This window comes from Filicampus tigris, chromosome 4, assembly GCF_054856515.1.
Source record: "Filicampus tigris isolate MCC_2025a chromosome 4, RoL_Ftig_1.0, whole genome shotgun sequence".
NCBI classification, from domain to species: domain Eukaryota; kingdom Metazoa; phylum Chordata; class Actinopteri; order Syngnathiformes; family Syngnathidae; genus Filicampus; species Filicampus tigris.
Window position 1 is genome coordinate 10,529,538 of NC_141220.1, and position 62,286 is coordinate 10,591,823.

Genomic DNA, 62,286 nt, shown 5'->3' on the forward strand with positions numbered 1-62,286 from the left:
CTGTCATAATGACTGCATGTCTTCAATTTCACGAATGGATATCAGTTCTTCATCATACCAGGACATTGGACCATTCTCTGCTTTCTCCGTTGTGGCTAGCAAGTTCAACTAAAGGAATGACTGGATGAGCTTGTTCTAGACCTTGACAGCCCACCAGCCGCATCAAACATTCCTTGGAAGAAATAGAACAAAGATTTATAGCCAGGCTTTCTGTCAGGTCCAACACGAGTGAACTATGACCTCACAAAGGTTCTTCTGGATGAATGGGCAGAAATCTTCACAGACACACTTCAACATCTTGTAAAAACATTCACTACAATGTGGGGAACTAATTATGTTTTACTTTCATGTTCTAATTCATGTTCAAAGCTTTTGTCACTTTGCAGACGCAGCATTCCCATGCCCTTTTATCAGTGGGCACCAAATGTCACCATTAAATAATTTTTCATAATTTAAAGCGGTTTAAAGTGGTCGACTGGTTAGCACGTCCGCCTCACGGTTCAGAGGTCGTGGGTTCGATCCCGGCTCCGGCCTCCCTGTGTGGAGTTTGCATGTTCTACCCGTGCCTGCGTGGGTTTTCTCCGGGTACTCCGGTTTCCTCCCACATTCCAAAAACATGCATGGTAAGTTGATTGGACTCTCTAAATTGCCCCTAGGTGTGATTGTGAGTGCGGATGTTTGTCTTTGTGTGCCCTGCGATTGGCTGGCTACCAATTCAGGGTGTTCCCCGCCTACTGCCCGAAGACAGCTGGGATAGGCTCCAGCACGCCCCGCGACCCTTGTGAGGATAAGCGGTATCGATAGTGGATGGATGGATAATTGAAAGCAGTTCCAAGATGCCTCAATAACATTTCCAGGACATACTTTCATCCAAGTATCCCAAGGATCAATAATTATCGGGCATTTTATACACAGCTTTTCCTCTCTTGCTGAAATCAGGACAGGCCCTTGTCATGCAAATGAGCCAGCTCTCGTCCCATCCCATAAATCAACAGGCCAATGGGGAGTAAGTGCAGCTTTCCTTACAATGACAAGCCAGTAGGCTCAATCTGGCCGGCAGAGTGTGCCCTACCGGCTGAGGTTTGTCTTTCTGGGGTTCCTCATCTCATGGTGGTGAGTGTGCACCGCAGCAGGCTGCTTGCTTCTTGCTGCTTGCAGAAGCAGCCAACGAATGGGAAAAAATGGGAGTGCCCTTTCAGACAATGAGAGCTTTTAATTGCAGGCAGCAGTAGTGTGTGTAGGTGGCACATTGACACTGCAAAACACAACCCCGCACAACAACTGCGTCAACAACCTCACAGAGTGACTGTCGCTGTAAAATAATGCTAATCTGTACATCTAGCAAAAGTCATTGCAGCTCTGCTTACCTTGTGCGGAGCCGTCACCCCGCCTTCTGCCCAAAGACAGCTGGCATAGGCTCCAGCACACCCGTGACCCTCGTGGGCAGTTTGGTTATTGGATGGATGCACTGTTATGGTTCTCACATGTTATTTTCCTGCTTTCTTTTTTCTAGTATGTAAGATCATGATAACAGAAAACAATGACTACACCTAGTCAAACATGATCCCAATTTTCCATGAACAATTCTTAAGCGTTGCCATTACAAAGCTGGTGACTGGTCCTGGGTGTCTTGCACAGTCAGCTGGAAAGGCTCCAGCTCACCCGTGACCCTAATGAGGATAACTGGTTGAGAAAATGGATGGATGTTTTTTAAGCGGAATTTGAATGCAGCAAATCAGTTTTCCTGTAAAGCTGAATGTAATCCAATACAGATTGGTCCAATTCAGATTTAATCAGATTTTGAAACATATTTTCCCACAAAAAATATTATACTGACAATACAATCCGTTCCAGGGTCAAACTGCTGTAATTTGCAAACTGCTGTCTCTCATAAGCAGGCCATTATTTGCTCGGTGCCAGTGCCACTGAAGAAAAAAATGGGAAAAGGCAAACAAAGAAAACGTTTTGTTAATAGCCTGCTGTTGGCTGCAGATTTGCTTCAAGTGGTAATGCCAATTTTTGGGGAACACACACAAACATCATACTGCCACCCATCATTAGCGGGGTTGTGTGAACACAAACACATTCTGTTTGTACACGTTTGTTTTTGTTTAGATCTTAGTGTGTGTGAGTATAATATATGTTGTATATATATTGTTTATGTTTGCCTATGCCTGTTTATTTGTGTTGGTATACATTTATGCCCTGTGAGCACTTTCACAGCCACCCTGCCATTACTTGTGTGTGCCAGAGTGGCGGCACTCCTGTTATATATGAAAGTGCTCACACATTCATGCATTGTCTTTCAATTGAGGTATTTCTGGACCCCTTCCCATCAACCTTACTGAACCATGAGAATGAAATTGACAGTCTTCTGCTAAAAGATGGCACAGCATACATAAACAAGTGTTGCCAGCTTCCATGGCATGTCTCAACAGACAATGGTTTGGAGCAGCCAAATGGCACTGACGCAATGCGATTCTTAAGCAAATATTTTCACTCCTCGGTGGTGTGTTGCCAATGCATGCGTGTGTTCGTGTGTGCATGTGAGTGGTGTATAGGGTGCGAGATCAGCTGATTTTCGACCAATAATATCGTGGCCAAAACTCACAATGAAATGTGTGATTTTAAAAATATTTGTATTCTTTTGAGCAATGATATGATATATGTTTGTCTATAGTACATACCGAAGCCTGCCAAAAAAAGAGAAAAACAAGGGGGAAATGAATCAAAGAGAGGAAAAAGAAAAGCACAGAAGAAGGGAAAGAACTCTATAACCCCAAGGTTCTGGTGGGGGCCAACGAAATGGAGCTTATCTTGTTTATGTGGGGAAGATAACCAGAACGCTCATCTGGCTGCAAAGAGAGGAACCTTCAATGTAGCTGTTGTGCTTAAACTGTTAACCATGTGTGTGTGTGTGCGTGTGCGTGTGCGTATGCGTGTGCGAGAGAGAGAGAGAGAGAGAGAGAGAGAGAGAGAGAGAGAGAGAGAGAGAGCAAGACAGCTGCTTACACACTCTGGCACCCACTCTTGTGTTGCACAAAGGTCCAAGTCAACACTTGTCATTCAAAAGCGCATAATAACATCCACAGGGATCTGGGTATGGCTTATTAAACTGGAAAGATGTGCGGAACAGAGGTTGGCAGTGATTGTTGGTCCCGTGGCAATTTTACTTGTTAAAAAGACAAACACACTCACGGTATATGAGGCAGATAAAATATCCGTATCTTACTTGAGAATGGATAATTGTTTATCTAAACAAAATTAATAATGATAGCCTCTGCAACAATTTATTTTGGAGTGATAGTGATGAGCCTTGTAATTTGGAGAGGTCGCTATTTTCACCTCAGAATGAGCTCTTCTATGCTGATCTGAAATTATATGTTGTTCAAGCACAGTGGGGAGTGTCCTAGGTCATTTTACAGTCTGCTTTATTTTCCCCTTCCAGCACAACACGCGCTAACATTACAAATCCATGTATTATTATTTCAATAGCTGTGTTTTTTTTTAATGAGGCATTGGATGCGGACATCATGAAAGCCACAATTCCCTTGGCCGTCTTGCTTTTGATATCCTGAAATGAGCCTGAGAAAAATGTGTGTGCATGTGCATTGCGCGTGTGTGTGTGTGTGTGGGTGAGCGTGCGTGTGTTTGTGTGTGTGTGTAGTCCAAATAGTACCCTGGTGACCTCCACATTGTGTCACTGACGTGTAACAATGATGAATGCCCTGGGAGAGTGAAGTAAGGACCCACCTGCATAATGTTAATGTTACAAAGTCAGAAACCTTAAACGTTGCAAGATGCTGACCTCCCTGTCTAATTAAGTGCAGCGGTCTGTGTTTGAAAGTGCACCACCGATCAGTTCTCTCTTCCGGTAACACCTTTTATTCAGTTTTTTTTTTTTTTTCTTTTTCTTAATGAAATGACAGATTGCCCGATTGCACATTTTATCCAGTATTGCTAGATACAAAATCTTATTCCTGGGTGGTCAAAAGGGGGTGTTTGACCCGGTAACACAAGTACAGACAGGCTGTACACCACACACAGTGTATATTTCAGTGTTAAGCTGTGACCCCTTGTTTTCCACTGAAAGGATATTATCATGCAGTGACCCATTGACCACACAGAAAACCACATCCTCTAGTGTTGTGATTTTATATGGCTAAACTGCCTCCCTCCACAATACAGCCTAGCTGTACAGCATGTCAAATCCACCAAGGCTCTGACAGTTCAATGGTGGGTTGAAAGAGACACAAGAACCCTCAAAATTGCAATATTTTAAGATGCACCATCCAAAACACTCTATTTTTAGTATGTGAGTGGGTTGCATGTATCCTTGTTGTTTGTTTTTTTGTGGGGGGTTTTAAGCTATCAGGCACAAACTATAAAAAGACAAGCAGTTGTTTTCATAAACGTAACTAATTTGTTTTGGTTATATTTTCAAATCTGGAATATTTTTTCATTGTTTACTATATATGGTGATTTATTTGTTTAGATCAGGGGTGCCTCTCGGATCAGTGGTGTGCCACGCAAAATCAATTTCACAGTTGTTTACATTTTTAACACAATTTCAAGGAAGGAGAAGCATAACACTTTTGGGAAAGTGTGTGACTAAACTACCCAATCTGATAAAGGTTATTTAGCTGACAAAAATGGGAATGGATTGACTCGATAAATCAAACATTGTAACCCAAGTAATTTCTGGGGGGGACTATTTTTGATACAGCAGCACCATAATTAGATTATGCACATTATAGAGTAAACCAGCCCGATAGTAAGCACTGAAAAAATTAAATGCTTTATCAGCATTTTTTTTTAAGGATTGTTATTTTTTTTAATTATTATTATTATTTTTTTTCTACCCCAATTGGGCATCAGTTACATTTGGATTTTCACTATTCTGGCCAGGTCCCTATCCCCCGCGAATACCCCAGGTCTACTTTACTTATACTGCTGTGATCAATGCATGCATGACGTCACTCACTTTTGCTACAAGCTTGAAAATAAACAAGCAACTGTAGCCTTCTACCACTTCAAACACACACGGGTAACACTCATACAAAAAGATTGGTTCACTTCTCCGGTCCCATATAGCCATCACTCTCGCTGCACTTTACTTTTAAGCACATACTCGTACTCCTCTCCACATCACTTCCAGTTTCCACATTGAAGACACTCCTCACGTTGCAGATCCTCTAAACATACATCAGACAGTCCAACAGCACTGACATTTTCCACTCGACAAAAACGGGGCTGTTGGGAAAATTTTGTCCATTACGGCATAAACAACAAGCGCCTATGGCCGTCAGGTGCAGACGGTTGAATAGCGCCGACATTCTCCACAACAAAAACGGTGCTGTTGCAAACATGCTGCCTTAAAGATGTAACAATCAAACACCAATATTGTCCTCCAATGAATGAGTAACATACAGAAATGCTGGAAGCCATCCACAACAGTTCCACTCGACATACAATAAAAATTAAAGGTGGCAAAATACACATTTTTGTTAAACCATTGCAGTGCGCTTGTAGCTGGCTGCCAACTCCTCTTTGAATTCCCCTTATCTGTCTAATGATAATGCTATGCTGGCTTTCGGTCAAAGGCAACAAGAAATGTTCCACATATCCTGGTTTAAGCCAGGTACTTACACCACGACTGTGTATCACTGGAAGGCAGCCTATTGCTCTGTGCCGATAGTGTGCTCAAAGCCCAGTTGGGGCGAGGTGGGAGGCATTAGGTGGAACAAAGCATTTTTGAGGCAGGGGGTGGGGGCGCTGTAGATTTGCTGTTAAAATTTTCATCCAAGCACTGCATGGTTAAGCACCCTTCTGGCTTGTTTGAAAGGACATATAGTAAAATAAATAAATCAATGATCTCTCAAATTTTTGGGGTTCGTAGGTCCAAAATTGGGCTAGAAATACTTATGGTTTACATTAATCAGCGGAAAACTCCAAGAGCCTCCATCACACACATTTCAAAAAACTAAAATGTCGACTTCTTTGCATATATATGAGAACCAACAGTTACATAATTATGGACGCCTCCTCACAGCGACGGGTTGATTAAGAATCAACAATTAGATAGTTTTGTGGGGAGCTGAAGAAACACAATCCCCTCTTTATACTCTGAGCCCATGTGAGGGTTCAGACTGAGTTATATTTTTGATTTGCGGAATATGTGGTTTCTTGAAAATTAGCCAAATCTTTTAGATATCTGTGTAATGAATGAACAGAGAGGTGATTCATGCTCACATTCATGCTCCACCTGATGCAAACTGCACACAGCGACGCGGCCTCTTCCAGGGGCCAGTACAGTTTGTCCTGGCTGCGTCGGGTGTGTGGTATGACCCCCTTTTTCCCTCTCTCCGTCCCTTTCTCTCAATCTCATTTCCCTCTCTCCATCCCTCTTTTCAGCCCACTGCAATTAGAGAGGCAAAGTGGGATAAGAGGAATGTGTTAGCATGCTTTGTGAAGGTTGAGAGAAAGAGAGAGGGAGTATAAGCGAGAGAGAGTGTGATAGATAAAGAGAGGGGGATGATGAGAGAGAGACAGCCGAGGGGAGGAGAAGAAAAGCAAGAAGGCCTGTCTTAATTGGCCTGTGTGGCCACACTGGGCTGCGATGGTCTGGGCTTGACGACCCCTGCGCCTCAATAGTTGGCCCAGCCTTACATGCATCCCGTGCATCCGGCCAACCACAACTAACTCTAGTGTGCTCTTTGGCAGTTTCCAGTGTCAGGCCTGGGAGAGTTGTGCCACCCACATCTACACTCCACTCTGCCATTCAGGAGGCCTCTCTGATGGGATGAATGTGGTCGTTTGAGATTATGGTTTGTATAGCCCCGGCTTTTTGGAATTCTTCATTCATCAAAATTATGCTGTGGTCGTGTTACTGTATGTACTTACAAAGGCCGTTTTAAATGCAGATGTGCTTCCAGGCATTTGTTGAGAATTAACCCAACATAGTGTAGTGTTCATCTTCACAAATTGCATACTCCTGTTTAATTCAGTCATACGTGATTTATCAATATTTTGTACTGCCTTTACCAGAGATGGGCACTTTACCCGCTATTTTCCTATTATACTTTTCCTCCCTCCTCCGTCCGCGATCTGGGCACTCTTCTGTCATCGTCCCTCTCTGTCCTTAGTCATAAAAATAATCGTCCTCCGTCGTCGTCCATTTTAAAGCGTTTCCGTCCTTACATTCCGTCAGGCCGTCAACCCCGCACAAAAAAAAAAGCATCCGTGCATGACTCCGTGGTAGAGGTTTCATAATTCATAAACATTATTTAAAGCTAATTATCTGGCTAATTTCCTATTCACGGACACTTACCGGCTGGGAGTATCATGAGTGGATTGCATTTTTTAAAACCAAGATAGCATTTAGCTGCCAACACCGTCGGTCACCAGACTACGGAGCACCGCTAGGGGACATCAGGAGGATATTTAAGATGGTGTTATAAAGCAATATTATTGCATTTTATTGCAAAGCTTCTGTGTTATAACGCAATAAGTTTTCCGTTTTTATTACGTTATCTCACATTAAAAAATAATTATTGCAAAATAATGCAATGTCTTTTAGGAGGAGAACAAAAGACTTCCACTTCAGGGTCGTAGCGTTAAGTGTACGGTGGCTCTTGCGTGAGCATGAATGACGGCTTGGAGAGATTGTTACGCTCTAGAGATATACTTCACATGCAAAGGAACAAGGTATGTACTAGGGCTGTTCGATTTTGCCTAACAAGAAAATCTCGATTATTTTCTCTCAAACCCGATTTTACTATTACAATTGCGATTTCTTTGTAAAATAAAAAAATAATGTAAAATGAAGTACTTTGAATGTCTTTTATTTAAACTTATTTTTTCTTTATTTGAACTCAAAATGCCAGTTAATTTAACTTAATACACACAGAACAATCCATTGGGATTAACAGCATTTTACTTACACAATAGATTTCAGATCTGTTCTTAATTAAACCAATAATGAAAGAAGAAAGTGAAACGAAATCATCAACATGAGAGAAGGTAGACGGTCAAGTCTGTAAACCAAACAGTCTGTCAGCAAGTCATTTTGCCAACGAGTTAGTGACTAGCCTTTCATCTTTCTCCCTGGTCTTACTTAAACATAAATCAATGATTAGTGCAAAACTGTCACTCAATAATACAATGCACTGTCAAGCTTAAAAGTACGTATGCACCGGCTGGCCAGAGGTCCGCCTTTCAGATGTTGAGTTACTTGCTTGAGGGTTGTATTGTACATGCGGGGCACACACTACACTACAGATCTATATTTGCCCGATTTATTAACTAAACGCTCACTTGTCTGAGCGAATAGCAGAATCGCTGGTAGCCATGGATGGTGTTGTAGTTTTTCCGGTATGCACGCTCGTGGGAGGAAGCGGAAATGCAGAGAAAACCACGGTGGCTTAGATACACCAAAAATAAAAAAATCGAACGTGCCGATTTGAACGTTTTTAACATCGTTTGATCCAGAAAATTTGGTTTCGGTTCGAAATCGCTGAATCAAGCAGCCCTAATATGTACTAAATGTTAACAGTTAACAACAATGCCTGTGAGCAGAGGTGGGTAGTAACGAGTTACATTTACTCCGTTACATTTACTTGAGTAAGTTTTGGGAAATGTTGTACTTCTAGGAGTAGTTTTAAATCACTATACTTTTTACTTTTACTTGAGTAGATTTGTGAAGAAGAAACTTTACTTTTACTCCTCTACATTAGGCTACATTGAACCCGTTAGTTAAATCCCCCCCTGCGTACGCGTCTTTCTTTGTCTCTCTCTCTCTCTGTCTCTCTCTCTCTCTCTCCCTCAGAGAAAGGGCATTTACTTTTTTCAGAGACCTGCGCCAGGCTCTACCATGTGACTGTGTGTCACCAATCAAATGTAGCCGTATGGCCGTATAGCACTGCATTCCCGTCACGTGATCATATTCAACTTAAGCTGCGGGAAAGAGTTGTTTTCGGATGCACCCACGCACACACACACACACGAACCCCCCCCCCCACACACACACCCCACCCCCAATGAGACGTTGCTACAGTTACTCAGTACTCGAGTAGTTTTTTCACCAAGTAATTTTTTACTTTTACTCAAGTAATTATTTGATAATTTGATTTGATAATATGACTATTTTTACTTCTACTTGAGTCATATTATTCTGAAGTAACAGTACTTTTACTTGAGTATAATTTTGGTTACTCTACCCACCTCTGCCTGTGAGTAAAATGTTACTGCAGGGACGCACATGAAAAAGAAAAAAAAGGACTCCAGTGTTGTGCAGGCAGTTCATAAAGGCGGCCCTGTGGTATTGCAGAAGACAACAGTGGTCTTTCTTTTTAAAAGAACCCAACACAACACATCAATCAGTACTTGACCCGGTTAGGGATGATTACAGGGATGAACGAAAACCCACTTTCGTCCTTGCTTGGTCTGCCCTTTTTTAAAACCTTGTCATCCTCCGTCCTCTGTCCAACATCCACAAAATGGGCGTCCATCTGGGACAGATGGACGGACCATTCCGTCCCTGGGACGGAATGCCCATCTCTGGCCTTTACATCAGTTAAGGCCAAGACATTCATACTCGGCCAAATTTACATTGCATGTTTGATAAATTATGTAAATTACTATTATGTATGTTGTGTCATTAGTGTGTCATTAGTGTACTATTGACATTATTGTGTCAATAGTATGTAGTGTACTGATCGTATTGGACAATTTTGAGGGAGCACAATCAAAGATTTAATACATTTTCGAGGATCCTGATAATTATAATCAATTGTAGCTACATGTAGAACATCGCATATGCATGCACAGTATTAGAGAAAGGTATATGAAACTTAGGGGGGGGGGCAATTGACTTTTTGTCAAAATGCCAGCTTAAAGATGTTCATTCATGAATTTGAGTTGTAGTATGAGGAAGAAAGGCCCTTTATTCTACATTAAGATATTTTGCGGCTGCCTAATGATGAAAATAGCCCACAAAATGTTTCTCTTGACAACCAGTAACCGGACAAAAACTGGCACTAAGTTAACAATATTCACCTTCTTTTGATTGCACGAAATATCTAGCACGCTAGGGTTTTAAAGGCTTCCTCAACTTGAACACTGAAGTATAACTTTGGCCTCTTTGGATGCACTTAGGACCCAGACCAACCTGGGCCAGTGTTTAGTATCACACAGACATGAAACAGAACTGTGCAATAAAGAAAGGTAGTCTTTCTCGATTTCAGGATTCAACTCTTTGATGATAAAAATTAAACAGCACTGACAACTCAATGTAAATTCCATGATAAAACATTCCCTCGAAATTGTTCCACTCCGGGATGACATTCAACTGTAAATCTGCCTGGTAACACACAAGCCATGGGTGGAAGGAGGTTGGGGGTGTTATATGCACATGCATGTCTACAAAAACAGGTCATGCCATTTTCCAAATATGCAAGTGATAATTTGAGCCTTGTCGACCTCCAAACATAGCTACAGAATGGATCTTGCTCCATTAGTAATATGCCACTTTGGGATGGAGGTGACAACAGGCCACATTTAGTGTGGTATGCAGGAGAGGAAGTGCACCCAGCCTCTCTGCCTTCTGCTACGTGAGTGGTGATGTGTACATTTTGTCCTATCACCATGCAGAAGACAGAAGGACAGATATGGAGGCAGGCAGAGATAGAGAAAAGGTGGGGAGGGGTAGCAAGAAGAGAGCTGCAGAAAATTATTTGTAAAGCCTCAAGACACAATAAATCATTTACACAGCACAGAACTTTTGACTGCAACAGAGGTCCGAAAAGGCCAAGATGAACACATAACACCAATTTTACCCAAGTGCCCTTAGGTGGGCAATGCAAAGGATACAATAGTAACTATGCTATACGTTGCATGTTTGATAAAATGTTTTTTTTATTGATATTAAAAATCAAAGTACATGAATTGTGCATTTCGGACGTTCTAGCGTGCGGAGGTTAAATCAATAAAATACACACAGGCTGAGTGAGCTTGTGACAAAAAAGAAGTTGCCATTGCTCGGCAGGATATCTCTTCATATTTAGCAAAATAAGTGGTTGTCTTTCAATATAACAACACTAGAGTAGCCTGTTTGAACATTACAAGAGTGAATCAATGCAGTCCCAGCATAATAATAATAATAATAATAATAATAATAATAATAATTACACTGTCTGTCTCTTTGCACAATGGAAATAGAATATAATCAGAGAATGATATGGATATCTGATGAAAACAAATTCACCTCAAAATAGAGAGTATTGATTAGGTCATCATTTGGGTGATGCATAACCCATTTTAAGAGGAAGTGGTAAGGTGTCTGTCATAGGCTACAGTGGTTTGCCTCACGATTATGGAAGGTTCTAAATAACTCCGCATGATTATCTCATACTCAGGAACTATTACGCTCTTCCCTTCCCTTTACCCGAATCGTATGAATGCATTAGCCCTTCGTTAAAACACATAATGCTTGGACGAGTGCCACTGTCAGAAGATGCAGAAGAGCCAGTTGGATAGATAGATAGATAGATAGATAGATAGATAGATAGATAGATAGATAGATAGATAGATAGATAGATAGATAGATAGATAGATAGATAGATAGATAGATAGATAGATAGATGGACTGACGGATCGATGGGTAGATGGATAGAGAGGGAGAGAAAGACAGACAGAGAGTCAATGACCATTGACTTAACCTCCAATGAGGGTAAAGGCGCACCGTGCGAGTTAAGACCCTCTCGTCACATTTGATCCGCTCAACACGCTATTTATGACGACATCTGCAGCACTGGCACACAGACAAGATGCTCATTAGAAGATCGCAGGACACCGTGCACAATTATGAAGAAATTATTTAATTAAGGACTCGACATTCCCCCGCCATCAATACTAAAGTGGCTTCAAAACATAGTGGGTTGAATACAACTGTTGTTGAACAGTTTCAGTTAATAAACTTACTCAATGATACTTTTGTTTCTCTCGTAACCTTGACAGACTTCCGGAGACCCATGCAGATCATTATTATTAAGAGTATGTGAATATTTTTGTGACATAACATGCCTACAAAATTCAGACTACATGATGCTGTTAAAATATTAGTTTAAAGTAACTATGGCAAATAAAAAGGGGGATAAAAGACATTATTTTTGGTACAAAGCATCTAGAAAAAAAGCCTTACAGCTCCAATTGGAAAACAGAGATCATACAAAATAAATCCGTCAGTTGAGCATCAGTGCTGCGCATATTATTTGGACCAATTTTCAAATATATTTTATAACAAAATAAATAATGCCTTTATACAGTGCCCTTAATTGTATTTCAACAAACAAACAAAAAAGCTTGACGGCTCATTACGCAAGATACAGCTCAGACTATAAGAAATAACACAACGTCCCTGGAAACTAATTATATATATCTATATATTTATACACACACACACATATACATATATATATATATATATATATATATATATATATACATATATATATATATATATATATATATACATATATATATATACATATATACATACATATATATATATATATACACATACATATATATATATATATATATATATAGATAGATATATTCAAGTATTTATTTTTCAGGCAAACGCATGTGAATACTACTGATATAAAATAAAAATAAATGTTAGTTGACATTATTGCTGTTTTTTCCCTTTGAATCAAAATGTCTGTGCCTTTTTTTTAGAAGAGTAAAGTAACATCCGAACATAACCATGAAAAATGTTTAACTTGGAAAAACAGGAATGTCATGGTACCAGAAACAGACAGGGGGTTCCTTTTTTTTTTTTCATTGAAATATTGATATGAAAAGAAAACAAGAAACAATAAGATCAAACTAAAATAAAATCATCAATTATCCCACTTGTCCATGCCATGATACTTCCTGCCGAAGCAGTCCGCAAAGCCACGGTAAACAGGAAGTACTGTCCCAGAACTATTGTACTGTCCCAATCCAGGCAGTCCACGGTGTGTCCCATGTTATGTTCCCTGTGTCCATCTGCCTCCGGGGCGGGAGACAGCAGGGACAAGGCCAGGGTCACTTGTCCCCCTTGACGCGAATGCCAGCAAACTTGTGATGAGCAGCCACCAGCACTTCCTTAGAGCCTTGATGCCCTCATTGCCCCCATAGTTTCTCAGTGACACCCCCCCATTGACTTTGCCACTGCCAGGAGCTCCCCCATATCCTTTATCCCTATTTTCTTTTTTTAAAGTCACACTTTCCTTAAAACGGAAAGTTATAATATATTCAAAGAAAAAACAAACGTGCTTTTCCACCTCTTCTTTGAGTCCTTTCCCAAAGCTAGCACCATGGCATTTTTTAAGCTACACGTTCATTGTTCATAAAAAAATAGTGCCATATATTTTTCTTTACTTTGACGTAATCCGTGGCAATGTGCAATTTTGCAGACTCTTTTCTGCTTTTTGTTTGTGATCAAAAGGTGCTGGAACAGGAATCTAATTTTATAAAATAATTCCTTACAGTGTGGAAGTCCCTTTATAGGTAGAGGTGCAAACTAAAAAAAATAAAAAATAAAATAATAATAATAAAAAAAGAAATTAACTAACAGATTTTCTTTTTTTTTTTTTTTTGCCTCAGGAAAAAAAATGTGGAATGGATTCTGTCATGCAAGCTTCTCCTCACTTTGAGGTGTTTTCCACAAGGACAAAAAAACATTCCATTGGGTGTCCTCTTGATACTTGCAAACCACAGAGCTCTTTCATCTTCTTGCTCTCTTCCATTTACTCGTTTGCTTACGGGTCCACCAGAATGGCATTCAGTTGAATTGTTAACTTTTTGTTCATTATGTGTGTTTGTGCCTTTTGTGTCAGCGACTGAAAGAGCTAGCGAAAAAAGTTCAGACAGGAAGAATGTGAAGGCATGTTTGTGTTCCGGAGGATGGCGGTAGGGTTTGAGGGGTAGTCGAAAGGGGGCAGGGGGTCAAGAAGTAGTGGATGAGAATGGGCTGGGGGGATTGGTGGGCTCGAACACGGCAGGGGAGGTCAAAGAGGACTGCCACAGAAATGACGTCAGAGACAAAGCTATAATCCCCTAGGCTTTTTTTGTCCTTCCAAACTCTTTTCTGTGCAAAGGGCTGGCAACGGGCTCATTTGTGGTTGACACAGTTGTTCGTGGTAAGCAAAACGGGCGGTAGTTTGCTGGGCAGGCTGATCAGGGGCCTGTGGAAGCTTGCTTCCTCCTGGGCTTTCATCTTCTCCGCCTGCCTTCGGAACTTTTTGGCTCTCAGGATGGCGGGGACACCCCTCCGAAGCCGCTGGGCCGCCTTCCTCTGCCACTGCTCATATTTGGAATACTTGACAGGCACATGCTGCTTCCTCGGGGCTTCCTTTAGTGGCGCGCCGGCAAAAAAAAAACAGAAGAAAAGGGGAGAAGGTGGAGTGAGTTAATTGCGAGCGATATGCGTACTTCGATGCCAATCAAATGTGATTCTGAAAGCGGCAAGTTATAACAGTCCTGGCTGGCTTCCAAGCACTACGTTTTGGTTTCCTCGACTGAGAGAAGCTGTCAACAAGTGCTTAGTTCGGCCTCTTTAACAAACTGTGAAGTGATGGGTGCTTGTCTCGTATACTACATATGAAGGGCATGCAGATGCTCACCAAACAACCTGCTGAAAGACTAAAGTGCTGCATACCGAATGACAATATAAACATTGCAAATTGAACAATGCTAGGTGTTTTGCTGAGTACCACTGAATGAGAAACAAGTAGGAACGGTAGCAGGGGGGCTGGAATTTATGCGCCAGTAGCCAATGATCCATGTGAATGGCTTGTTTTGGTCCTGCCACTTGAAGAGTGTTTATCCCCCTTCATTCACTTGAGGCTCGCTCAATAGCTTAAGAACAGCTGGCCCTCAGAGCAGGCTGTACCCATCAACTCTCCCTCCCCGGACAAACCAGGGACATGTCCAAACTAATTCCCCATCGGCATGTCCCCCCCCCCCCCTCCCCCAGACTAGACGTCCTGTTACTTTTCTCCTATGGATTTACGATTGCACTGTTCATTCAACTGCTTGTCACTGACATGTGAACATGACCAAGCATAAAGGGATTGCAGGGATTGTAAAAGGTCGGGAACACAGCCATTACTATGTCTTCTTTTGGCCTCTGTGAAACACTGAGACAATTCCCCGCACATGTGAGGGGACTGTAAAGGCTCGGTCAGATCTTTTTCTTTTTTTTTGCTTTTGTTTTTTTCAGAGAACTCACGGTCGCATGATTAATAGTCGAATAATCTTCGACTCAGAACACCGTGTTTTTGTTACGGTCCAGCAGTCAGTGTGTGAGCATGTCCTTTCTTGATCACAATGTGCTGCGACTGTCTGGACGATTTCCACGAAGGTCAGCACTTTGCATGGAACTGCTTATCATTAGACCATCTAACAAGATAGAGCGGTTTGTGCGTACATTTTGGTCTGTACAGCGTGTCAGGGGTATAGGGGTGATGCGGAGGTGAACAGAGGACAACATGATGGGAGGAGTAGGATTTCACTGGTTCCCAGACTGCTGTGTTGTTGTTGCTGTGATGCATACCTGCTTTAATGGAGGCATCACCGGTACGACCTGTAGAGAGGTGGCCGACACGTCTCTTTCTGACTTGGCGGGTTTGGCACAGTACTGCTCCAGAAGGTTGAGGTCACAGCTACGGAAACAACACTCCTCCACTATCCCACGGTTTTGGGTGCGCCTGTTGATCCCCCTGCTGGTGGGCCTACCTGGAGAGAGGCGCAGGGTAGCATGAGGCAAAGAAGGCCTAATACAGGGAACACACACTCTCATCAGAAATGAATCTAGGTTGTTTTTGCAGGATGACAATTATATCGGCGCAAAGAGGATAACAGGAAAGCTATGATCAACTGCAACAAATCTTTTTGTTTGAAGAAGATAATCTGATGACGAGCAAGTGCGCATCCAAACACCATGTAGTGGGCCAAAGGAGCTCATCCCTTAGGTGCGCAAATACTGTATATAAAATGGAAACTCCTCTGCGACCTTGTGCTTTGTCAAGTCAGCAGAGATAACAAGGATGAGGAGGGGCAGAGAGGTAGAGAAAACAGCCCGGGGGAACGGCGCAAGAGTGTGTGAGCCTTGAAACACAGGAGGCGAATGTAAATCAAAAGAGGAACAGAGTTATGACGTGAAAGAAAAACATGAGTGGAGAAGGTGAAAGGGGGTGAGTGTTTGAATGTTCCACAGGGGAACGCCGTCCGCGATCAATAAAGGCCCCGTTTGAAGTCCCTGCGCCCCACGCAATAGTGGAGAAATCTCACGAGACACAAGACGAGATTTGATTGCAGGAAGGGAACGAGACGGGAAAGCATCCAAATTGGATAATGATCTGTGAACATGCCAACGTACAGACATTGCCTGCATGTTAAAAATGAAAATGAATTGTGTGCGTGTTTGTGTGCCTATACAATAGGATGTGTGTCGCAGCAGTTTATCCACTTGGGGTTTAAAAGCCAGCACAATGCAAACACGTAAAGCTTTATATGGTTTGTCATCATGATGCCATATAAGTTAATGATCTGGTATAAATGTTTTTATTATTTTCAATCACCTCCTCAGACCACGGTGGTCTAGTCTGTGAGCACTAGGGTGGTGGTGGTGGTGGTGACTGATATGCCTCTTGGGGTGCTATTACTTTACTGGTAAACAAGCAGCCTATTGTGTTGTATGCGGCTTCACGGCTCGCCGGCCTTTCATATGCAATGAGAGGTACGGTGCGGTGCGCAGGCCTGCGGTGCTCATCGGTGCTAACACTCGAGACACAGCTGTCGTCTTCCCTTCGCTTGTGTGCGTGTGTGTATGTATGTGCGACATCCAGAGCCACAGACGGAGCAAATAGTCTCAGTCAGCTATGCAAACAAATGTGGTGGGGTTTTTTGGGAGGGGGGGAGGGGGTTGTTTTGGTTTTTGCGCACAGGCACGCAAATGATTAAAGGCCACACAATTGCGCAGCGCTGTTACGTGCGCACAAACGTACTGAAATAGAAGCCTCTGTCTTCGCAGACGAACTGCAGCGCGTCCACTAGCTCCCCCCCACACAGAGTCTCCGCCGAGGTCATCTCCACCGCATAGAGGGTGAGCGCCAGTGCAAAGAGCAACGAACGGCTGGTGGAAGACATCTTCTTGACCTGCAACCACATACACATGGAAAAGGTGAACTTGCAGGCAAAGCATTTAATTAATGACGACACAGTAGTTCTGTAGTTTTTATAACATTAAATCGAAAAAAGTCCACTTTCTGCGCGCTTTTAAATCCAGGAGGAGGAAGATTGCAAGACAAGTGCCATTTTGCCTCTTGCACAACGAGCCAGACTTTGCAAGAGCGCCTGTTCGATAGTTAACTATCAGAAAAGCTGGACTCAGCATTTATTTTTACCCTTGCTCACCCTTTATTGAGCAAACTGACCCCCGCCTACCGCCCCCTATCTGCCGGCAAATAAGATCAGCTGTTTGCGCCAAGTCCGGCACTAGCCGGCACACCGAATTACCTCATATATATGTTGTTGTTTTTTTTTTATCAATTTGTTTTTTCTTTTGCATTAAATACCCCTGATGCAAATTAACTCCACATGGCATAAAGGCACAGTTTATATTTTAAATTATTCTCAAGTTGAAATTAATGGGCCACGTGCAAACGATCAGTCAGAAATCGCAGATGTAAAAGTTACTGTTAATTATTGCTAACCTTCCTTCTGCTCTCCTCCGTCGTCCTGCAGGTGTGGCAAAATGAGTTGTGTCCGGGTCTCGATCGCAGGGTCTCCATGACAGTCGGCAGTAGTCACAAAAACACTGAAAGAAAATTAAGGTTGGTTTGATTTGATGGTCTTGTGCTTGCAGGTGAGTTAGTTTCCCCAGTTGGTTAGTTAGATGGTGTGTGAGAGGCTGTCCCAGAGACCGAGGCGACAGACCAAACTTCTGAGGGAGAAGTATTATATACCAAAACACGCCCACTTTACACCCACACTCCACCCCTCGCTCCTCCCCTCCTCCTCACGGCGCTGTTAAAAAACATGTAGATGTCTTACACAAAAGTGCTTTAGAAGAGAAACATGAGGGGGAAAAAGAGAGACCTTGAAGGAACATCCCAACTTAAGATCATGTCCAACAGCGTTTATGCACAGAGGCGAACGATCTCCACGGGACTCCTCGCATCACCCAGTCAATGAAGCGCGTTTCTCCACATCACTGAACTAAGACCATATTAAAACAGTGCGTTTGCTTGATGAGGTCAACTTCTGTTGACTGACCGAGAAGTAAAATGTCTGAGCGGTGATACGCTGCCAGGAGGAGAATGATGCAGCAGTGCCTCTCAGTGACCGATTGATGCACCCAGAAGTCATGAGCGAGCCCGGGAGCATATCATTGAGGGTGCACCCCCCCCCCCCCCCACACACACTCACTCAGGCACTCACATACAACCCCCACACCGCCCTCCTATGAGGAAGGACGGGAGAGGTAAGCAAAACAGAGCATCGAGGATAACACTCAATATGACCTTTGAATTGCGTTTGATCAGATTCACCGGAATGACGTCACTCAAAAAATGTCTAGCACAGCAGGTGAGGATGTAGGCATGATGTCATCCTTACACTGTCTTCTAGCGATTCCCAGATCAAACCCCCCGGTCGAAAGCCCCCTCCCACCCTCTTGTTTGGTTCCCTCTGGAGTTATGCTGCGTATCCCAATTCTGACGTCATGATTTATGATGGACCAACAAGAGCACCTTATATAACACTGGGTACAAACACAAGCTCTTATGGTTATTTAGTGATGCCAATAAATGCTGCCTTCAATGCTTCTGCTTTGTTCATTGAGAACTCATGAATGGCATTCGAATGGTTCAAAAACATGCCGTTATTGTCTTGAAGGTCCATGCACTTAAAATACTGGTTAACAGCAACCTCCTGTGGCAAAATAAAATAATGCAAGTACGTGGCCAAGAAGGTAATATGACCCTTTTACACCACCACAATCGATTTGAAACAAAACAATCAAGATGTAGAGTTTTGGCTTTAAGAGGTTTCACAAAAATATGTAATTTATCAACTATGGATTTTCAGATGGGTAGCTCAGTGTTTAGCAGATCAGGCCTTCCTGTGTGGACTTTGTATGTTGTCCACATGCTTGTATAGGATTTCTTCCATTAAAAACAGGCAAGTTAGGTTAATTGAAGATGCTAATTTGCCCATTTGTGAACCTTTGAGTGCGACTAGTTGTTTGTCTATATTGCCTTGTGATTGGCTGGTAGTCGGTCTAAGGCAGTGTTTCTTAATCTTTATTGAGCCAAGACACTCACAAAACGCCAAAAATGAATGTCACAAAAAAAATGTCACATAAATACTGAAAAAAATGACGATCTCGTCTCAGTTTACTCACAAATTCATTTAGTGTGAAATCCGAGCCTGTTTAATTGAACACACTGCTGATACTTGCCGGAATATATTCCATTCTGTTGTATAAATGGCAACAGGTGGATACACAGATTTACTGCATCTTTTGACTTCTAACAAAAGAGCATTTAATTGTGCGGCCTGTCACCATACATCCCTGACACAAATACAGGAGATAAACAAAAACATTTTTAATCCGAGATGCAAGTAATTTTTCCTAGATTATTTTTTGCGCTGATTCTGAATTTGCACATCAGGTTTCCATAATAATGATAATAATAATAATAATAATAATAATAATAATAATAATAATAGCAATGAATTTAGCAATTGTCATGAATTAATGGTAAGGTTCAGCAAAAGGTGCACATTTTTTCTGAAACGTTATAGCTATAAATTACAATGCATGGTAAAATCCGTACTGCGCAAACTTTTATAGGTGAAGTTAAACACTAAAAATGAAAACATCTCAAAAACCTGATGAAAAAAATAAAGACATTTTTTTTAAATCAGCATAAAAAAAACCTGTTCGTTTAGGGACACATACAGCCATCTCTGATTAAAACGTGCTGTTGACCAGTTTTATTTGTGGTCAAAAAGTTTAAAGCTAGTCACTGACAATGTGGTGCTTTACTCACCTGAGAGTGGGCAGCTTGGCTTCATCGAGTTTAGTGTGAATGCTTGTCGCTGTCCGTACTTTATGGGCACTGACTAGTGGCCAGTCAGGGTCTAGGCTGCCTTTTGAAAGTGATACACATATTTATTACCTTGGTTGTAGCTTCCGATGGCGCACTGCATTTTATTGAGACCGCACACCTTTATATTGGGTCATGCTTACCACCATGCATGCAAACTGTAAGCAAAATAATAAGGACACTGTTGCATTGAAACAGTGTTAATTATGCTTAATTAAAAGGCTTTAAAATTGCACCTGGCATTTTTACCTGAACACCCTAAATAGGTGCACCTAAAGTGAATTTGAATCTGTACTTGAAATATGTCCAAAATATGCGTATCTGATTGGGATATGTAACGATTGCAGCAGCTAATAACATGGTTTTATGGACATAAGGCTTGGTGTGGACTAACTATATTACTGGAATACTTTTACTGGACCCTTGTGGACGTAATGGGATCATTTTTGATGGATTATGACATTGTCTTGTACATTTGTAAAGCTGAAATGGTGAGTTCTGTATTTTTTTTGTGTGTGTGTTAGCGATTGCTCGACTTAAATGCTCACAGAGCCTGCAGATAGGATTGTATCTTATAATGTTTGGTATAATTCGAATCTGCGGAAACTCAATTTTCTAACCATATACAACATGCCCGGGCATGTTTTGAAGTTGTTCTATATATAGGGCATGCTGTATATGGAACGTCCCGCGGCGAGACGTTGGAATCGCAAAGGGTTTTAAACATCACATGCAAAGTAGAGTAATATTATGTTACGTGGAAATAAGATGAATAAAGTAGTTGTTAGCAGGTGTGCCTCACAACCGACAGGTCTCAGGTTCAAATCTCGGCTGAGGGCCACCTGTGTGGAGTTTGCATGTTCGCCCTGTGCTTGCGGGCGCTTTCTTCAGGCACTCTGGCTTCCTTCCACATTCCAAAAACATGCATGTTAGAGTAATAGAATTATTTGTTTAAATAGGTCTTGTGATTGAATGGAGACGAGTCCAGAGTATAGACGCCGTCTTTCACCCAAATTCCGTTGGGATAGGCTGCAGCTTCCTGCGACCCTAATGAGGACAAGTGGTATAGAAAATGAATGGTTTGAATGGTTGGAAATAACAACCACAAACTGTGAATTTAATGTTTCCTAGCAGTTCAGATTTTTAGTGAAGCAAATATCAGCAGCACGTCATATCGTTTTGTATTTGTATTTTCTTAATCATGCATTGACAGTGCAACACATTAATGGAAAAAAATACATTGACAGTTTTGAATAATAATAGCCAAAATACTTAATTCACATACAGCATTTGTAACATAGCAGATACAGGTGATGCAATTAGATTTTCTTTTCGACAGTCTCAACATCTCCTCATAGATACAATATTTATATTTATGTTGCTGATTATAATCAAACCGTACTCTTTTCTTAGACTCACATCTTTGATTTTGGTTTACATTACATTTTATTTTTAACATGACACAATTTCTGTTGCAGACTCTATGGCCATTTTTGCTTTTACACCATGAGAGGCACTGAACCTCTTTGGAAACATCATCTTAAATGTTGACATTGAGGTTGAAATGGTTGCAGTCTTTTTTGGCCAAATACAAGGAGATAACAAGCACCAAACATACAAGCCATGCCACACTTCTGGTGTTGCACTGGACAGCAGAGAGAAGCAATAAACAGCAAGGTGAGGTGGGAGGACTGGAAGTTACAGTAAATGGGGCATTTTCAGGACAAAACGCCGAGGGCGTCCGTCAGCATCTTCAGTTCATCCTTCACTCCTTCCAAGCTTCCTTGGATCTTCAAGGGGTTGTCCAGGACTTCGATGCTGCTGGTATATGGATCAAACTTCACAGAGAAGGGACGGCGGATACCAGCAACAAATGCCCTGGTTTAAGTTTAACATAAAGTCAGCCATGAAAATAAAGGTTAAGTATAGCATTTGAGTTCTGAATGGCACGGTGGAGGGTTCTGGTTTGAACCTTGGCTTTGACTTTTCTTTGTGTGTGCACATTCTACATGTCATGCTTGCAGGTGTTTTTTTTTTTCTTTTTTCCTGTGTACCCTGGTTTCCCACACCCCCAAAACAGGTATGTTATGTTAACTGGGGAGTCTAAATTGGCCACAGGTGTGAATGTGAATGAAGGCTTTCCCAAAGTCAGTTGGTAGAGGCTCAGGATATAGTAAAAAATGGACTGGTGGATGAATGTGCAGCACAAATGTTTCACTTGGCCCTTCAGCACACTATGCATGTGTACAGAAAATGAAATGTGCACATCAGAAATATTCTCCTATGTAATGATATTCATTGTACTTTTGTTCATATCGATTCTATTTTGATAAACATTCCCTTGCTGCTATTTTCATATGGAGTGTGACTAAATACTGTCCAAACATTCACCAAAGCTACTTGTTTTGCACGGCAGCATTTGATGTGTTTGCCAAACAAAACGGCAGTATTTTGCTATGGTAAGAGGGCCTACATTAGTACCAGCTGTCTTCTGGCTAACCGACAAAAGTTTGTGGCCTACGGGGTTGGATGGCTGTTTTCTGACCATGTCCTTGCATAACCTTTCTCCGTGCCCTCTGTCTGTGTCTTTTCTTGTGCTCTTCTTCCTTTCTTTGAATGTGTATTTGCAAATAGTTTTTCATCCACGTAAAACTGCAGTACCTGAATTTCTCCTTTGCATCTGAAAAACTCTCCGAAATGAAGTAGACGGGCTGGTAGGTCTCATCTTGGTAGGGCTGCACAGCCGCAGCTTCTGGATCAAACGCTCTTGTTTCCGGTTCATCGGATAGAGAGTGCTACATGGAGCGGAAATGAATACGAGATGGATTTGATTGCTGCATCATCTTTAATCAAGTCAAGATGAAAACACAGACGAGGATGGAACCTACCACAAGTTCTCCGTAAGAAGAAAGTAGTCCTGCACCATAAGCCCTGACTTCACCATTTTGTTTGCACAAGCCGTACTCCACAGTGAACCAGTACAGCTGGAAGAAGAACCATACAAATAAAATGTTTCATTAAAAGTTCATTATCTACAGTGGTTGACTTTACATATGCACTGTTGATCTTACTGTGGATAGTTTCTCAATATCTTCATCCGAAGCACCCAGTGATGCCAGGCCAAGATTCTGCAGAAAATAATCCAATGATGTTTTGATCCAGAGAGACATGAACTGGCTCACCACAACTTTTTTAACTCTTGTGTAATGAGTTCCATGAAAAAAAAATCTGCCTTTTCGACACTAATAATACTCAATGCTGTCTGACACAATATTAATGTTATATGGGTAAATTAATTAACCAAAATTTAGAATCCACCACTATCAGTATGTTATAGTGCATTCAAACACCACGACAAACTTCAACTGCAATAAATACATTATAAAACCTCTACCTGAAAATTATACCATAGCTGAACATTGAGACTTGAGTGCAAGTGTCATCAGTGTTGGTAGTCATGAACGAACGTGAGTTGGGTTGAGCACTATCATACCTGGGAAAACTGCGCAAATGTGCGGTCCGCCAGCATGGGGACGTGGCCTAAGAGTTCATGAACACAGTCACTGGATGGAAAGAGAAACACATTCTGAACATTAATAATGTACCTTTTTATGTGGAAAAACTAGAAATGACAAAAAAAATTTGCTTCGGTGGAGATAGCTAATGCTTTAGCTACACTGTATGTGTCTTTTTCTTGTCAAAGCGCAAAAGGGAGATTAAACCATCAAAAAACTGTGTAAATTGTGTAACATTACATTCCATAAAATGTCATCAACAACGATACATTTCTTACTGTCAAGAAATCTGAATATAGCTCCTTTTTTTAGATCACTGTCGATTTCCGGTGTGTGGCAATGAAGTGGCCGGTGGCTGTATTTATAAATGGTTTCCCAAAGCAACAAATTACACACTCTAAAAACAGTTGGGTTAAAAATAACACAAATTTGGGTCAAAAATGGACCGATCCACAATTTGGGTCAATTTGACTCAACTTTCTTGGTTGTTTTTGCAGACAACAACCCAAAAAATTTGTATTTTTGTACAAAACAATCCCAAAAATTGGCCTGTTTTGTACAAAACAATGCAAGAAAGTGGGTCAAATTGACCCAATTTGTGTATCGGTCAGTTTTGACCCAAAATTCTGTTATTTTTAACGTAACTGTTTTTACATGGACAAACTTGTTGGTAGTGCTCTGTCAATGAAAGAAAAACAGTAGTGATGATGATAATAATACTAATAATAATAATAATAATAATAATAATAATAATAATAATAATAATAATAATAATAATAATAATAATAATAATGAATAACAATTGAATGAGATTAACCAATGAAAATCAGCCATTGCTTCCGAATTGTGGTTCAGCCAAATTATTTTAGAGAAAAATCATGAAACAGGCCTGGAAAAATATTATGTTTCCCTTAACTTAATTATTTAGTATATATATTTAGTTGTGCAATCTGCTGAGGCAATTACTGCAATCAACTGATTCAGCCCGCTCTTAGCCATTCTTGGGTGTTTTTAACTGTGTGTTTTGAGTCATTAACCTGTTGCAAGATCGATGACCTGCAACTAAAACCAAGGTTTTTTTTTGTTTAGTTTTTTATGCTGGGCGGAATATTTCTCTCTAGAATGCCTTGGCAGTCTTGAGAATTCATTGTGTCCTGCACAGAGTCATGATTCATTCAAGCAAAGCTGCCCCAGAACATAACAGAGCCTATGCCATGCTTCACAGTAGGGACAATGTTCTTTCTTTGATATGCTTAATTATTGCGTCCGTAAACATAGAGCTGATGTCCCTTGCCAAAATGGTCGAATTTCGTTTCATTTGTCCATAGGGGATTCTACCAGATGTTTTGTGGCTTGTCAACATGCAGTTTGGCAAGTTCCAGTCTTGCTTTTTTATGATTCATTTTCAACAGTGTTGTCCTCCTTGGTCCCCTCCCATGATGTCCACTTTGGCTCAAACAATGATGGATGGTGTGATCTGACACTGATGTACTTTGAGCTTAAAGTTCACCTGTAGTTTCTTTGGAGTTTGTTCTGGGCTCATTTGTTACTATTCATATCTTCGGTCTCTATTATTCTTCATCAATTTTCCTCCTGCAGCCATGTCCAGGGAGGGTGGCTAGAGTCCAGTGGGTCTTACATTTCTGAATGATATGTGCAACTATCGTCACAGAAACATCAAACTGGTCTTGTAGCCTTTACCTTTAGCGTGTTTGTCGATGATTCTAATCTACAATACTCACCTTTACTTTGTCTGCTCCATGTTTACACACCATATCACCTGCAACAGCACAGTGACTACATGTCACCCTTTAAGCCAACTGACTGCGTACAATTCTGAAGATACCTGTGATGTAAATTAAAGGACACACCTTGGTTGAACATGTCCCTATATGGTCAAATGATTTAAATCTTTTCTAGGGGTACCAACATTATTGTCCAGACCTGTTTCATTTTTTTTTTTTAAATAATTAAGTTGAACTACGATTCAAAAGCAACATCTGATTTTCAGTGGTTAATTTTCTTTTTATCATTATTATTATTTATTTATTAGAAGTATTATTAGTTTTGCTTTATTTTGTTGTTATTATTATTTTTCTTTCATTAACAGAGGGCTACCAACCATTTTGTCCACGTCAATTGAAATTTGGAAGGGATGATTAATCATCTTTTCCCCATCAATCATTCTGGTTAAAGAGATTTCAGTAGGTGTTACACAGGTGTACTCACGGCTCTGGGGAATGCATAGGAGAGGAGCCATGTCGGATGTACTGAGTGCACTGAAACACCCGGAATGCCAAACTGGCCAGGAAATCTCGAGCTGAGAGGAGACCTGCCACTGGACGCAGCAGAAAGCCAGTACGCTCTGTGTGTTTTGGAGATTAAAAAAAAAATTAATAATAATAAAATGTGCTAATCACATACTGTATCACATTTGCAATGTGTCTTTAAATTATCTGCTGCTCCATCTTTACCTTTAAGGAAGCGAGACACATCTTCCAGCTGGGGAATGTTGTTTGGACTGTACCCACAATACCTTTCCAGGAGACGGAAGGACTCAAGGTACTCACTGCAGGCATGCGTGGTGTACAAGTCCCTAAGTGTCGAGTAGACTTCCCTCCTGGCAGGAGATGAAGAATTGTCATTTCTTCATTTGAAAACAGTCTAACTGTTGCCATTCGTTTTTAGTTCATATTCATAGTCGCATGACTTTATTTGGAAATGTGTTAAAATTCCATTTGCTGCTATTGCCAAATCAAACCCATTTCGGTATGCATGGGTGCAAAAGTAAAGAAAAATAGAACATTAGTGACAGAAGTAGCCATGGATTGTTCTCATGCCATATTCAGTCGAATTTTGTGCACAAATATTATCCATTGTAATTAAGAAATAAAATACTGTATATTATGAGTGAGTTGTGTTTTAATAAATGCATTCAGCTCCTCGACCTGTCCACTTCAATATAATTCAAATAAAACTATGGCTTTGCCGTATTTGGGTAATGTTTTGCTACCTGACTTCTTTCAGAATATTGTTTTGGAACCCATGTCAAGTTCAAACATAGTAGCTAGCTATAGTACCTCTCAACTCAGAACACATTGCACGAACTTGGCATGAACTGAACAGAAAATTAAGTCCATGTCTGAAGAATCCGCTCAAATTACAGGCTGTCTGCCCTAATGGACTGCTTTGCTAGTGTCGTTCATCTGTAAATAATGTACCAAAATAGCCATGAAAGACACATCACACAGTCACAGTATTGCACTCTCAGTGGTAAGCGAGTGGAGACAACAAAACAACAGGAACGTCTCAGCAAAGTCTACGGCTGAGCCTCTTGTGACATTCATACATTTTATTGTAACAGGATTTAAAATACGAATATGAGGCAACTCTCACCAAGTGCCAATTTCCTCTTCTGTATATTCCACCCTGGGAATCGTCTCTCCACTGTGGACAGACAAATGTAATGTTGCATCAGCTCTAACATATTTTTTAATATATCTTTTATCAAATCTCTAGAGTAGCCAGCCAACTATACAATAGACTCTTACTGTCTGTATCCAAAGGCAATGTCTCCAATCAGTTTCCTCCTCTGTCTGTAGACTGGGTCTGTGAAGCCCTATTCAAATCAAATTCAGAAAATCAGAAACACTGATCTCATTTTCTTGGCCAATGGTATTAAGAACAATTGTTTCCCTGCAGTTGACATGCAAGCTCTTGACTTACAGGATGATCATGATCCAAGTCTGGATCAAATTTGGTGATCAGATGGTGACATTTATCCAAGTCTGCTATTTTCTTTGGAAACCAGTGAACTGGAAAAAAAGGACAGAATCAAATATTATGTGAACAAGGTAAAAATAAAAGCAATTTAATGGACAATGAAGCATTGTGGATGTCCGCTGATAGTGTAGTGGTACACACGCCTGAGTTGTGTGCGGGCAGCGTGGGATCGATTCCCGCTCAGTGACAGTGTCTATGTGTTCCCTGCGACTGGCTGGCGACCAGTTCGGGGTGTAGCCTGCCTTCGCCCATTGACAGCTGGGATAGGCTCCAGCAACTCCCCGCGACCCTGTATAGGATAAGCGGTTTGGAAGATGACATGACATGAAGCATTGTGAGAGCAAAACAGGTGTGGCGTGGTTCTGCGGGGAACACGTGACAGTTTAAGGTGGCTTAATGTTTGTGGGCTGTGCATTTTAAACCTAGTGTGACTCTCAGAAAGGAAACTCAGCTGATAGCCAGTGATTAACTCTGAAAATAAGCACTGTCAGCGGGCAGCGCAAATTCTGCTCACCCTTATGAAGTGGTGGCCACGGCAGACTTTTAAAGTCTAAAAGATCCTTTTCCAGGACTGGATATCGGCCCGCCCTTTGGGGTCTGACGGTTGACGGCATCCCGAAGGAGGGAAGACAACGCTTGTGAGTTGAATTTCATTCAGAGAGAAAAGCGAGTGACTGAGGATCATTGCGCGTGTGCAAAAAATCAGATCCTGTGGGGTGTAAAACCCTGTGAATACTAGTCAATAGCGGGTAAATGAGGGAGGGCGCAGTCCGATAAATTCAGTGAAAAAGAAAGGACTGCGGAGTCCTGTGTACACTTAAGCTCTATGTGTGAATTTGTCTGAAGGTTTATGTTAAGGATGGCGGAGTCCTGTGTACACTTAAGTTCCGTGTGTGAATGTTTGTTAAGGATGGCGGAGTCCTGTGTACACTTAAGTTCCGTGTGTGAATGTTTATGTAAGGATGGCAGAGTCCTGTGTACACACGTCGTTGTCATGTGACAAACACTTATCTCCAATTTTGGAAACTTTTTTTAATTTTCACATTAATACGTTTACATAAGCGGAAGTGGATTTTGATATATAATCATATGATAACCTGACATTGATGATTGTTGTTTTGCTTGATGCAGGTAAGTTTACTGCTTGATTTGTGTATTTTACACCAGGCATGTTTTTGGTCTGCTAATGGTTCCTAATAGTGTGCCGCGTGACGTCAGAGTCACACCATAGACTATTGACAATAATAGATGTGCGCTCGCAGACAACTCCTGTTAGTGCTGCTTGTAATCTGCCCGTTTATCTCAGAAAGAAACATGCAGAGTAAACACTGCTGCTATGGAACTTGCAGAAACAACTCAAGACACTACGACCGTCCACATATGAAGGATGTATTCTTTATTCGTTTCCCAAAGCCAAAAACGGAGAGGGATAAATGTGAATGTCGGGTCAACTTGTGCGGACGTCCAAGTTTAAGGCCAACAAGGTGAACTCTTTTAACTTCATATGTAGTAAACATTTCGTTGGGGGCCATATGGTGTTACAGATGACAACCCGACCGATCTCTTGCTTTTTGTTTTTTTTGGCCTGTTGACCTTGTTGGAGTTACAATAAGTTTCTGAAAGGGCATAGCAGCGCTGGGTAATTTAATATGGGATAATCAGCTGACACTTTATTGCATGCAAAGGGCAATACAGTATAGTACAGCCTAAAACTGTGCAAGAGCTAAACACAGAGATTGTATTATTTATATCAATATTTCTGTATATTTCTGCTACTCACAAGACTCATTAATGAATTTTTAGGTTTTTTTGGCCTGTGCATGTGAGGCTTTGTAAAGCTCCTTGGGCAGAATGATGTGCATTTATCTATCTATCTATCTATATATATATATATATATATATCTATATATCTATATATATATATATATATATATATATATATATATATATATATATATATATAGATATATATATATATATATATATATTGTGCAGCGCAGTGGGTTGGTCTCCTGACGCCATTGCTCTCAGGTGAGGCACTCAAAGCCTATCAAGACTTAGAAACCGACATAGCCCAAGATTATGAGCAACTGAAGGCAGAGATATTGAGCCGACATGGCCTTACTAAATTTACCATGGCACAGCGTTTTCACAATTGGGTGTATAAAAACAATAACCCGCCTCGCTCACAGATGCATGAACTCATCAGAATAACAAGAAAATAGTTAGAACCACAAAAGAAGAACCCTGCCGAAATAATAGAGATGCTAGTGATGGACCGGTATTTACGAGCCCTCCCCTGTGAGGCCAAAAAGATAATAAGCCAACAGAAATTAATGACTGCCTTGGAGCTAATAGATGCAGTTGAACAGTTCCAAGATGCCTCAGACATGTTAAGACTACCTCGAAAAGGGTCTTAAGTCACAGTGTCTCCCCGTACTCTGTCTGAGTAATCCCAAAACAGATCAATTCCATTCTGTGGAACCAATAAGGGGAATGAAGCCATCTGTGCAGCAACCAGGACACATGGGCATCAAGTCTCGACAGTGCTATCGTTGTGGGGAAGTAGGAGATATCTCCTGGCAGTGTGGAAAGTCGGATGCGCCTATGCCCACAGCAGCGACTACTAGTAGCACACACACACATACTTTGCTGCCCTCCTAGGGGAAAGTGGGAGCCCCCGACCCACCTGTTCTGTCAGTTTAAATCAGTGCGATGTAGAAGCCCTGCTCGATTCCGGAAGCGCCCGAACCCTGGTCCAGGAGGCAGTGGTGCACGCCACTCCCCTTTCTGAAGGAGAACGAGTGCCTGTTGTTTGTGTCCACTTCTGTATATCCTACCACCGTGGTGAAGCTCACCACCACTAAAGGCACTTTTAATTTAGAGATGGGAGTGATCAAGGCCCTTCCTGTTCCTGTACTAATTGGCAGAGATTGCCCGGCTTTTCAGATGCTGTGGCTTGAAGCACAAAAGCGTCACAGTCGGAAACCCCGAAAACAGTGCAGCAAAGCATTCGTGGCAAGTCGTGCAGGGGAACTCGGCAGGCTCTGGGTCCCAATCTGTGTCCAGTGAAGACGACGTGGTACACCCAAAAGCGGAAGTACCCCTTAAAGGTCAGTATGGGACAGCACAATTACAGGACCCCACACATTGCAATGTTTTAAAAAACCTTCAAATAATAGAGGGAACTTTGGTAGGAACACGGACAACTCTGACCTACCCCCACTTTGCAGTAAAAAATGGTCTTTTATAGCAGGTAGTTCAAAGTAAAGTAAAGTAAAAGTAAAGTAATGATAAAATACAGGAACAGTTACTCGTTCCTCAAATACACCGCCCCACAGTGTTGCAGTTGGCTCACACCCACTTGATGGGGGCTCACTTGGGGGTGAAGAAAACAAAGGAAAGCGACTTAGAGAGGTTCTTTTAGCCTGGAGTCCACAAAGAAATAGAAAACTACTGTTGTATTTGCCCAGATTGTCAGTTGAACGCTCCAAAACAGTCATATAGGAACCCGCTCATACCACTGCCTATCATAGAAACCCCATTCAAGAGGGTGGGGATGGATATTGTGGGCCCGCTGCCTAAGAGTGCTCGAGGACATCAATACATACTAGTGATCATAGATTATGCTACTCAGTACCCAGAGGCCATCCCCTTAAGAAACGCCAATGCTACCCAAATAGCCAAAGAACTCTTCCTCTTCAGCAGCAGAGTGGGAATTCCAAAAGAAATTCTCACAGACCAGGGTACTCCCTTTATGTCGCGAGTTACCGGGGAGTTGTGTACTCTGCTGCAAGTAAAACAGTTGAGAATCTCCGTTTACCACCCTCAAACAGATGGGTTGGTAGAGAGGTTTAACAAGACCCTCAAAACAATGCCGAGAAAAGCTATCGACAAGGCTGGAAGAAATTGGGACGAGCTGCTCCCCTACCTCATATTCACGATAAGAGAAGTTCCTCTGGCTTTTCGCCATTTGAGTTGCTATACTCCCACAAGCCTAGGGGCTGGACATACTGGACATTGCAAAAGAGACATGGGAAGAGCAACCCTGCCCTCACCGTACCATGATTGAACATGTAGAGGCCATGAGAGATAGGATGGCCGCTGTCATGCCTATTCTGAAGGAACATATGATGAAAGCTCAAAGAGAACAGAGTGGTACATATAATAGGACAGCTCAACCCAGGGAGTTTAAACCCGGGGATAGAGTTCTAGTGTTGGTCCCCACAGTAGAGTGCAAATTTGTCGCAACTTGGCAAGGATCCTTTGAGGTAATGGAGAAAGTAGGGGACGTCAACTACAAAGTGAGACAACCCGGGAAGAAAAAAGGTGAGCAAATATATCATGTTAACCGTCTTGAAGAAATGTCATGTGTGAGAGGCATTGTTCATTTGTCCCCCTCCCAGAGTTATTGCCATATCTCGGGACCAAGTGCAGTTTGGCCCTGACCTTGATCCTCACCAACTCCAGCAGGCAAAGGAGTTAGTGGATGGGAACCAGGATGTCTTCTGGTAGAACATGTAATTCGCACCCAATCGGGAAAAACAGCCTTTAGCGAGACAAACTATCTGGGACTTTCTATTGGGCGAGGGCTTGTGAAGCCTCAGGAGGTGAAACTTGCCGCAATTCATAGCTGGCCACAACCAGTAACCAAGATGCAAGTGAGATCATTCCTGGGGTTAGCTAATTACTATAAGCGATTCATTCCTAACTTTTCTGTGGTAGTTGCACCTCTCACAGATTTGATGAGCAAGAAACACAGCCGGATGGTCCGGTGGAACCCAATGGCTGAAGTGACCTTTGACAACCTGAAGAAGGCCCTGTATTCAACGCCCGTGCTGACAAATAAAAAAAAAAATGGCTGGACTAAGCACGGCCGGAAGTGGATTTTAGTCCGGCCTACAAATCAGCCCTCATGCGTTTGACGTGATCGCCAGGCGGCCAAATTTCACCTCAGCCTACTCAGTGAAAGGCTTCTTTTTAGGCTTCTTTCTACTCCCGCGTCGGCGCAAGCGACAACTGCCGCATTGATTCATGTGGTCTGCAACACATGCCACGCACCCATCAGGAATTGTTGCTGCTCTGATCGGTCCATTATGTCACATGTTGCGATGACATACAGTTTCCCACATGTAGAGGAGAGAGAGGATGCAGCTCGTTGCTGCTGCAAAATCAAACTAGTTTGGCAATAAAATTAAATGCATAGTCTAGTCATCTCGATCCCTTTATGGTTGTAGCGGGTACGATATCCATTGTTGTCGCGTGGAGTTCATGCACTTCTTCTGGCGTCTTCTACTTCCGGAAATACGCCGTAGCAAACCTGCTGTGTATAGTGGTTTGCTGGTATGCTTTTATTTTGAAGGCCGTGAACAAAGGGAAGTGTGGAAGATAAATAACTTGTTGAATGCAACTTCTGCCCGTCTGTTGGACCCAAATAATTATACAATACGACAAAACCAACCTCGGGGCACACAATGGAAGTAAGCACACGCAGTTGGGTCAGTAGGAAAGTACTAGTGGTGCATTTTGAAGCGTGTCCACAGCGGGTTCGAATAGTAAATTAGCCAGCTAATGATCCTTAAAAAGTCTCTGCAGTTAGCATCCCTCCCCCGGCTGCGTCACGGACACTCTTTTTTGGGGGGGGCCAGAGGGCGGAACGGGGGGGGGGGGGGGGGGGGTTGATCATTTTTATGAATAAGGGCAGGGGGTCGCGGCCGGAAGGGTACCCAGGTCAAGGGTGGAGGGTCGAGGCCGGACCGGCAAAAAAGGGTCAAGTCCACATCTGGTATCTACAGTGTATATATATATATGGATGGATGGATGGATGGATGGATGGATGGACATATATATTATGTCCATCCATCCATCCATCCATCCATCTATCTATCTATCTATCTATCTATCTATCTATCTATCTATCTATCTATCTATCTATCTATCTATCTATCTATCTATCTATCTATCTATCTATCTATCTATCCATCTATCCATCTATCTATCTATCTATCTATCTCCCTCTTACACACTATATATTTATTTTAGAACTGCAAAAACAAGCAAAGAAATGATTGAATAAGTAATCTGATACAGGCGGCACAGGTTAGCACGTCCGCCTCACAGTTCAGAAGTCGTGGGTTCGATCCCGGCTCCGGCCTCCCTGTGTGGAGTTTGCATGTTCTCCCCGTGCCTGCGTGGGTTTTCTCAGGGTACTCCGGTTTCCTCCCACATTCCAAAAAACATGCATGGCAGGTTAATTGATCACTCTAAATTGCCCCTGGGTGTGATTGTGAGTGCGGATGTTTGTCTCTGTGTGCCCTGCGATTGGGTGGCCACCAATCTTGGGTGTCCCCCGCCTACTGCCCAAAGACAGCTGGGATAGGCTCCAGCACGCCCCGCGACCCTTGTGAGGATAAGCGGTATCGATAATGGATGGATAATCTGATACAGCCTTCTGCTCTCAAAAACATCAAGAGACCACTGCAAGATTAAACAAAATAAAAATGAAATGACTTTAAAGTTAAGAATGGCATGCTTGTTGGGATCATGTCACAGTTACAGACGTTTACAGAAAATTACAAACATTTCAGTTTCTTTGCATCTCCATGAAAATTTGGTGGCATGTAGGCTACTGATCATTTTGCAGTGGTCCCTTATTTATTTATTTATGTATTTATTTATTTATTTATTTATTTCCCCATAGCTATAGCCTATATTTTGTGTTGAATACCAGAACTGAAAAGCCTTACATTTGACTTCCTTCGTGGTCTTGACGTCTTCTGCATTTCTTTTGATCGAGCTTATGAGAGTGCTGACGTCCGAGAGATGCACCTCACAGCGGACAAAGTACTCCAGGCTGTGCAGACTGTCCTTGGGCTTGTGACACGGCCGCGTCTCCAGATGATGGATCTTTGCTTCAAATGTCTGAAACACATGGCGTCCCAATTAATACCAACGGGTTGGAAAAGGAAAAAAACAAAACATATTTGATGCAGAATCTATACCTCAAACACTTTAAGAGTCCTCGAAAGCACAGGCGTCTTGTTGCCAGCTAAAGTGAAGAAAAGGTTGACAAGGGCTCTTCCATCGTCCTCTTCGAATACAATCTGCTCGCTGGCCTCTGCAGCCTCGGCTGCAGCTGCGGCTGCCTCGCGCTCCTTCCGTGCGTCATCGATCAAGCTCTGCCGTCGTCCCAGGAAGCGCTGTGACTGTTTGAAAAGAAACGTAAATGTTATATAGAAATTCATCTTCAGGCAAACCACTCTCATAGAGTGAGTCATGTAGTGTTTTAATGCGGGCCTTTTAAGTTGCATGCATGACACACATATATTTAAACATTGTTCGTGTTTTGAAGAAGGACACCCAACAGGAATAGTAGAGCACGTGTAAAAAGAATACATATTCGCAATGTTTTCGATTGTGTCCAGCTATGTTCATTGCGGTTATGCATGCTTATTTTATTATTTGCTTGTATTGGCGCCCATAAAAGTGCGCACGCTATAGGGACGCTGGTGCGCAATGATCCGGTAACTGCGCGCACAAAAACAACAATAACTGTTCCTCTTCAAACAATCACATTTTGGGCATCCTGATGCAAATGTGTGAAAAGGTTTCGAAAGTTTCTCTCATTCATACCGTAATGGAGTCCGACCTTTCGAGCTCGGATGCTGCTCTGCGGATGCTCTTGGAAGAGGACGTGGAACTGCTCGAAAGTGGCATCTTGTGTTTGGTCTTCTCCTGGCTTGTTTTTTCAAGTCAAAGAAAGAGGTGGGGAGGTACAAGTGGAAGTGCGTCTGAGTGTGCCTTCCCCGCGTTTCGTTTTTCTCCATACAGAAGCGTCCGTCTTTTTATACGCTCATTTGGTTGCAGTTTCTGACGTCAAACTAAGGTCAGTTCTATTCTAATCAATCAATACACCACCAGTGTGCACTAAAAGGAAACATATTATGTTTGCACACAGCCTTCAGGGTTTTAACGTTGCCCTTCACATATATATGTATATATATATATATATATATATATATATATATATATATATATATATATATATATATATATATATATATATATATATATATATATTAGGGATGGGACGAGCCAAAAATCCCACGAGATTGAGTCCGCGAGAACGAGACGAGACGAGATTTTTGCTAAATTTTGAATATAAAAAAATTCCTAATGTAATTTTTTCAGTTTTCAAAATGTTTTTTGTCGAACAGACTGCAAGAAAATTAATCATCTAGCTCTAAAGTGCAAATTCAAACAGGAGTCACTTTTGTTACATGCTTTCAAATATTGCTGCAATAACAGCTAAAGATGAGATCTTTCCTCTTACTAAATACGTTGACAAAATCCAACTGTGCTCGTGGGGCAGTAACTCAATTGTATATAGTGTTTTATGTTAATTTATTGGCTTTATTTATTTATATTTTATATATTTGTTAATATTTATTGATATATTTATTAATAGATGTATCACTGCCTCTTATTGTTTTTTTGGTTTATTGTACTGTTTTTAAAATGCTTTGTTACAGCTCTAGCTGTAACAATATATATATATATATATATATATATATATATATATATATATATATATATATATATATATATATATATATATATATATATATATATATATATATATATATATATATATATATATATATGTATATATATATGTGTGTGTGTGTATATAGATATTTGTATAGAAATGCGGCACTGGTTAGCACGTCCGCCTCACAGTTCAGAGGTTGTGGGTTCGATCCCGGCTCCGGCCTCCCTAGATTGCCCCTAGGTGTGATTGTGAGTGTGTGTGTTTGTTTGTCTCTGTGTGCCCTGCGATTGGCTGGCAACCAGTTCGGGGTGTCCCCTGCCTGCTGCCCGATGACAGTCCACCCTTGTGAGGACAAGCGGTATAGATAATGGATGGATGGATGTATATATATACATATATACATATATATATATATATATATATATATATATATATATATATATATATATATATATATATATATAGTAAGTAAGTATATCGACACTCTGCAATGACACGATAATCAAAGTCTTCACTTCAGGCCTAAATGTTAGGTTGGGAGGGGTCGATGTGGTGAGTTTTAACCGTGGAAAATTTCGTCACTTTATCAGGTCAATCCAATCTGCGCATCTCCTCAAAATTAGATTTCATTCTGGGGGGGGTGATAAAACACACGCATACACTCGCAATGGACACTGTTCTTACCCTGTTTAGGTCCGTCTCTGTCTTACCTCAGCAACAAGCGCATCACATGGATTTGTGGCCTATTGCTTTTGGCTGAAGACCTAGCTGCTTAACGTGATTGTGAAGTGATGTACATTGCCCACAGGCAAGCAGAGGTAAAAAGATTATCTGCGGACCTCTGGTCAAATGCTACCATGGCTGCAACCTTGAAGGGGTGCAGAGGAGGCAAGTGTGACTCAGTGCGCGTCGACATTTCTCATCCAACCTGAGCCAACTGGCTCAAAATGCTGGAGAGCACTAGTTTTGCCTCCAGCATTTAACAACTTTGCCCCCATTTTGTGGAGCACGGAATGAAGTGAAGGTTGAAATAGAAAACAAAGGGAGAAAATAGGTATATTTATTTTAAAATTGTGTAAAATTGTGCAAGAGCTCTTAAACTCGTGTGATTTCACAGAGATTGTACTACTGATATCAATATTTCTGTATATTTCTGCTACTCACAAGACTTTTCTTTTAATCTATATTAAAAAAAAACCAAGGCAGCTCATTAATGAAATTGACAAACATGTCGTCAGGATATGAAAATGTAAATACTTGTTCAAACGATCAGCATAGAGGTAAGTTTAATGTTTAAAGGTGAAAATATTACCTCCTGAGGGGATATTAAAGTGTCTTTTGTTTTTCATTATTTTGACCTTTTGTTCAAAGTATGTAAGACAAAACAATGTGCCGCTTGACATTTTTCTGCAGTTAGGCATAATTATTCACGCCCTCTCTACTGCTTTCAGGTGTGTGTGTGGGGGAGTGAGTGTGCGTGGGCGTGTGTGTGTGTGTGTGTGTATGTGTGGAAAAGAGAGATAGAGAGATCAGATAACTATATGTTTTTGTGTGCATGTAAACAGGTAAATTCAGAGCAATAGATGAAATTTAATTAAAAATTCACAAGCCACTTAAAGCGACACTTGATTGGGCTCAACTTGATGGGCTAATATCATTTTCGTGATTTAAAAAAATAAAGCTTGTTATTGAAAAATGGACCGATCCCTTTAATGATGATTGCAGCAACAAGCCCATATTCACCCCACTTCAAGGAAGTTTTGTTTGTTGGAGGAAGGGTAATGGAGCTAAAGGCTGAAAGAAAATCAAGATAAACTGATACCCCTTTTCTCTCTTATGTCAGTTTTCTGTGTCAGCGCAGTTTACCGAGACAGCAGTCTACCCAGTGGGAATCTAATGTCAATTCAACATCAATATGACATTAATTGAATGATTTTGATGTTGGTGTCGGCCCATAGGCACTTAACATTTGGTCCGGCCGGACAAAAAAGCGGATAAACAGACGGCGGAAGGGTACCCATGGCAATTTCGGATTAGCTAAGAATTCAATAGGTTCTGCTTTGGCAATTGTCATATGCGAAGCAAAACATCTCACTGTTAGGCTTGCACCTATCCAAAACAATTATTCTACTGTATTATGATGATCACAATGTCTAGAATACACTACTAAAACAATGGAGACTGGAGATTGTGTCCAAACTACAAAGGATCACAATTTTCCCTTCTCTCCCTTCGCTAGTAAAGTCTGTTCAAAGATTCTGAAGAGGAAGGAACATTGGGAAATGGAATTGTAGATCCAGGAGGACCAGTGTGGTTTTCATCCTTGCCATGGAGTAGTGGACCAGCTCTACATCTTTGGCAGGGTCGTGGTAGGTGCGTTGGACTTTGCACAACTAATCTACATATGCTTTATGGATATGGAGATATGTGTCCCAACCGGGGGTCCTGTGTTGGGCGCTCAGGGATTATGCGGTATCGGACCCATTGATATGGGCTGTTTAGTCCATCTACAATTGGCGTTAGAGTTTGGTCCGCATTGCTGGCAGTTAAGTCGAATTTATTTCCAATGCCAATGCTGCCCTTTGTCAGCGATTCTGTTCATAACCGTTATGGACAGAATTTACTAGGCGCAGCCAAGGCGTTGAGGGGGTCCAGTTTGGTGGCCACAGTAATGTGTCTCTGCTTTTTGCAGATGCTGTGGTTCTGTTGGCTTCATCAAGCAGCGATCTACAACTTTCACTGATGTGGTTTGCAGCCAAGTGATCACGAGCTGTGAGTCGCCTGAGTTTCCCTGCTTATTAAGATGCATCCCCTGTGACCCAACCTTGGGTAAGCAGAAGAAAATGGATGGATGGATACTAAAATAAGTGTTGTAGAATCCAAAGTAATGAGTCATTACGAGGCCGGGTCATTTGCAGCAACCCCTAGCCAGCCATTGCTCATCTAGTTACGAGACTAACTTTTGTCAGACTTGTGACGATTTGACATCTCTCCACCATTCAACCCTCTGTGTTTATCCAACTCTATCTTCTTTTTTTGAAGTTTCAGAGGTACTTGCAAATGACACCAGAATGATAATTATTACAATTATGCATTGATTCAGTGGGTGCATTGTAAGTGTCAGCTTTTGCCTGCATAATTGTGGGACCACAGACGGGTTAATTGCAGCTAACGAGACCAGCTGGGCTATTGTCTATCACCCTCCACGTTTCTTTCCGTGCGGGGTAGCTGCACAACATCAGTCACCTTTGAGTTTAGCATCACAACACCACAAGTTGATGATGAGAAACGGACATACAAAATATCGTCCTATTACAGTTTTTCTCAGTCAGTTTACTAGATTCAGGTACATACCGAATTGCAATTGTCAATTGACAGTTTTAAAACTACTTGTTCAATCAATATTCCTTCTGTGCCACCATACTTGTGGGTCATGCTGTTGCTGCGCACTTACTTTGAGAGTAACTGGAGGGATCTGCATTACTCTGATGTTTGTTAGTCATCCAAAGGTCATCCAAAATAACCTTGACATTACATAAAGATGCATGTAAAATGTCATTGGAGTGCTTTGAGTCATCAGTTAATCGGAAGATTTGACATTATAAGTGGTGTGGTGATGCATCCACACTGTACATTATCAGTGCCTTTGGCAACACAAGCTGTGCCTATCTATTGCTTTGTTTCACAACGGAGCAAAATGTCACTTCTGATAAGTCTGACTGTGGTCCTGTTGTAGCCATATATCTACTTAATGTGCCTTGTTCCATAAGTTCAGCGGGATGGGGGGAAAAAACGTCTGCTCCATCAGTCTCAGAACTAACAGGATAGGAACAAAAAATGTTTTTGGTTCCAGTAAAACTGTGTACATGCCTGTGACTACTTTCATTTTACATGAAGGATCTCTTGAGCATACATACAGTACATAAAAATAAACTGCATTGATTCAATGTATACTGTAAATGTTTAGAGCTGAAAAGACTTTGCACACATGACGGAAGGAAAAAAAAAACACATACCGGTAATTGACTAATGTATTTCTAATAGTATTATGTCATTTTAGATGAAAGAAGAACATCTTAAAATTTCCATCCATTTTGTATATAGCTTGTCCTCATTAGGTAACTGGTGTGCTGGAGCCTATCCCAGCTGATTGCGGGTGAGAGGCGGCGTTCACCCTGGACTGGATGCCAGAACACTGGGAAATAAATAAAGTACTGCTGGAAACTAGCAGCACAGATTTTTTTTAATGGGTAATAAAACTACCTAACATTTAACATACAACGCAAATAACCCCAAACTGTATTCAAGTTACAAAAGATTGTTGAGTAATAGGAGCATGGCAAATTGGCCGAGCAGCTGAAAACAATTGCAGGGATTGACAGGCCAACTTTGCTTGCAAACCTCCATCTCTTCACTTTCCAGCAGTCTACAGGGTTGCCCTCAAGGGAAGGGAACGTTCTGAACTTTTATTTCAATACCATTGTCATGTTGAGTGAAGTAATGTTCCCTGAGAAAAGTGCCTTAGCAATGTGGTTGCTGTAGCTCGCTATCTGTAATGCAATTTAAACTAGTTGAGACTGAATCAAGATCACATTCTGCTTTATTTTACTCCCATTGCGTCAATATTTCACAGAGTGCAAAACCTGAATTTAATAATATGAATACTGGATTACCAGAATACCGCACAATCGACAACATTCTTAAGAAAAGATATCAATTGGCTGATTATGTTTTTCCTATCCTTGCAACCCATATATATATATATATATATATATATATATGTATATGTATATGTATATGTATATGTATATGTATATATATATATATGTGTGTGTGTATAGGTTACGGTAAGCATACATTGTCCAAGTATTTGCAGTCTTGGGGACTGGGGTCATGGCAGTAGAAACAATACGGCATGGTAATATTGGCCATCTTCCCTCTAGCAGTGACACACAAGGTCTGTGGATCTAGAGACTCCCAATTGGATTTACCTTTTCTTAATGGGCCGCTGTCATCCACCAGCCTGGAGCGTCATGCGAGCGCTTGATGAACATGAAGCAGCTGGGGCCACAGACACATACCAGCTGCAAGTTGTTACTTATCTGCCTACATCTTTAACAAGTTCCCTTGTTTCAGTACTTTTGGTTTGTTGGTTGACATGCAATGCGAGAGAATGAGAATTACAGTATGTTCCCAACAAAGTTCATTTGTGTTGTGTTTAAGACTCCCAAGCATTATGAAAACATATACAGTACAGTCGAAAGCTCTAATAGCGTCCGATCTTCTGGAAAGACTTTTTAAACATCTATGGAGGTTTTGGTCTAAGAGTTCTCATACAACCATGATATGCCACAAATGTAAATACAGCATCAGGGAACGTTGACACTTACAGCAACCTAGTTTTGTCCTTGCTTGAAAAGTTTCATGTCCACTTGACAATGTCAAACCACTCCCTATTTACACCGACCTTAAAAATGACACTGTATGCGACCAGGCCAATATTTGGTGATAAGAAACACAACACTAATGTGCACCAACTGCTTGTACTGCTGGACAAATCTATCTTTTCAATACTCTTCAGTAGCATGTGAATCGTGAATGAAAACTTTGGGAAATAAGCATGATGGAAACATTTGGCTATTGGAAATGTACACTTTACGGCAATGGCAAACACCACTCCAGGGCATTTTGTTTTCAACTGTGATGCAGACATCAGACATATCTTTCAGATAAACTTCAGGAAAGATACACCCTGAATGGGTCGCCAGTCAAATGCAGGGCACATGTAGACGAGCAACCATGACACACTCACATCCATCCCTACAAACAATTTACAACATCACTATGCATGTTTTTGGTATATATCATATAATATGCATCTCCTGCATCATTGTACATTACCATTGTGTTATATCAGAGTAGCCTTCAGAAAGTGGATATTGTCAAACCTAAAGCCTCATTAACTACTCCATCATCAAGTACTAATACAGTATTTCCTTGTCTACCATATAATGTTTTTAAAGCCCATTCGTGTTAACAACCCCGTTGGTTGAAAGTTATTTTGCCCTTTATTGAAAATCCTTAACTGTCAAAATATGAATAAACTCTTGTTTTCTTGTCAGAAGTGTGATCCTCAAATTGCAGGGAATCACTAACCTTGGTCTTTTACATTTTGTCAACTCGCAGTCACTTATTGTGTGTGGCTGCATGTTCTTAAAGGTGTTTTCGGTGATTATCATCAGTGCCTTTAAGGTTCAGTCATGAAATCTCAACAACAGAGGGTGTAGTTGGTGTGCAATGAATACAAAATAAAGATGTTATGATTATAATTGTTTATTGGCGCGGATGAAAGTAAATTGCATTCAAATTGCACACAGCAGAGATCTCAGCCTGCCATAAGCCAGATCAATGATTTTGCTAAATTTGTTACACATGTAGTGCTTTGTGACAGAGCCACATCCGATGAGACAGTAGTTCCGTTTGCCATTCTTCAACCCCCCACCCCAGACCTCCTCTTGTGAATAATGACTGCAGCTGTGTCAATGCGGCTGCTTTGCTGTGTGTCTTATTTTGATGGCTTTCTATAGTCAGTGCGAATGTGTGTGTCTCTCTGATTATGGTGTACAAATAGGCTATTACCCATATGTTAGGAAGAGAGAGGCTTAATGGACAGCAGGGGATGCAGGGGCAGGACGGCTTGTAAACACCTCTCTGTCCTCCTGTCATATCGATAATACCATCCGTGCCGTCTGGGAGTTTTGCCACTTCATTCACATAAACCAATACCCCAGTGGAATGAGGTGGCCACGTTGCACGCTCATGTTACGTGTTGAATCACCAGAAACAGAAGTGCAATCACCACTTCTTTTTTCTTTTGTCTTCTATTGATACTTATGTTTGTGCAGCATCATTGCTATAAATTTTTTTTTTCACAAGATATCATCTAAGTTGGATGAGTTTAAGATATAGCACACTTGAAGTTTCCCCAAACAGCAACAACAACAAAAAAAAGACAGAAAGACAAAAATCTCAGACAATTTCAGATAAGCTATAAGCTCCAGCGCTGCACAGAATAGCAGTTTAGAAAACAATTTGTTTAGCCTGATCTGTAACCCTGTATCTATTTATTTATCCATCCATCCATTATCGATACCGCTTATCCTCATAAGGGTCGCGGGGCGTGCTGGAGCCTATACCAGCTGTTTTCGGGCAGTAGGTGGGGGACACCCTGAATTGGTTGCCAGCCAATCGCAGGACACACAGAGACAAACATCCACACTCACAATCACACCTAGGGGCAATTTAGAGAATCCAATCAACTTACCATGCATGTTTTTGGAATGTGGGAGAAAACCGGAGAACCTGGAGAAAAAGAACATGCAAACTCCACACAGGGAGGCCGGAGCCTGGATCAAACCCACGACCTCTGAACTGTGAGGCGGACGTGCTAACCAGTCGACTACCGTGCTGCCCTCTATTTATCCATTCATTATCGATACCGCTTATCCTCACAAGGGTCGCGGGGCGTGCTGGAGCCTATCCCAGCTGTCTTCGGGCAGTAGGCGGGGGACACCCTGAATTGGTTGCCAGCCAATCACAGGGCACACAGAGACAAACATCCGCACTCACAATCACACCTAGGGGCAATTCAGAGAGTCCAATCAATTTACCATGCATGTTTTTGGAATGTGGGAGGAAACCGGAGTACCCGGAGAAAACCTACGCAGGCACGGGGAGAACATGCAAACCCCACACAGGGAGGGATCGAACCCACAACCTCTGAACTGTGAGGCGGACGTGCTAACCAGTCGAGCACCGTGCCGCCCCCTCTATTTATTTATTTTAGATAAAATGCTTAAGAGTGTCTACTATCAACCAATCTGACTGAATGTATGGACCTGTGACCAGATATTGTCTTGCTGAGCAAATGTTTGCACTCCTTACACAATTAAAGTGAGTGCATTCATGTAATCCCTGCAATTGGAAATGCAGCAGCGTATTTTGTGTCCAAACAGTCAGGTATGTGCCTCAGCCCATTCAGGGAGTGGGCATGGTATTAAAAAAAACAAGAGAGTTGTTATCTGGGTGTAGAACTCAAAGACTAATGCTGTAAAATATGGCTTTGTGCAAGATTTGCAGGTGTTACCATTGTCTTAATGAATAACATAGTGCCTTCAATCAAGTCTAAACCTCCAAAGATTCACAAAATGCTTTTTTATAAGTCTGTTATGTCTATAAAGTCATAGATCCATACTGCAATATGTTACGAGGATGTCAACATACTTTCTACACTAAGCCCTACCATTAAAGTGTAAGGGACACAAAAAAAGTTACCCTAAAACGTTTTAAGAAGGCCTATAGGGCAGTCAGACTATCATTTTAACCACTCTGCTATTATTATTATTATTATTATTAACAAACCATGCTGACCCCCATCGCCTCTCCCGCCCCACCACAAAAAAACCCACCTCTCTTAGTCAATCAATCAATCAATCACATTTTATTTATATAACACTTTTCATACATAAAAATGCAACTCAAAGTGCTGTAAAACATTCAAAGCAAAACATTAAAAAATATATATAATAAAAAATAAAGATAATTAAAAAAAGAAAAAAAAAATCCGTTCATGCCCTCCCTCCCAACAAACCCAAGACAGATATCCATTAGTACATCAGCAATCATTCACACACACCCACACAAAGTGCACAACCTGATAAAATGTGTTAAAAAGACATGACAAGGCACAGAGAAACCATGTGAGGAAAGGGTACCCAAGGGGAGCTCTCCGCGCCGAGGGGAATGACAGCCCACGGCCACAGGGGCGCCACCGCCATACAGACCCCAGCCCGGATTAGACAGGCGGACCCCACACAAAGTGTAGAGACCGCCGGCCACCCAGACCCAAGGAGTCCCTGCGATGACAGCCCCCGCGGGAAGGGCAGCCACCCCTCCCTCAAAGCGGAGGCCCCCCCCCATGAGGAAACACTGGAGCTGAAAGCTGACAACGGCAGAGAACTAAAATCAGTAAGATAAGATAAAAAATAATCTTCAATCAAAAGAAAAGATCAATTATTTAAAAGTTGTTAAAAGCCAAACTAAAAAGGTGTGTCTTGAGCTTGCTCTTAAAAATATCAACAGTCTCTGCTGACCTGACGTCCTCTGGCAGGCTATTCCAAAGGTGAGGACCAAAATGGCTGAATGCAGCCTCGCCATGCATTTTGGTCCTCACCCTTGGAATAAATAAAAGGCCGGCGCCAGAGGACGTCAGGATCCGCCAGGGTTGGTATGATAAAAGCAAATCAGATAAATAAGATGGCCCAAGACCATTAACACACCATTTTGTCACTTCTGTTGACTGAAAATGACATCACTGACCCTCAGGGCTCAGATAACGACCAATTATTGCTCACCTGTTTTCTGAAGCTGAGCTATGATTGGTCGTTATCTAAGCCCAGAGGGTGTGTGATGTCATTTTCAGTCGACAGAAGTGACAAAATGGCCGCCCCCAGAGATGGCTAAGAACGGGTGGATTTTGCTGCTTAACTCATATTCCAGAAACACAATATCGTCTTTCAAATAGTGCGCCTGCATAGAACATATTCTTAAAAATATGTGTTTGGGTTGACTTCTGCTTTTAGTTACCTGACTCGGCGGTATGGCTCAGTGATAGAGTGGTCGTTTCCCAACCCACAGGTTGTGGATTCAATCGCCCGCCAATGTGACCATGTCGAAGTATCCTTGAGCAAGATACTGAACCCCCAGGTGCTCCTGATGCTGCATCATCAGTAGGTGGATGAGATACAGTGTGAAGCCCTTTGAGTACCAAAGGTAGAAAAGCACTATACAAGTGACAGTCCATTTACCATTTACCTTTCTCTCTGAAACCGACTAGAGTCTCCCATCCCCTTTCTCTGGTTTGAGTTACCTCCTTTTTTGAAACAGAAAACTCAGAGTTTCCCTCATCAGGGTTATCAGACTCTTGGGTTTCCTCTTTCCAGACTTCAAGTTTCAGCTCCTTCCACAAATTTTCAAAGGGCTCTTCAGAATAGTCCAAAGTTTTGTAGATAGCTTTGTTGTTGTTGTTGTTTTACACTGGGCAGTACATTTTCCCCAGATTGCCGAAGCTAATCTTGAGATTTCAATGTACCCTTACAGATTCAAGACCCTTTGTATCAGACACAGCAAACAGCTCCAGATCATAACTAAGCTTCCTCCACATTTTACGATAGGTACGAGAATCTTCTTAAGAGTACCAATATGTGTCCATGTATGTACATTTAGACCAAATCCATTTATAAATACACCACAATCACCCACGATTTTCCAAAATTAGCTATTATTGTACATTTGTCTTCATCCGTGGCTCGATCCCAAATGCTACAATCACATTTGATTTCTTCTGTGAGTACAGATCTGTTCTGGTAAATGTCACACTGTGACAGGCATAAAGCCTGGTCACCACAATCATACCCTGAGGGACCCCAGTACTGTCACTTCCTCTCAAGCGTGCGCACGTTGCAGCAGTTGATAGCAAACAGAGAGAGGGCCTGATTTTAGTGACTTTATGCCTTATACGGAATATCCTATTTCTGTAAAGAGCACATTTTCTCGACAAAAAAAAACATGGTGTATCATTTATGTATCATTTAAGAAAGGCTGACCACTGCTTGTGGATTTTGTTGGGTTTGTGTATTAAGAGTCACTATTCGATATGAATGATTTGTCAACAGGCTGCAGATGTGCTAATTTGACATGTAATTTACAACAAAGAGCAAACAAAAGCATAATAGTACATGTTGACAGAAGGTGACTCCAAGCTATGGCCACTCATACAGTACATACATCACTCTTACTCTATGTTTTGGTTTTGATTAAAATTGGTCAAACATTTCAATATAAATAGATCTTTGGAAAGTGAGGGCACTTTCCCTAATCCACAAACGGTTTTACTATAATTGGCAAGACTGATCAATTAAAGCACATTTGTGTGCGGTCGGTTTTAACAATACAATAAGAAAAAGTGTATTCACTAATCAATAGGGACAAATATGAGGTAATTACTTATAATATTGACAATATATTGAAAGACACGCGGGCGGCACGGTGATCGACTGGTTAGCATGTCCGCCTCACAGTTCAGAGGTCGTGGGTTCGATCCCGGCTACGGCCTCCCTGCGTGGAGTTTGCATGTTCTCCCTGTGCCTGCGTGGGTTTTCTCCGGGTACTGCGGTTTCCTCCCACAATCCCAAAACATGCATGGTAAGTTGATTGGACTCTCTAAATTGCCCCTAGGTGTGATCGTGGGTGCGGATGTTCGTTTGTCTCTGTGTGCCCCCGCCTACTGCTTGAAGACAGCTGTGATGGGCTCCAGCACGCCCCGCGACCCTTGTGAGGACAAGCGGTATAGGTAATGGATGGATGGATTGAATACACGCCTGCAATGACAATCATCATTTTATCCAGCGGTGGAAAATTCAATCCACTGTGGAAACTCACTGTATGAGATGACTATGACTAGGAGCTATGACTATGACTATGAAGCCCTCTGGCGGTCATAAACCGCGCTCACCAAACATACAGAGCGTATGTCCACAATGTTTCACTTTGCACATGAGGTCTAAGTGTTGAATTGAAACACTAATACTGATTTTAACCACTACAAAAAACTGGTTTAGAAAATTATTTAAAATACTGCTTGTCCGAGATCACAACCCTGTGACGACATCAGTTTAAATAAGGAGTGATCATTTATTTATTTAATGAGATCCTTCTGTTTGCTTACATTTGGTGCCTAATAACTAGCATAACAGCCCATAAAACGTACCTTCTTAAAGAGTAATATTTAACGTTGTCGATTCAAATGAAAATTAAGTGATAAATAGCTTAAACGCAACGTTCATTACGTTACGTTTAAATTACGTCATGAACGTGTGGCTTTTCATAAAATGTAATATTTTAGGGGGTTGGCGGTTCCAGCGTGAGTCGTGGTCACTGGTCAACAAAGTAATATTAATTATACTATTGACTCGGTAGAGGGCAGTAGCACATCGCTGAAATATCATTTGTGTCACACAATCAAAGAAGAAGAATTGAAGACGCGTGAGGAGGATTGCCACTTGATCGCACAACGCCACAGGTAAAAAGGTCTCTTTAATCAATGCTATGTAATAGAAACGTGTAGTTAATGCAGTACTGCGAGCTAAAAGACTTAAGGTGAATTACATCAAAGTTACTTTGGCTCCACTTTTAGCAACTGCGGTGCTAACGATAGCCTGCAACTACTAGCTTACCAGTGCTGCTAGCGAGGAGCTAACAGCTGTATGCTAAACGCACTGGTTATCTTGTAAACTCAAGGGCACCGTGACGTTATGAAGTCACCCTTTTACTGTTAATGATCCAACGCGACGTTTAGCAATTGCACAATGACTGTTGCACAATAGTTGTCTCTACAGTGGCAGCTTAGTGACTAGTCACAACACGTTGCCTCGTACTTTGTTGCTCGTCAGCTAGCTCTTTAGCTCCTGTCAAACGTGCGACGCCGCCCATTCTTCTTGTTGTTAAGAAGTGTTCGCCAGGAAGCCAAACTTATACGGTTAGAAATCGTGCACTTGTACCGTGTTCAATGCCACCGCGTGACTGTCACTGGGCGGCGAGAGCGCTTTCACTCGCGAGAAGACGCTAACTTGGTTGGTCGTAGTCTAGCCCAGCTGCCTGCAGCGTGTCAGTGCGTCATCGGCCCGCGCTGGTTCGCCACCCTGTGCCCGTCACACCGGGACTCTTTGCAAATGCGTGTGCCTCTTTGTATTAACGTTGTTTTCTTTGTGGCACATGCTGGAGTCAGCGACGTAAGGGAATGTTGCGTAGTCCCTATTTCTGATGATATATTTAAGTAATCCTGTGCGGAAAGTAAAACATCATTCACTTTCGCTACTCGTGTTAGATTAACCTTTTTTTTTCAAGTCACAGGAAGGAGCAGCAACTCTGTAATGGAGGTCAATAAAGGTAAATACAACGTTTTGAGTTTTTCTTCTACACCCAACGGAAACATTACTAAGTCAAAGGTTGTCTTAATACACAATTGAACAAGCTTGAATGACTTAATGAATGATACCTCTATTGAACAAATTTTGACAGGTAAAGGGGAGCCGGGATTGCAGAATCCTACCGGGCAGACGGACAAGCCTGTTAACTTGCATGCAGTCGAAAGGTTTGTTGATTTGCATTATTTGAAACACTTAAGAGGTTGGTGGTCAAGTAATGCTTTTCTTTCCATTCTGTGCCATGCCATGCTATGCTATCAGTGTGGCATGATATTGTAAACAGAGCTGGGCATTCATCTCTGCTTTAGTCAGCCTATGAGTTCCAATCTATATTTCAGACCCCCCGGTCGGTCCGATTCAGCTAAATGGCGTCAAGAGCGGACTTTACTGGTACCACGTCACACGCAGATGCCCCACTCCTGACACGCAGCCAAATAAAGAAAAATAACTGTTGTATACCTTTTGGTCCCACAGATGCAATGACGTGTGCCCTGTTTTGTTTTTATTTAACCCATCACCACTCTGTGTTTGTGTGTCTGTTGTTTTTATTTTATATTTTTCTTTATTTGGCATTTTTTCTTTATTTGGCGGCATGTCTGCTTGCGTGGCGCCTGCATGTGACATGAAAATTATGTTCTCGATGCCGATTGGTGTCATCGACCAGCGATGGACTGCGCACACTTGGGTCGGCCGGAAATGCCGCCCAGAAGTTATAGACAGGTAGACGTTGCCCAGCTCTGATTGTAAGGACAGACTCATTAGAAAACACATACAGTACACAGTAAACATTAAAACAAATTAAAAGGCAGGTGACAAGTATCTCACCGCACTGAACCCCGGAGTTGACAGCAACACGATGATAGAATTCTGAGAACTGTTCAATTGCCATATAGAGCTATAAATCCGATACTTTGACAGGGCATGTAACATTAACTCCTGAACTACAGAACAGTTTTCTTGCAATGCACCACCTTGGCTTTGTAAGCAATTTGTACATGTGATCATTGGCAACCTTTAAGCTTATGTTTTGTTAGACTCTTTGAACTTTATCGCGAGCGCTATACAGAGGTGTACACTGTTCTAATGTTTACCTTGACATCTGAGTACATTTCCTTACGAACATGTTTGCTTGTGCGTTTAACATGTCTACACATAATCATCAGACTTTTGACCTGTGATGACATGTCCCAGATACTTAATTTTACAGCATATAACAGTTATAAATGGGGAGACAATCTTTGTCCTCTATAATTCATAATGCTCTTTTGAACATTGTATTTAACATCAACTTGGACACCATACTCTGCCTATATTCAACATTGGTTGAAATCCACCACTGTGAGGACAGAAAATAGCCAGATCATGGGCATACATAAGATGGATTATTTACCAGGCTGTCGCCAATCATACATCCTGTTTGACCGCCCAAAATGTTTTTGTTGTTGTTGGCTACGCATATTGAACATTTCGTTTTGACGATTGACAAATTCACAACAGTGCCTCCTGAAAACTCACTTTGCTGTACCCTCTCCCACAGCATGCTGCCCAAAGCGGTGAAGAGGCGAGTGCATGCTTTGAAAAGGCTTCAGGTGCAGTGTGGCAACATTGAAGCCAAGTTTTATGAGGAGGTCCATGAACTGGAGTGGAAGTATGCAGCCCTCTATCGGCCATTGTATGACAAGGTACTTTTCATGCTTTTGTGATGGTACGTCTTTTCACAACATTCTTATTGTAGATGCAAACACGATTTTCTTAAGTGGCACTAGACGCGTGTCTGGTCAAACCTGAAATCCGTTAGACCACGTCGTTGGTGCTACATAATATACTAGTACAACGAGTAGCCCTCTGTTGTTTTGTCAGTCAAGGCTATTTCCAGATCTAGTGACAAGAAGCAAGCCATTCTCGGTTGCTGTCATGATTGGCAGTTAAGATTGGCCTGCACCTGTGCGTGCAGCACTTTGCCTCTCTAAAGAGGGTTTGATTGCAATGCGCACGTGTATTTCAGTCTGATTGTGATCTATGCCTGTTTGTTTGACTTAAGTAGTCAATAATAGTCATTGTCAGTTCAGATTTTTTTTGTGTGTGTGACAGCGAAGAGATTTTATCACGGGCACAGTGGAACCCACAGATGCTGAGTGTGAGTGGAACAGTGACAAAGATGAGGAGGAGGAGCTATCTGTAAGTACAGCGTTCAGTCTTTGGCAATATTTTCCAGGGGTCTTAATAAAAGGTGTCTGACAAGCTTCTGTCAAAATCCCTATAGGATAAAGAATTACAGCACACTTAAAATATACGCCATTGAAACTGTGCTATTTGGAGGAGCAGTTCTGCAGGGTGCAAATGCAGAGTGTGGCTTTCCTTACCAAGATGACTCGGGTTGGACCCTACTCATATGTTGCCAGCCTAGCATCTGTCACTGTTTTGAGCAACTTGAACAACTTTGACCCCTCTAGTGACAATTTGAACCTCCCAAAAAGCATTGAGCTACAAATCAAGCTACTTTTTGTGGTGGGTGTTTATTAGGGGTGTAACGGTACACTCGGGTGTATTAATACTTTTCAGTATGGCATGTTCGGTCCGGTCCGGTCCACTTGCGTTTTGTTCGGTCCACTTATTAGCGCGAGCTTACGCGCGGACGCTGACTGTTTGCATGCGGAGACGAGAGTGGCGGCACAAAAGAGAGCTAGAGCTCGAAGGTGCCCGCGTACACTGCGTTCTCCTGTTTGGGAAAATTCTGGCTGTCCTGTTCCCCATCGCCGATGGGGAAAGGTGCGTGAATAAGTCCGAAAGTTGTGTGCAGACATTGCTACATGAAATTGGTGTCTATATTGCAGCTAGTGCGTCTAACATGCACGCCATCATCTGACTGTGAATGTTTCTTAGACGAGGGAGCAAAAACGTCCAACTTAAATAGCGAGATTTTCATATTGTAGTGTCTTCCAGGAACACGCCATCAGACGTAGTTTAATTATCACGTTTTTATTAATCCAAGTACAACTGCTCGCGCTCTTCTTTCTCCGCTGCTCCACTCGCTTGCTGTACGATGCATTCATGAACCTCGGAAACACCACAACTCAGCAACACACAAATCCGACCACCACACAGATAACCCAATTCGTTACAATATGCTGTTCAAAATTCAAAGATTTCAATGCCTGAAAAGTGTATACAGTTTCATAAAGGCTTTTTAAAGTTACTGTATTTTTTCATTATAAAAATAGTTTTAATATAGTTAGCAATTACTGTAACTGTTATTGTATATATTTTTATCAATCACAAAAAGTGTATATGTACTGTAATGACAACTTGTCTTTTAACTTGAATACTTACTGGGTCATCATAGGCTGTTGCTGCTGAGTGTTTACAGATTTCAGTGTCTTAATAATTTTGAAAAATTAAGAGATCTTTATTGTTAGTGTATTTTTTATTCTGGTGTAATTTCTTAGAATATCACCCGAATGGTTCGCTTTTATTTATTTTTTCGAAAAAAAAAAAGTACAGTTTACTTTATCTTTTAAAAATAAAAATATTTTTAAAAGATTTTTTTAAAAATTCGTTTTTTTGTACCGAAAATATACCGAACCGAAATTTCCAAAAAACCGAACCGAATCGAAATGTGATTTAGCGTACCGTTACACCCGTAGTGTTTATAAAAGACTTCTAGAGACTCCAACACTCCTCCCGAGCAGGAGGTGTTCAGCCCTCTGTGTCTTAACTGCAAATGAATGGCACCAACACGTCACTGAATCATTTCAGGTTACACTCCACAGAAACGTGGATTCTATCATAGAATTGTTTATTTTGTATCATATTTAAAAGTGTTCTGACAACATTGTCCTGTCCCGGTGACGTCAACAATTTGCTAACATCTACTGCATGTTCGGAATGGGCATAATCATTAATTAAGGCTAAAAGAAGCACAAGATGTTGCTGCAATTGACAGAAGCACTGTTGCTTCAGTCTCAACTAGTTTGAGGTCTAAAGAACGACTGCTATGGAAAATCAAGCTACTATACAGCTATGTAAAAATCCACTAATGGCAGCTCCTTTAGCATTATTCAGATAAATAAAACAATTTGTTAGTTTTCCCCAGAGCTGAACAGAGGGAATTAAGCAAATGTCCATATGTAGTCATACTGTTAAAATGAATAGGGTTCATGCTTGGATGCCAGTTAAGTCTCTCTTGGTTCCTTATTGAAAAGGTATATAAAGCATTTTCAAAAATCATACTTGCACAATGGTCTCTGTTGTGCAAAGTTTTGTTCCCCCCCCCCCCCCCCCCTCATTGTTCTGTCTTTTTGCTGCAGGAGCAGATAAAGAAAAAAATAGCTATCGACTCTACTAAGAAGGAAGATGCGGCACCAGAGGAAGACCCAAAAGGCATCCCGGACTTCTGGCTCACCATATTCAGGAACGCAGACATGCTTACTGACATGATCCAAGTACATTTAACTCTTCACTTGCTTGCCCGTATCTCGCAGCACATTTCTTAACCAATGTATTAACCGTTCGCCTTCTGCTAGGAACATGATGAGCCCATCCTCAAGCACCTGAAAGATATTCAAGTTAAGTTTTCCAATCCAGGACAGCCAATGGTCAGTGTTGATGCGTTAATTGAAAAGACCACTCCTAAATATGATAGCAAGCGTTCTTATCGTGTTTTGCACTTTCAGAGTTTCACACTGGAGTTCCACTTTGAGCCCAATGGCTACTTTAACAATACTGTCCTCACTAAAGTCTACAAGATGAAGTCTGAGCCTGACGCTTCAGAGCCTTTCTCGTTTGAGGGCCCGGAGATCATTGACTGTGGCGGGTGAGACTGTGCATGTGGCATGCTCCTTAAATTGTCCTATGGACACTATAGACCCATTTGCAGTTTGTAAATAAAAATGACATAATCGGTCGGGATGCATGATCATTTCACTGTATTAGTGCAACTCTCCATAGTGTATAGTTTTGGTTGCATTTTAAAATGCACTAAACAAAGCTAAAAAAAAATGAAGGCCAGAGTATCTCCATCAATTTAAGTTGCTCCCTCATTTATAAACATGTCATGAATGACTACGATTACTATCATCGTAATTGTCTTTGACCATATTTTCTGGACTATAAGCCACACTTTTATATAAACCGCATCCACACTGTTTTTCAAAAAAACAATGAAAAAGTAATGTATATAAGCCGCACCTTTACATAAGCTGCACCTATCTATGTTGAAAAATTAGATATTTACTGCTTTTACAGAACGTTTTTGAAATGTAAATGAACATGTATGTCCTGAACAGATTCTTTCCTAACAGTGCCTTTTAACATGACAGCAACTTTGCTGGTTTAAAACGGAACAGAATCAAGAGAAAATAAAGTACGTATCTTCATTTCACTGCCCGCTGCCACTGCAGTTTGTCAGTTAACTCATTCACTGCCATACATTTTTAAACACTCTTTTACCCAAACGTTTGAAAAAAAAAAAAAAAGTTCCTGGGATTGAATGTGTGAAAAGACAAATATGGCAGTGAATAAGTTAACGTCCACCTTCTTATTGCTCTACTTCCGCATATCAACGCCTAGTGCGTAGCGCCCTCGCCTTTTGAACTCCTCCACCTGCAGTCACATCCTGTTGATGGCTATTGTATTGTAATTCCGGTCAGAACGCCCCTAGCGGTGGAAGAAAAATACACAGAATAGCTGCACTGTATATAAGCCGCATGGTTCAAAACCTAGGAAACAAGTAGCGTCGGATAGTCCGGAAAATACGGTAGTTTGTACATAAAGAATTCAAGCTGTAAGCGTATGTAGTTTATTATAAGAGTAGCAGCTTGCTGCTATTTTCCACGATTTACATATTATCCGATTAGTCGACTAATCGCGACTACTTTTGGTTACATACTACTAAATGACCTTGGTCCTGACTCTCCCGGTAGCTGTGTGATAGATTGGCACAAGGGGAAGGATGTGACTGTGAAAACGATCAAGAAAAAGCAGAAGCACAAAGGTCGTGGCACTGTCCGCACAGTCACCAAACAGGTTTCCAACCCCTCCTTTTTCAACTTCTTCAACCCTGTCAAAGGTAAGTGCAAAGAAGGCGCATTCATTCAACCCTTGTTGGTATATTTCTCAAAAAGCTGTTATTCAGTACTTCTCAATTCTTAATTCCACACGTTTGTCAGCTTGGCTCTATCCTAACTTGCACATACTGCTGTTTGCTTTGAGTGCAAAAAAAAAAAAAAACTCTAAGGGGTGGAGCTAACTCTTTACATGTCCACACTTGCCCACAAGCAACTCACTGCTTTAAGCTAAACTCAACACCAGAGGTCGCCACATTTGATCATATTAAGACCAGGCCTTGAGTGGGTGGACGTTGAACTCTGCTGAACTGCTGTATATTTGTTAACTGCTTTGTAGATCCCAGACTAACTGGTGCAACTGATAATTTTCTTTTAATTCTTCAAATCAATTTAAGCAGCAAAAAAAACATGATTGCTGCCCAAATCATTGTTTGTGTAAAATATATAGTCAAGCTAAGGGCAGGGCCACATCTTAATCATAATGAGTGGTTGTATTGTTCAAGTGGGGATTCCCAGTTTCTGATTTTTTTCTGTTAGTATAGAAGACGTGTATGGGCAGGTTCTGTTTCTTCTGGCATCTGATTGGTTAAACCCATATTTGTCTCCCTGCTATCAAGTTGTAATTGGATAATATTAATAGCTCTTTCTTAGCTGCTCCGGTGAAGGGCATGTTCTTCCTTGGGGCATTTATATGTTCTAGTTCTAAGGCTGCCTTTACATTACCCAATTCTGATTTAGAGCTGGTATTCTAAGGCTAGGTGATTAATGGCCTTGTGTTTCTGATCACCAGTTCCCCACACACCACAGCTTATAGAATATAGAAGCAATTGGCAAGTATGGTATTCAAGATGGGTTTTACTCTTTCCCTTCTAATGATTTTCACCAGCTTGTATCGCCTGCCACAGAGAAAACAGAAATTCTTTTGTTCTTAGTAAAAATAAGTAAATCAATTTCAATTGTTAGTTGCATGTATCCGCTCTAGTAATTCCATCTGAAATCCACTATGACGTGTTTTCTTTTCTTCTGTAGCTTCACCAGACGGTGGTGAAATGGTGAGTTGAAGTCATAGTTCCCTGAGCAGTTACATTGTCTGGTAATTAAAACGATTTTTGTTTTATTTTTTTCTCTCCACCTAGGATGAAGATTCTGAGCTAGCTTTTGACTTTGAGATTGGTCATTTTTTCCGCGAGAGAATAATTCCCAGAGCAGTTCTGTATTTCACTGGAGAGGCAATGGAAGACGATGAGAGTGTAAGAAAAGATGTGATGTTTGGCGGAATCAACATGTGCTGATGCTTCATGATTGTTTTTTTGTTTTTTTTTTAATAGTTTGATGAGGAACTAGAAGAAGGCGATGAGGTTTGTCATTTTTTTTAACTCAGTGGTCATATTCTCTGCACAATCTGTGATGCAATCAAAGAGCTGTATTCAAATGTAGCTTATACGAAGATAAAATCTTTAGTTTTTATGAATACTTTCAAATTATTTATTATTTAATTTTGCCGGTGGTTGTCGAACTTCTCCGCTCTACTCTGCATCATACTGAGAGCTGTCTTGTATTTGGGTTCCCACAGCTGCACTGAGTTATTAGAAATGACTGATGCAGTATAGTTTTTTATGCCACAGAGTAAAGTTCTTTAACGTCTTTCATCTTTCCTCAGTTTGCTGATAATCTGGTTTGACTACATGATGTTACCTTTCTTTATCAGGAGCAAGATGATGACGGTGATGACGATGACGATGATGATGACGATGATGAGGGAGACTTTGATCCCAGGGTCTGTATATCTATACAATCTACACATTACCATAAATTAGTCATTTCCTCTTTCAAAGCAACACTGGGCAAGTATTCAACCTTAATAAAAACATTTCACAACTCTTTTGATGAAACATTGACTTACAACTAGTTAAATGGGACTTTTCTCGTACCCTGAGGAGATCTGTATGCGGCAGTAAGCAACTTTGAGGAGGGAGGGAGTTACCCTGGCACACAAAAAGAAATACAAATGTCCTGAATTGCTTTACGACCTACATCACTTCCTCCTTTGCCTATAAGGACGGAAGTCGATTCAAAGGTCTACCCGCTATTACAGGTGTCATGGCAGAAGCCCCAAAACAAGCAAAAACAAAAGTATTATTTAAACAAAATTAGATTTATTATGTCATCGCTATTCATCTTTCACACAGCCTCTGGAAATAGTAATTCAGGCCAGCGAGAGCTCAGGATTTCACGAAACTACGAGCTGGCACTCATAGGAAATGAGGTTGACTTTCGTCAAAACACAATGTCATGCCAGAAACTTCGCAACCTCTTGTTGTCACATGAGGCAAATTTGCCAATCAGCTTGTACAGTCTTCTTCATCACGCATCAGTGCAGCTTTTGGAAACAGTTTGTCAGAGACATGCAAACTCCAACCGCAAAGGGCCGATGAATGTTAACCAAGACGACGGACTCAGTTTCTTTGGGCCATTGTGATGTGTTTGGTAGTTTCATTGGTCAGATGTGACAGGACTGTGGGTAAATCTACTGGCGGCTTGAAGCTCGTCAGTAAAATTCGTGAATAAACTGCGTCGCATTAAAAGCTGGAGGGTTCAAAGTGGGGCTGAACGATTTATCGTTTTGTGACCGGAATCGCAATTCAGACGACGCGATTTCCAGATCGCCAAAGCTGTGGTTTTTAAAAGGGCTCTTATCCCTGACACTCACTAATAAGCGGCATGCTACTTTCCACAGGTCACACTATCCAGTGCCGAACTGGTTAAAAGCGTTGCGTCTACGTCACGTTGTCGCCCGTACTCCCATAAGTCATTTCTTTCGCGGCTGCTTCAATGCTAGGCGCGAAACTAGCTTTCGCTTGACGGCAAGTATTACAGTTGGTCTTGCCTTACTTGTACCGTGTGTTGCATTGTTAGAGTACTAGCATTTAATGTTTTCAATTATATAATGGCATTTTCTGTCGATTTTGGAAATGTTACTGTAAATTGTGAATATTGCACTGAAGCTTTATTTCAAAAAAATCACAAATCAAATCTAAATCACAATATCCGTCAGAAAAATCGCAATACAATTTTTTCTTAAATCATTCAGCCTTAGTTCAAAGTATATGGGAGGGGAGGAGTAGAGGCTTATAGTCTGGAAAGTACGATACAAATAAGTTCTGGGCCGCTGCAGACTTTTTTTTTTTTTTTTAAACTTAAGTGATTGCCTACTGTATAAGATATGCTATTGCAGGGCCAAAAATTGATCAAACATCCAGTCAGATACTCCCTAGGTTAGTGTTTCCCAACTATTATATTATATTATATTATATTATATTATATTAGAAAAAGCATTTATTTTGTTTCTCTTAACTCATTCAGTATCAGACCTTTTCAGATCCATTGTGAAGTGACATTAATATGTCATTGGGATAGAATGAGTTAAGTGCTTGCGGTAGTTGTTCTGCATGCTTATGGGGCGTTTTTGCTTGACTTATTTGCCAAAGTGCTTGTTTGTAAAGAGCCTTAAAATAGCCATTGTTGTGAATTGGCATAGATGAACTAAATTAACCAGCATTAAGTCATAGATTAATTTCTATTTCTGTCTGAAGTACTTTGGCACTTCATTGCTGAGCTTGCGCCTCATTTCTAAGTTGACAGTCTACTTGATTCTGATCTGAAAGTGTCAGTGTGATTGTTGGAACATGTGCATGACATTGTCTCTCCTCCCACCACAGGCCTAATCAATCATGCATTTCTAGGTAAGGAGGAAGTAAGGATGGCCACCCTCCCCATACTGCGTTCTCCATCCATTCTAAACTGCCTTTGCGACTTCTCAGACCTTTGCGTTCGCTTCTTTGGCTTCTGTTTTGTTGTAATCAAGGGTTGTGTTTTCGGTGATCTTCAACTCACATTCTGGGCATCCTGCTCCTCATGTTTTGCTCTGTTTTCTGTAAGGCTGTTAACCCCCAACCCTCGTGCTGCACCAAACCAGGTTTAAACTAGCCGCATATCCTATTAGCTGCTTCTCACTGTCAACCGGTGGCTCCCTTTAGCCAAACCCCGGTCCCTCCTTGTCTGAGTGATAATTGAAGTTTGTGTCACGCAGAAAGAAGCACCTGCCCAGCCTGCCGAATGCAAGCAGCAGTAACCATGGTGACCAGTGGACAAGGAGACCTGCCATCTTTCAATTTAGCCAATCAGCAAGTCCTCATCTTGCAGCAAACCCCCCCTTTTCTATGAACGGTCATCCATCCGAACGCAATAGATACAAACCAAACCGAATTTTTATGTGCATGACTTATTTTTTTTTTTTTTTTTTTCCCCTCTTGCTGCCCACGTTGCCCTTCTTTGTTTGGCCTCTTTCTCGCGCCCTGGCAATTGCCATTTTTGGTAAAGTGGAGTCGCGTGCATTACGACCAGGAATCTCAGCATGTCATATGGAAAAATGGAATGTAAAAGACTCCCAAATTAATTTGTCATGGATCTGTTACTCAGGGTTTTTTTTTTTTTTTTTTAACATCATCAGAGTTGTTAGTTCACCAGGAAACTGCTGAGAAAATCTGACTTTGGCTGGGCTATTTTGTTTGTTTTACAATGTATAACTAATTTAGTTTTGTTTTCATACTTGTGCTTGTCATTGAATTATTTATTCTGATGTCTTGCAGCATTACAGTGATGCTTTTCAGGAAGCCGCCATGTGGAGGCTTACCTCTTGTTTAAAAACTGCCAAGTTCCAACTCTGAACATGTAATCGTCGTGGGATAGTGTTTGCCGCGATGCTGCAGTCAGATGCCAATTTAAATGTGTGTGCTCACGATCAGTCCGGTCAGTGTCTCACTGCACAAGGACAGATGGAAGCCAACTATGACCTTTTGTATATGTGACAGCATGCAGGTTTGGATATTTTCTGCTCCCCTAATAAGCCAAATTGAATGCTGTCCTCTTAAATTGTTTCCCCACTTACACATGGCATTTAACGTTGCTCAAATATATTTGTTAGTTTGTGGGTTTGCTTTTCAATAATTTGTTGAAAACACATTGCCAATGTATTTTGTACTGCCCTTTTGATGGAATTTGTTTGGTTTGGATGCCCCTATTGGTAGGTCATCAGAAGCAGTAAACCATTCGCCCTCTTCTCTCGATTGTATTCAGCTGGTCGCTTGCATCTGAGCTGTGGTTGGCATCCTCAAATGTATCACGCGGTGTCCTGTGCTAACAAATGGCCTTAACTTGTTAACTTGGTTTATTCTCTTCAATTTGTACAGAGTTAAGATATTCTATTAAAGTTGTGCACCAATGAAAAATGTTTCTGTGTATGTCTTGAGCTCATGTGGTTTAGCCGCTCAGGTCAAAGTTAAAGTGAAATATCCTTAAGTGATGGTATGTTGGATAATCATGGGTCACCAACCATTTTGAAACTGAGCTACTTCTTGGGATACCGATCTGTTTTAAGGGACGCCCGTTTGATACACACTTGAAAGAAATTTGATCATAATATCTTAAAGCTATCTATTTGTAATATGCGACACATACCTGTCAGTGTTTACATTTTCAAGTGATCTCTTCTACAACATTCCTGGAAAATGTCCCATCACTGGTGAGCGATTTTGGAACACCCATCACCACTACTTGTGGTCATTGGAGGGAACGGGGGGGCTACCTACCTGTTGCCTGAAGTTACCATGTTGGTGTCACCTGGACTACATTAATCATTTGGTACTATTAGACGGTTGTAGTAGTGATTTCACTATTTACAAAAAAGGATGGGATGTCCTTTAATGGTGGGAAAATTGCAGGATCCTGGAATGCGCTAACTTTACAAGTTAATTTGATTTTTTTTTTTTTTTTTTTACCAGTACCAAGTGCCTTTCTTGCAGATTGTCTCTCAGCAAACTCACCAACACACCCTTTGACTTGTGCTCTGCGGCATAGTCTTGAAAGCATGTATTTGTCCTAAATGTCTTGGAAATATAATTCAGGGGCAGCAGGAGTGTGGAGCCTAGTGTCTTACGTATGAAGTGTCCCAAGTAATTAACATGCATCTTCATGTAGTAAAATGAGAAATTCTTGTCATCAGGGGTGAGTGACCGTTTTCACGTCACTCAAATGTCAACAAGCAGCGACACATGACGAGAGCGGGCCATGGGCTTCCTCACTCACAGGCGCACAGCAAAGCCGACTTCATCCTTGAAGAATTTGCTGCACTGCCAAGCAGCATGCAAGAGAAAGAGAATGTCAGGAATCCTGTCCCGCAGATAGAGAAGAGAGTGTCCACTCATGTGAGAGACCTTTGTAATGCATCATGGGAGATATGGCAAAGTGCTCTGAGATTTCTGGAGGAGAGGAGAAAGAGTTGTAGGGCTGGGCTTGTGTCTTATTTAGCAACCCAAGTTTTGTCCTATCTTATCGTGTCACCTTGCGCCGCAGTTACCACCCCTCAGCTGTGTGTGTTCATACTAACGATGAATTGAGGCGACAGCGTGAGAAAACGAGATGTCTGGCTCAGATCGACATGACAGCTACACTTCCGTCAAAACACTTTAATGTTGAATATTTATTCATGCATAGTTTCCAGTTAGCCTGTGCTATTAGACTGAAAAATTCTCCTTTTGATGTGGCGTCAAGGCCGTAGAACAATGTCCTTGCTATTGATGCTGTGTGTGGGCGTTACTCACACTAACAAAGCCTCATTCTATATGTTCCATGATCAAAAATCAAACTCAGAGTTTATCCCAAATTCTAAGTAAAGGCATTATTAAAAGTTGATGAAATCACTCCTCATGACAATTTAATTTAGAGAACTTAACATGAATGTTTTTGTACCTGAGAGAACGCCACACAGGAGGCCATTGCCCAAATTCAAACCACCTTCAGTCTGAGAACAATTCTCTTTAAAAATGATATATTTAAACATGAATCTTGATGATGATGATGGCAGACAATGACTCACATTCCTTCTATAATTTTCATACTTGACCTTTCACAGGGAATGCACACTGGCCAATCATTCCACAGTACAGAACACATTGCGACTTTCCTCAAGGCAGCACTTCTTTGAATCCATGACACATTTTACCATTTTAAATGTTTGGATATCCAATTTAATTTGATTGGTGATTGTGACTAAACTACTTTGCTTGACTTGCATAACTGACACATAAGAAGATTGAAGAGCATTTTTCT

At 41.4% G+C, this 62,286-nt stretch overlaps 3 protein-coding genes across 6 annotated transcripts; 1 reads left to right on the forward strand and 2 right to left on the reverse strand.

The window, feature by feature from the left end:
• Positions 1-12,825: 12,825 nt before the first annotated feature.
• On the reverse strand, positions 12,826-17,970 carry igf2b (insulin-like growth factor 2b). The gene is made up of 4 exons (XM_086027314.1): positions 17,763-17,970; positions 17,055-17,205; positions 15,602-15,783; positions 12,826-14,398 (listed from the first exon to the last, which is right to left on the reverse strand). Exons 1-4 carry the CDS (start codon positions 17,838-17,840, stop codon positions 14,159-14,161), a joined length of 651 nt encoding a protein of 216 aa, XP_085883440.1. The 5' UTR covers positions 17,841-17,970; the 3' UTR covers positions 12,826-14,158.
• Positions 17,971-21,336: 3,366 nt separating this feature from the next.
• th (tyrosine hydroxylase) lies at positions 21,337-35,261 on the reverse strand. 2 transcript variants are annotated; one of them, XM_086027313.1, is made up of 13 exons: positions 35,093-35,261; positions 34,462-34,665; positions 34,207-34,381; positions 27,404-27,492; positions 27,229-27,296; positions 27,074-27,124; positions 26,152-26,297; positions 25,907-26,042; positions 23,656-23,725; positions 23,234-23,290; positions 23,051-23,146; positions 22,824-22,957; positions 21,337-22,000 (listed from the first exon to the last, which is right to left on the reverse strand). In XM_086027313.1, exons 1-13 carry the CDS (start codon positions 35,174-35,176, stop codon positions 21,955-21,957), a joined length of 1,356 nt encoding a protein of 451 aa, XP_085883439.1. In that variant the 5' UTR covers positions 35,177-35,261; the 3' UTR covers positions 21,337-21,954. The 2 variants fall into 2 exon arrangements, with proteins under 2 accessions (XP_085883439.1, XP_085883438.1); XM_086027312.1 differs by having other exon boundaries at positions 21,337-22,040.
• A 12,758-nt stretch (positions 35,262-48,019) lies between these two features.
• nap1l4a (nucleosome assembly protein 1-like 4a) lies at positions 48,020-60,407 on the forward strand. 3 transcript variants are annotated; one of them, XM_086028547.1, is made up of 15 exons: positions 48,020-48,150; positions 48,975-49,016; positions 49,149-49,221; positions 50,592-50,736; positions 51,146-51,232; positions 53,362-53,496; positions 53,578-53,649; positions 53,728-53,867; positions 54,976-55,121; positions 56,149-56,171; positions 56,256-56,369; positions 56,448-56,477; positions 56,828-56,896; positions 58,839-58,862; positions 59,210-60,407. In XM_086028547.1, the coding sequence occupies exons 2-14, from the start codon at positions 49,001-49,003 to the stop codon at positions 58,842-58,844; spliced, it is 1,056 nt and encodes a 351-aa protein (XP_085884673.1). In that variant the 5' UTR covers positions 48,020-48,150; positions 48,975-49,000; the 3' UTR covers positions 58,845-58,862; positions 59,210-60,407. The 3 variants fall into 3 exon arrangements, with proteins under 3 accessions (XP_085884673.1, XP_085884670.1, XP_085884672.1); XM_086028544.1 differs by lacking the exon at positions 58,839-58,862; XM_086028546.1 differs by lacking the exon at positions 58,839-58,862 and having other exon boundaries at positions 48,047-48,150; positions 48,981-49,016.
• Positions 60,408-62,286: the final 1,879 nt, after the last annotated feature.

Bases quoted from the DNA above. Each gene is read 5' to 3' on its own strand.
- igf2b (XM_086027314.1), bottom strand. From the start codon at position 17,840: ATGGAGACCCTGCGATCGAGACCCGGACACAACTCATTTTGCCACACC. The intron at 15,784-17,054 runs GTACGTTTGTGC...GCCTCTCTCCAG, and splicing joins AGACAGAGGCTTCTATTTCA to GTAGGCCCACCAGCAGGGGG. The intron at 14,399-15,601 runs GTATGCATCACA...GCGCCACTAAAG, and splicing joins TGATGCCTCCATTAAAGCAG to GAAGCCCCGAGGAAGCAGCA.
- th (XM_086027312.1), bottom strand. From the start codon at position 35,176: ATGCCACTTTCGAGCAGTTCCACGTCCTCTTCCAAGAGCATCCGCAGA. The intron at 26,298-27,073 runs GTGAGAGTTGCC...ATCTCCTGCCAG, and splicing joins GAAGAGGAAATTGGCACTTG to GAGGGAAGTCTACTCGACAC. The intron at 26,043-26,151 runs GTAAAGATGGAG...CAAAACACACAG, and splicing joins TGTGTCTCGCTTCCTTAAAG to AGCGTACTGGCTTTCTGCTG.
- nap1l4a (XM_086028544.1), top strand. The intron at 53,650-53,727 runs GTCAGTGTTGAT...TTGCACTTTCAG, and splicing joins CCAATCCAGGACAGCCAATG to AGTTTCACACTGGAGTTCCA. The intron at 56,478-56,827 runs GTTTGTCATTTT...TTTCTTTATCAG, and splicing joins AACTAGAAGAAGGCGATGAG to GAGCAAGATGATGACGGTGA.